Genomic DNA, 72,089 nt, shown 5'->3' on the forward strand with positions numbered 1-72,089 from the left:
AATGCTTTTTGTCTTAACTGTGCCAATCTGATCTATAGTTTTGTTTTTCTTTTAAATAAATAAAACGGGGGAGATGTGGAATATACTAAAAGGCATACGTACTTCACAGGGCCTGGTTTTCCAAAGCCTCGCAGTTTGAAATATTGACCTTGCAAGGACAGGAAATTTTCCTCAGGCTATAAGTCTCTGTTGCAAGATAAGGATTGTGGCACCGCAAGTTGCTGGCTCAAAGACAGACTAGTTACTGATTGTTACATAAAGATAATGAAAAATTGCTATAAGAAGGAATGTTTGTTAAGATGAAAGCTTTTTTTGATAGCCTTACTGGAATGTCATCTGGCTTGTTTCTTTGAAAGTTACCAGCCTATACTGTTAAACTATAACCCCATCTATGTCTCTTCCTGTAACTTCCTGGTCTGGAGAATAAATGCAGGAAGAGAACCCCAATTCGGCATTAATGTCCCAAGGAAGGAATGCCTCTCACTTGAGCATCCCAAAGGGAGATTAACCACTTCGGGGCCTCTCACTGCTCAGAAGAGATGGGCTTTGAGTAATTCTTTGTGTCTCCATCACCCAGGAGAAGTGGGGTGACAAATCCGTGTGGGGGTGAAGCAACGCAAAGCAACATAGCGTAGACCCAATAAATATGTCAAATGGCAGGATGAAAAAATATGAAATTATATGGTTAATTTTTGTATAATGAGAAACCATTATTTTGAATGAAAGAGCTAAAATGAAATTAACAAATGTTAGTGTGTCAATCTTCAGAATGCCTACATATATCCACATATACTTACATGTAGAAAATATATAATTATACAGTAAAAATACGAGTCAAATAAAAACTGAAAAAGTCATACATTCTTCTCTTGCAACAAGTAGAAATATATAGATGAAGTTTCTGTGGCAAGAATTAATCTTAATAAAATGGATGGCAGAATTGAGATGTAAACCTTTGATATTCAATTATATGTATTTGATATATATATATATATATATCAGGTATATAAAGAACAATATGTTTTAGTAGATTACCCCAGGTTTCAGTTTTTATGAATTCGTCATGCTAAGTGAACTTAACAATACAATCAAATATGTCGTATTATTAATGATCCTAGAAAATAACATTTTGGCTTTAAAAAGTTAACAGTGTGGAGAAAGTAGTATCAGTTACAGACATAATATATATAGACACTCTGTTTTCTGAAAGTCAGCTTTTTGAATTGAAATTAAGAATATCAATTTTTTTAAAAAGTGAAGGAAAACTGCAGTAACTATCATTTTTGAGGGCATAATTCTATACATTTAAATATGAAATAATTTTTTAAGATTTTATCCATCTACCATTACTTCATTTCTTTGCTCACTCAGCTTGATTGTTGTTACATTTTGATAAGAAACAGTGAACTGAGGATAATCTTTCTCAAAGTAAATGTAATTCTACTTCTGCTCCAGTAAGAATGCTCAAGACTGAAAATCTATATCTAAATCCTTTAGGGGAACACATTCAATGTGAAATTGAATAGATGTTCTGATAACCAACAAAACATATACTCTCAGAAACTAAATTCAATATATCCAAACTTGAACCTCTTCTCCAAATCTTCATCCCTATCAATGGCAACAGCGTTTATCTTCTGTTTACCATATAGACACTCTTCTGGAGAACTTTTTATCCCTTCCTTTCTTTTTTCTGCACTTGCATATCTGAGCCTCAGTTTCCTTATCTGAAGTAATAATATATTAAAAATGAAGAACCATATAAAACCAATTAATAGCACTGATATGTGGTAGATATTAATAAATATCAGCCCTCAATATCAGTCATTTTCACTATCACCAGCACCAACTCTGCCTGAACCTTTGTATTCAACACACGTTTATTGAACAATCCCACTTTTGCCAAAGTTATTTTAATTTCCTCTGTGGATTTAGTAACTATATTTTTCAAACAAAACAAAACAAAACAAAACAAAAAAACAACTTTTACATGTGTCTTTTGATTTTCATTGTATATCAACTTTATGGGGACATACAAAACAATATGTCCCCTGAAAAATTTATATATGTAAGATACCTAATAGGCAAAATCTAAATTTCTAATCTTGACATGAAAGACCTCGCATTGCTTCACTCCACCATATCTAAATTATCACATCTTTATTCAAAAAATTATTTCTGCCAGATTTTAACTGGAATTTACTAAGAAACTAGTGAGATTTTCAAAGTAGTGCATAATTTACATTGAAAGTGGGAATGTAAATACTACACGTACTCTAGAAAGCCCTTATAAAAGGTAAAGTTAGTAAAAAATTAAAAATTTGAGTATCTGCATTTTAACTAAACCACTCCTGGGAATATAATCAATAGATATTTTGACTACTGTGAACAATGAAATGTATACTTGGCTATTCATCGGAACATTGTAATAGGAAAAAAATTTCATGCATACATACATACAATTACGAGTATGTATCACTGTGGCATGAATGTAATGTAGCATTTTTTTTTTTTTTTTTGAGAACTGCTTTAGAGATATGAGCAAAAATGGCATAGAAAGAATTATCCACTCTATGAGTCTGGCCTTAGAATTATTGTAACAGACAGAAAAATCTCCCAAGATGAGTCAGAGTGGATTAGGAAGAAGCAGAAATTGGATGGTATTGGTAGAAATATGGAAGTTGAACAGTTCATGACAGTGATTTGTTAGTAAATTTTCTGTATACTAGGGAAAGCATTAGTCGTGCTAACATATCAAGAGAAGTAAGAGAATCTTGTATCAAATTAAGAAGGAAGATAAATTGCCAGGTTTTAGATAACCAAGGATTTTTTTCTCCAACCCTACAACCTGCCATGACAATAAAATTACTCTTCTCAGTCGACCTGAATTTGAAGGGAGAGTTTTAATCCCAGCAAGAGTTCCAGCTATGTAGCAAATAAACCTGGAAATATTTATTTCTTATAGGCATTATGTATATATCACATTATCATGGAAAATACTATTCATGAAACTTACTATTTTATAGAGGAGATAATGAAGGTTTATAGAAGTTGAACAATTTTCCCAAGGTCATACAAGTAGTTACTGGTAGATTTAACCTATATTATCAAGACCATCTGTGCCTTGAGACCACAGAGTTTAAATGCAATTCAAACTGAGTTTCTATGTAATTTTACACTTAGAAACTACACACATTTTTATATATTGTAGGTGTCTTATGTCACTCATGTTTAAAATAATGATGTTGTTTGGGGTTTTCAATAACAGATAATGAAGTGGCAGACAGATGAAGGAATAGCAAATTAGAGGAAAAGACAGGAGGGGATTTCATCAAAAGGGTTTGATCTCATCACGATGCCTAAAGAAGAATCTAGTGACAGTGCTCTCCTTGCTTGTAACTTTCTACACACATCAAGTCTTTTCTATGAGTTAATGAGATATACCTTACTTTTTCAGAAGGATATCTGAGGAAAGATTAGTGTTTGATGAAGTTCTTGAGTCTGATATATGTGATTTCACTACATCTTATATATAATTTATTTTTTAAAAAAATCAGTGTATAGAGGTAAAGTCTGCAACTAATTCTCAAATGGTCCAGCAAAAATTAATAAAAAAAGATAACACAAATCTTTCCAAAAATATAAACTTAACAACTTAAGTTTTAAAAGCTTTATGAGTTTGGATATTTATTTTTTAGTTTTTGTTTTTGCTTTATTGCTAGTTTAAATGTAAATGAATTCTCTCTTCTACCCAAAATATTTTTCTTATGCTTCAAGCTTACTCTGTTGCTCCATGTTTGAAACAAATAGTTTACATCTTTCTGGAAATGAGCAATTTTTACTTCATGTCAAAGTACTACCTATATATTTTCCCTAGGTAGTTCAGACTTACCAAGAAGTCTTTGCCAGTCCTCATCTTTAGTTTGTAAATATTTTCTTTGGTTTTTGTTTATTTACTTCCTACTCTGAGCATATGAACCTAGCAGTACGGGTATAATCTATTTCCCTGTGTTTGTTCGTCCCATTAAACTGCCTTTTAAGGGCAAGGAGCAAATAAAGACTGTAAATCTCAAACCACTTATTGCAATGTCAGCCACCTGGGAATGTGCAATAAATATGAGTAGATGACAAATAGAGGAGTTGGGGAGCCATGAATAAAATCAGGGAGAGTGGAAATCTAGCACCTCTTGACTCCTCAGCAAGTTGCCTTGCCCTGGAAAACCTTTAAAGTTAAGGTCAGGAAATCACCAATTTTTGCTCTATAGCACTCTCATTTCTACAGGGAGGGGGCATAATGCTTAGTATTGATTTTACTCTGATGATTGCTTAACAAGCATAGTTATGCCTAAGTGACTGATGAGACAGGTGACCTGCCAAGGTGGCAATGGGACAAAGAAATGTATCCACTGTAAAGGTAAGACAATTAGAATGAAATATATTGACCACACTTTGCCAGTGTTGACTTGCTGAGTCAAACTTTAAGTATGTCTTTTCTTAATAGGAGGAGGAAAATGAGTTGCATAGAGATATCAACATATCTTTGCAGGCTAGCTGTTTGATTTTTGAATTTTGCTCCAAAATAATTTTGCAGACTTTTCTTATATAGTAAAATTGAGATTATTTACCTTATGCTGCATGGTCATCATTATAATAATAAAAGTTCTTCCTTATCTGAAGAATGAAAGTTTAGGAAAAATTAGTCCCTGCATTTGACAACAGAACACACTCATGCTTCTGCCCCAAGGTGATGTTTGAGTTTTAAAGTCTATTTCTTTTCTTTCTTAACAAATATGGCACAAGAGTGTGACTCATTCTGGTAACACAAAGAAAGTGTCAGAGTTCCCAATCCTCCTAGCAAATAATCTTTAATCATCTGGGAATTTACACATCAACCTGCCCTTGATTACATGTTCTTATAAACTGGAAACACATGTGAAAAGCTGGTAAAATAGCATATTTTTCCTGAGATTTTAAGACAATTTTAATTTTAACTTGTGCTATTATTGAACACTGATTACTACATGAACTCAAGCTAAAGTTGACAAAGAATTAAAGTCCAAATTTAACTTATTTGGGTGATTTAATAAATTATATGGATAGAACAATTGCTAAAGAAAAGCATGCCCTGAGAAATAGTTTAATGGCAAGATTTAGCCCCAAATGAAGTTTCATATTAGCAGTAGTCGTCACATTTTCTGAATTAAGTATCTAAACTCACTCAAAGTTCAAATTGATATTATTCATTATTTCACTCTCTTATGCCTCTAGTCATTTACAAATTTTAACCTGTAGCCGGTTTTTTCGCCTATGATTCGCAACTACGAAATGATTTCTGGGGAATTTTTACGTTTATTTTGAAAAGGGATTAAGAGCAGTTCAAATAAGTTAAAGGCTGAAAATTTTCATACATTTTTATTGTCTGCAATTACCAAAATTATTTGGGTTCAACCAAAGGAGCTTGATTTCGAGAAGAGCTAAAGCAAGGTGGCACCAAAGTTTGTTAAATGTCATGTCCATTACTTACAGAAAATTCTATGGTGTGCCTTGCTAGAAAGAGCAACAGGCTACACAGAAAACAGAATGTGAAAATCAGGAGTCATAATTTAAAAAGTAATAATAATGATAATGACTCGGCTTCCTGCACTAGGGGACAGGGAATAGGCAAAGAGTAGTGTCCAATACTTCATTTGACAAATAAGTATTTTTAATTATTGTGTATGTAGATGGAAGAAAGAAAGAAGAGATGAAAAAGAATCATTGTCAGAAAAAGGAAACAAGTAAAATGAGTCGCATAAGGAATGAGAAAATCTGCATTTCACAGCACTAAATTCATGAATGCTGGGGTTTTGTTGAGGTAGGTACTACTGTGTGTCTTGACTCCTTCCATGTGATCTGAAGGCTGTGCAGTTTCTAAAGTAATTCTCAATATAGTGCATGTTTTGCTTGCTGTTGAAATTCTCTTACTCATATCTCTTTTATGAGAAATTCTAATTAGTGGTGATGGATCAGGAATAACTACTACAAGCATTTAATTGTAACAAGCAAGCAGTTGTAAGTCTTCTCACTTGACTACAATTTAAATCATTAAATTATTATAATAATGGTATGGGTATTTTCCACTTTTTGAAAATATGCAGTTAATGTAGGATTCAGACACACACAGCACACAAACTCGTTCTCTTTCTTACACACACACACACACACACACACACACACACACACACACACACACACACACACACACACACACACACACACACACACACACACACACACACACACTAGAAGTCAGTATCCTTCCTAAAAGTCACCTCTATGTAGTAAGTCTCTGGATGGTCCAAAAAACTCTCCTTGAGTTCAGCAGCCACAGATGATGAATCTCCAATATTTTTGTCAGTTCTAGCAAGGTTCATAGGAAAGTTTAGGACGTTTGCCCTCAGGCAATGGGATCACTTCCAAGAAGTGTGAGGCTTCAAAGCTGAACTGAGTTAAAATTAAAAATAGGGGTAAAGAAAGACGAATAAATAAAGTAAGAAACGAAGAAATAAAGCAAGTAAAGAATTTTCATTGCTATGTCAGATGTCTCAAAAAGTAGTTTAGGGATATTGAGGGTTCTCCAAGTTCAAAATTATTTGCATAATGACACAGACGTTATTATTATTATTATTATTTTATTTATTTTTATTTTTTTTGTCTTTTTCATGACCCGCACTCAGCCAGTGAGTGCACTGGCCATTCCCATATAGGATCTGAACCCGCGGCGGGAGCGTCGCCGTGCTCCCAGCGCCGCACTCTCCTGAGTGCGCCACGGGCTCTGCCCATACACTGTCATTTTTTTAAGAGAAAAAGTAAGGTTTCCAGAGGCTACATGATTTGGGACATCACAAAACATTAAAATGGAGTAAATTTGATTATCTAGTTGTTTTATATTGTCAGAAATTGTAAAAAATAAAAATGATATCATTCATTTCATTACTATTTATATTAAAAATACATTTTTTATGTACATATGTCATTTATAGTAACATTTAATTAATCTATTACTGTTAAACTAACATATAAGTATTTTGTAAAATCATTTTACTTTCTTACATGGTAAATATTGATAAATATAGCCCATTTAAAATTTTGACTTTTCAATAATGTTTAATTATTTAAAGTTGTCTTACCCATAAAGTTTGATAAATGCCATAAATTAATTTTAGAAATCTATTATAGCAAATACAGTAGTTGGAAAAATAACTTTGAAATAAAATTTCTAAAAGTTATTTGATTAATGCCTACAACATCAACTTCATAAAGTAATCTAGTAAGTAATAATTTGGCTGGATATTTTTTGATTTTTTATTTAAAAAATTTCCTATTTGTTTAGAGTTATACTTAAAATACATGATAAGTGAATGTATAATAAATGATAAAACCAAGGAGAAATATTGCTGTTGTCAAACATGTCAAATCAAATTGCTGGTTTTGTAAAGAATTTGGACTATCAAATCAGAAAGCAGGTGCATTTAAATAAAAACTCCATAAAAATAAATATTAATAAATCTGAAATAATAATATGGAGGGATCACATTCTGAAATATAAAATATGTGAGTTAAGGAAACACTAGTTAACAACAGCAATGCTTCTACCCTGAAGTCCAGATCACAACTATGCAATTGACTTTTCTCATTGATGTTTACTAGGCATCCTCAGCTTGCTTTAGGAAAAATAAAACTATTTACCTCTCCACCAATCTATATGCCTTCCAGTTACACCAATGTAAATTTTACTACCATACACTGAGTAGCTTGAGGTGAGGAGAAAAAGGAAACAAACATAAACCCTCAGAGCAAAACTCCTTTTCATTCTTTCCAGCATCCTAATAACTAGTACACCAGCAAGTTGTATTGATTCCACATCTGTGGAATATACTAAAAAGCATATGTACTTCACAGGGCCTGGTTTTCCAAAGCCTGGCAGTTTCAAATATTGACCTTGCAAGGACAGGAAATTTCACCCAGGCTAGTGAATCTTTGTTGCAAGTTAAGAATTGTGGCACAGCAGGTTGCTGGCTTAAAGACAGACTAGGTACTGATTGTTATGTAAAGATACTGAGAAACTGCTAGAGGGAGAAGGAATGTTTGCTAAGATCAAGCTTGTGTTGATAAGACCACTTAATTGTCTACTGGAATGTCATCCAGCTTGTTTCACTGAAAGTTACCAGCCTATACTGTTAATCTATAACCCACCTTTGTTCTCTTCCTATAACCTCCTGGTCTGGAAAATAAATGCAGGAAGAGAACCCCAATTTGGCATTAATTTTCCAAGGAAGGAATGCCTCTCTCTTGAGGGTTCCGGTGGGAGATTAACCACTTTGGGGCCTCTCACTGCTCAGAAGAGATGGATTTTAAGTAATCCTTTGCATCTCAGTCACCCAGGGGAAGTAGGGTGACAAATCCATTACCCATCAGCTTGTCTCCTTCTTTAGTACTCCTCTTCGTCCAGGCCAACATTTCTCTAAAGAATTACTGAAATAGTGTTTTCACTGATCTTCCTTTTTCCATTTTTTCCTGCAAAAACTGTTTTTCCACACAGCAGCACAGTCATCTTTTACAAATATAAAATAGATCTCATGGCTTTTCTATTTAAAATCATTTAATGATTTGATATTGATTTAGAATACCACCCCCTTCTCTCTTCCAAATTAGTTTTCCATTCATTTATGGTTATATCATCCCACCCTTTTCATTCCACATTACCTCTTCACTTATTTAGTTGCCTTCTTTCTCCACCAGGAGAATATAGGATCTATAACTGAAAGACTGTGGTCTTTGTTGTCCATTCCTGTATGCAAGCACCAAGAAAAATACCTAAAAAATTATATCTTTCAAAATTAATAATGAAATTTTTTATTTTTGATCTACTTTGTATGATACATCATCCTGGTACTGTTGATATCAGATACAAAAAATGGATAAAAACTGAAACTTCGTGAGTGACATAGAGTTTAAAAACTATGTGTCCTACTCTTCTATATTTACTGAAACTCTGAAAAAGCTATAGACACTGAATTTGAGTAATTCATCTCAGAAGCTAAACAGAAACATAGTCCAGACTAAGACCCACACATTCCTGAAAGCCATGGAGATATTATGACTCTCTGATGCCAATGAACAGAAAAAGAAGAAACAAGGATGGAAGAAAGTATTTTCCACTTTTCATTTGTTTTCTACCTATGTTGAAAATGACTTAAATGATGGTGTTAATAAATGTTAGTGTGAAATTTTACTTGACATCCATTTTTTGTCACATTCTTGCCATTAAAATTTTAAATCTTTTTCACAAAATATTTGAATTATAAACCCTTCTGCTAGGGTTGTTTGAATAATAAAATTAAACTTTTAAATATGGGAATAAAATGAGCTTATAATTTTCAAACTTGAGTATATTTTCTGAAGATTAATTTTTTAAATACCCCAATAAAACCTATCCCTAGACTCTTAGGAAGCACCAACAAATAATCATTTAAAAATTTTAGTACTTGTTTACATCATGAAAATAATAAAGACCACTGAAAAAAAATCTTATCCTCCATGAAAGGAACAAGAAAGGTGGAAAAAAGTATGAAAATCAACTATTTTTAGAATTCTGGATACACGCAAAAGCTTGCTGCAATCCAGAGGACATTTATTCAAGAAAATGGCTGAATTGTAATAAGAACAATGGGCATTGTGGTGCATTAACTTGACCTATTCCTCTTCTCCTCTCCCCAGCTCTGAGGTAGCCTTAAAAACAAGCAGCCAGCCATCACAGTGAAAACCAGCATCTTGGCAGCCAGCAAAGGTAGCAGAGCAATGCTTGAGTTTCTTCAAAGCTCTATTTCCAGACAATTGTCATTATTTGTCAACTGTCTTTCTAATGGCATCTAGGAAGGCCCCCACTTGCAAAGCTTTAATTCAACTTAGAACTTGTCCATTGTGAACTGCCTTTTTCCTCACAGGTGTTTCTCTATAAAAGTAAGAAGCAAACTTCTTATGGACTCTATAGAATTTGTTCAGAGAAGTCACCAAAAAATAATAAAAACCATGAACAGAAGCAAAAACAATTCCTGGGTAGATTTGTTTTGGAAATCAGAAGAATCAGATAATTAGAGCTGCCGTATAATATTTTTTAAAATAGAAGTTTCCAGTAAAAATTATGAGACAAACAAAGAAAGAGGAAAGTATGGCCCATACACAGAAAACAAAACAAACAAACAAAAACATAGATTATGTCTGTGAGAAAACCTAGACATTTGACTGAGTAGATGAAGACTTATAAATCAGCTATTTTAAATATGTTCAAAGTGCTAAAAAAAAATGGCTAAATGACAAAAAGAAATATGAGAAAAAATCTCTTACCAAATAAGAAATATAAATAAAGAGAACAACACTAAGATAAATTTTTAAAAACTAGAGTTGCTCAACAACTGATCTGAATTTGCAAAAATGATTCAGCAGACTTAAACATAAATAAATTGAGATGAACCTGTCTGAGGAACAGAAAGAAATATGAATAAAAACAGTGAAACAGTGGCACAGTGACATGAGGAATAACATTAAGCATCAAGAACACCATTAAGGCAATAATGAAAAACAGAAGTAAAAAAAATGGCATAAGATGTATAACAACGAAATTGAAAAATCACATACATAAATCTCACAGGAAACTGTATCAACAGTAAATAGTTAAAAATTCTTATTAAGAGTTGGGGATTGTAACAGTGATTAAAATTTACTGTCTATAACAGATGCACTTTAGATTCAGAGTTATAAATAGGTTGAAAGTAAAAGTATGGAAGATATATGCTATGCAAACTATAGCCAAAAGAGAGCTGAGGTGGCTATAATATCAGACAAAATAGCCTTTGAAGAACAAATGTTACTAGAGACAGAGGATAATTGTAAAAGATATAATGTACTGCATAATAATAAAATGATAACAAAATATAGTAATAAAAGTTAAAATCCATTAGGAAATATCACATTTATAGACACATATTCATCTAAGAACAAAGTCTCAAAATTATTGAAACAGAAACTAATAGAATTATAGGGAGAAATAGACAACTCAACAATAATTATTGGAGACTTTAATACCTCAATTTCAACAATGGATAGAACAGCTAGGCAGAATGTCAAGATGAAAACAGAAGACTTAAACAATACTATAAGCCAACTGGATATGAGACACATGTAGAGCACTTCAACAACAGCAGCAGAATATATAACATTCTAAAAACTAGGCTATGTGTAATTAGGCCATAAAACAAGACTCATCAAATTTAAAAAAGATTGAAACCATACAGGTCATTCTTCCTTACCTGAAAAGACTAAAATTATATATATATATAAAAAATAGAAGTAAATTACAAAGGGAATTAAAAAATACTTGGAGATAAATGAAAATGAAAACACAACAAGCTGAACTCATGGGATGTATTAAGTCAGTGCTAAGAAGAAAATTTATAGCTATAAATGCCTACATTAAAACAAAAGAATGATTTTGAATTGATAACCTGTCCTCCACCTTAAGAAACTAAAACATGAAGGGCAAATTAAATCCAAGGAAAATAGAAGTAAGGAAATAATAAATATTAAAGGAGAAATTTTAAAAATAGAGAATAGACAAACAATAGAGAAAATCAGTGAAACAAATTTATTCTTTGAAAATCTTAACAAAATTGGCAAACTTTTAGTTAGACTAAGCAAGGCAGGGGAAGCAGGCTCAAATTATTAAAGTCACGAATGAAAGATGAGATATTACTGATATTTTTGTCACCTGACAAAAACAAGAAATTATTGTAAGAGAATATTTGAACACTTCTATGCCAACAAATTAGATAACCTAAATGAAATGAACAAATTCCTAGAAAGACACAAACTATCCTAACTGACTTATGAATAAAATGAAAATCTGAACATATCTATAACAATTCTATTTCCACAAAGAAAAACCCCAAAATGCTGAATTCAAGTAAATGTCTAAAGAAAAATGAACACAAATTGTTTACAATACCTACAAAATACAATAAGAGGGAACACTTCCTAAGTCATTTTTTTGAGTCTAGTTGAACCCTATTGCTGAAAGTAGATAGATGTCACAAGGAAAGAACACCAATATTCTTTATGACTATAGACACAAAAATTCTCAACAAAATGTTAGGTATCTGAGTCCAGCAGCATATAGAAAGAGTTACATACCATGGCCAAGTGTAATTTATTCCAGGAAGTAAGGTTCGTTCAACATACAAAATACAAAATGAAATAAACAAACAAACAAAAACAGTCTTGTAGACAAAGAAGACAAAAGCTCCATAGTTATCTCAGTAGACACAAAAATAGCACTTGACAAAATCCAACACACTTTTATGATTAAAAAGCACGTATCAGAGTAGAAAATATCTCATAGAAGAGAAAATCATCGTCTGAAAAATTGGCATTCATGAAAAACTAACAAATATTATTATACTTAATACTGAACAACTGAAAACTTTCTACTAAAGATCAGAAACAATATAATTATGTATGTTCTTGCCACTTCTATTTAACATTGTATTGGAAGTTCTAACTAGGCTAAGAAGGCCACAAATTAAAAAACATGTTGAGTAAAATGCATGAGGTGAAATTGTCTCTACTGATGATGACATGAACTTGTACATAAAAATCATAAGGAAAAAAGAATAAAAATATTATTAGAGTTAATAAAGAGTTCAGTAATGTTGCACGGTAAAAGGTCGATGTACATAAATCAATTGTATTTTTATATACTGGTAATTAACAATCCCAAAACAAAACGAAGAAAACAATTCCGCTTACAATAACATCCAAAAAAATAAAATATCTAAAGATTTTTTAACAAATACGTGCAAAAACTACAAAGATGATCGTACTTCCCCAAATGATATACAAATTCAACACAATCCCTATCAAAATCCAGATGACTTCTTTCCAAAAATTAAGGACTGATCCTAAAATTAATTTGGAAATGCATGGGAGTAAGAATAGCAAAACCCAATCTTGAGAAATAGGAAAATAGTTAGAGAACTCACACTTTTTGGTTTTATCACATTGTAAATCTACACTAATCAAAAGAATGCGATACTGGCATAAGAATAGAGGAATTAATCAGTGGAATAGATGTGAGAATCAAAAGAAAAATCTAATCCTTATGGGCAATTGTTTTTTGACAAGGGTATCAGATTTTAATGAGAAAAATAAAGTTTTCAACAAATGGTGCTGAGACAACAATATATCCACATGTGATGGGATGAAGTGGGACATCATACGTCACTTTATGTGCAAAAAAAAAAAAAATAGATCAATGAGTCAAATGTAAAAGAGATTAAACTATAAAACTCTTAGAAAATAACATGGGTCTAAATCTTTGTGATCCTGGATTATGCAATGGTTTCTTAGATATATATAACATCAAAGGTAGAAGCCACAAAAGAAAAAAAAATACATTAATTGGACTTCAACAAATTTTAAAATTTTGTACTTTAAGGAATCTTTTGGAATGTGCCAAAACAACTCACAAAATGGGAAAAAAAAATTGCAAATCACTTATCAGATAAGGGTCTAATATTTTGAATATATAAAAAAAACTTTTAAGACAATTGAAAGACACCCCAATAAAAATATGCAACATATTTGAATAGTTTTCCAAAGAATGTATAAAAATGTTTAATAAGAAAATGAAAACATGCTCAACCTCTTAGTCACTAAAGAAATGTAAATCAAATCCACAATATGAGACCACTTCACCCTCACTAGTGTGGGAAAATAGAGTAGTTTAGTCAGGCCCCCTTGCCTCAGGTCTGGTTGGGGGTGGTGCATGACATTCTTTGTAAACAAGTTGTGTGTGGGTGGAGTTAGTGCATGTGTGCCAATGTATTTTTTTTAGCTTTGTGGCTATGATTGTGTGTTCTTTAGAGTTTGTGAAGCAGTGGCTTGCTTCTCATGTCTAGAAATAGATCATGTTTAACTGGAAGGCAGCTGCTCAGTTTTTTCTTTGGATTCTGTCAGTAGCAGTTGAGTTTCTGAGTTTCTCTTTGGACTGCCTAGCTCTGAGACGTGTGTGTGCTGAATAAAGACTACTCTTTCTTCAACCAAGGCTCCAAGGACCTTTTTTCTGGTTACCTAGGTTTTAGACCCATGTGTGAAGGGTTTGTGACCCAGTCTGGACAGCAGGCTTGAGGTGTCTGTAAGTGAGCTCCAGTCCCAGCCCTAGCTCTACAACTAGTTTGGCTATAGTTAATTTAAAAAAAAAAAAAAGCAGGAACACTGATTGTTGTCAAGGTTGTGTAGAAACTGGAACCATCATACCTTTTTGATGTGAATGTAAAATGATGTAGATTCTTTGGAACATATTTTCCCAGTTATGCACAATGTTAAACATTTCTAAAATAAAACCCAGCCTTTTCAATCACTGGTATATGTTCAATAGCATTGAGAATATGTGTCTACACAACTGTCTTGAACATTGATATTTAGAGATGTATCATTTATAGTAGCTAAAATGTGTATATAAGCAAATGCCCATCAGTTGTTTAATAAATAAACAAAATATTGCATTTCCACACAATGGAATATTATTCACCCATAAAAAGAATGAAGTACTAATCTATGTCAAAACATGGATGAAGGAATGTTCTGGAAATAAATATTGTTGCTGGTTACACAACTTTGTAAATGCAACAAAAAATCACCGAATTCACGTTTTAAAATGGTGAAATTTATGCTTGGTGTCATTTCTCAATTAAAAAAAACAAATGGTAGCAAGATGGATTTTGGCCAGAATTGTAGTTTTCCAAATCTTCAATCTTCTAATTCTAAGTGATATAAGAAAAAAACAAAAAAAACAAACACACACACACGCGCGCGCGCGCACACACACACACACACACACACACACACACACACACACACACACACACACACACAAAAGGATATAAATTACTAATTCTTTGTCCCTATGTAAAGTTTGTAAGAGCACTGACCATGCTTTAGAAATGGCCTCATTTCTGAGATCTTTATTTTGAATCACTTTTTGTTTGCTTTGTGGTTCTTCCTACTTGGTTTGTTTGAGTAGTTATGCATGGAATTGCATGTTTATTTTATTAATGGAAGCATTATAGGCTGAGTTCTCTAAAGTTTCAGAACCTTTACTATTTGATCAATACATGAACTAAGATAAAAATTGTTGAGTCAAATGTTCCCTGGCACTATGAAGCCCTTAGAATTGAACTGACATTGGAGATATTTTATCACATTGATCATATCAATCTCTTTATGTACTTGGATTAGATTTTTTAATAAGCGGACTTGAATTGATCCATTTGTTTTCCATTTGGGTTTAGAAAAAACACATGCCTTGGTTTAGTTGTTGATAGCTTTATTACTCCAGAATTTTGTTTGGAAAGTTTTTCTCTAATATATAATTATATTTTCTTATTTCTACTCCTGTGCTCTGCTAATCCTACTCCCCCTCTTAGGTGAATAATTGGACTGTTTAGTCTATCTGTGTTTCTAATTAGAAATTATTTGACTATTGCTTAATAGCAGATAAGCACAATTTCTCATTGTTCTTCTGTAGCTTTATTCATATCAGATAAATTAGAATAAAAATCACAGTAAGTGAAAATATAAGAAAGCTCATTACGTAATGATAAAGAGATAAATTCAACAACAGGATATAACAATTCTAAATATATATGCAACCAACTTTGGAGCACCCAGTTATATAAAACAACTATTAGCCTTAACAGGAGAAATAGACTCCAATACAATAATAGTTGGGAACTTTAATAGTTCACTTTCAGCAAAGGACATATCATTCAGACAGAAAATTAATCCTTTTCACATTGTTGATAGTGTCCCTTGCTGTGCAGAAGCTTTATAATTTGATGTAGACCCATTTGTGTATTTTTGCTTTTGTTGCCTGCGCTTTTCTAATCTGGTTCATGAAATCACTGCCCACTCCCATTTTGTGTAGCATTTCCCCTATGTTTTCTTCTAGTAGTTTCATAGTTTTAGGTATTAAATTTAGGTCTGTATTCCATTTTGAGTTGATTTGTATGCATGATGATAAAAAGGGCTCTAGTTTAAATCTTCGGCATGTGGATATCTAGTTTTCCCAGCACCACATATTGAAGAGACTGTCCTTTCCCCATTGTGTATTTTTGGCATCTTTGTAAAAAATCCATTGGCTGTTAAGTGCATGTGTTTATTTCTGGGCTCTCTATTCTTTTCCATTTGTCTATTTGTCTACTTTTATGCCAATACCATGCTGTTTTGGTTACTATATCTTTATAGTATATTTTGAAATCAGGAAGTTTGATGCTTCCAACTGTGTTCTATTTGGTCAAGATTTCTTTTGCTATACAGGGTCTTTTGTTGTTCCATACAAATTTTATAATCATTTTTTTTCTATTTCTATGAGAAATGTCATTGTGATTTTGGTATGTATTAGCCCAGAGATGGGTTCTCAAGATGGAGTTGCTCAGGCTTGTAACAAGCAGGGCCTAACCAAGAGGAAGTCCAGCCCAATGGAAAAACCACTGGGCAGGAACTTGCTGAAAAATCACTGGGTCAGTACAACAGGAACTGGGCCATGGGACCTTGCAAGAGAAACCATAAATCCCATGACTGTTAAACCATCCCAGCCCCAGAAACAGCTTAAAAGCCCTGCCCCCAAAATGGCAGGTAGGTTAGGTCTGGTACCCATGCCTCCTTGGTGCCGCCTGCACAAACAAAGTCTTTAAAGCCTGATTTCTCATCTCTGTACCAATCTTTGCTAATTGCTGACCTTTCAATACGAATTACATTGAATGTGTATATTGCTTTGGGTAATATGGACCTTCTGATGATGTTAATTCTTCCAACCCACGAACATGGGATATCTGCCCATTTAATTGTGTCCTCTTCAGTTTTTTCACCAATTCTTTATAGTTTTCATTGTATAGGTCTTTCCCTTCTTTGTTAAATTTATTTCTAAGTATTTCATATTTTTTGCAGCTATTGTGAATGGGATTATTTTCCCATTCTCTGCTCTTCAGTTTTTTGGAAGACTTTGAGAAGAATTGATATTAGTTCTTCTTTAAATGTTTGGTAGAATTTAGCAGTAAAGCCTGGGGTCCTGGGGTTTTCTTTATTGGAAGACATTTTATTACTGCTTCAATCTAATTATTCAATATTGATCTGTTCAGGTTTTCTAGTTCTTCATGATTCAACCTTGGTAAATTGTGTGTCAAGGAATTTATTTGTATCTTCCAGGTTTTCCACTTTGTTTGCATGTAGTTGTTCATAGTAGTCTTTAATGATCCTTTGTATTTCCAGAGTATCAGTTATAATATGTCCTTTTTTATTTTTCATTTTATTTTTTTGAGTCTTTTCTTTTTCCTTCTTCATTAGTCTATCTAAAAATTTATTGCTTTTATCTTTTCAAAACACCAACTCTGTTTCACCAATCTTTTGTATTGTTTTTTGTTTTTTAAATTTCTCATTTATTTATTTCTGCTCTAATCTTTGTTATTTCTTTCCTTCTTCTGATTTGGGGTTTGGTTTATTTTTGGCTTTTGTTTTCTGTTTTTGTTTTTGTTTTTTTTTCACTTCCTTTTGGTGTAATGTTAGGTGCTTTATTTGAAATTTTTCTTACTTTTTGTTGTAAGCATTTATTACTATAAACTTCCCTTGTAGATGTGTTTTTGCTGTATCTCATAGGTTCTGGTATGTTGTATTTTAATTTTCATTTGTCTGCAAGAATTTTTTAATTTCCTTCTTGATTTCTTCTTTGACTCATTCATTGATTAGGTGCATGTTGTTTGATTACTGTGTATTTGTATGGTTTCTAGGGTCCCTTTTGTTGATTTCTAGTTTCATTCTGTCATGGTCAGAAAATATAGTTGATATGAGTTTACTTCTTTCAATTCTGTTTTGACTTGTTTTGTGACCTAATATATAGTCTATTCTAGGGACTGTTCCATGTCCTGCTGTGAAAAATGTATATTTAGCAGCTGTTGGATGAAATCTTTTATGTATCTTCATTAGGTCAAGTCTGCCTACAGTAGAGACTAATTCTGTGAAAAGGCAACCTATAGAATGGGAGAAAGTATTTGCAAACTTCATATCAGACAAGTAGCTAATATCCAGAATATATAAGGAACTCTAACAACTCAGCAGCATAAAAACAAATAACCCAATTAAAAAATGGGCAAAGGACCTGAATAGGCATTTATCAAAAGAAGACATACAAATGGCCAACAAGCACATGAAAAAATGCTCAACATCACTAATCATCACGGAAATGCAAATTGAAACCACAGTGAGATATCATTACACTCCAGTTAGAATGGCTATTAACAAGACAAAAAATAACAAGTGCTGACAAAGTTGCAGACAAAAAGGAATTCTTCTACACTGCTGGTGGGAGTGTGAATTGGTACAGCCACTGTGGAAAACAGTATGGATGTTCCTCAGAGAACTAAAAATAGATCTACCTTAAGACTTAGCTATCTCACCACTAGAATGTACCCAAAGGAAATGAAATCAATATATTAAAACCTGCATTCCCATGTTCATCACAGCAGTATTCACAATAACCAAGAGATGGAGTCAACCTAAATGTCCATTGATGGATGAATGGATAAAAAATATATGTATACACACAATGGAATACTACTCAGCTATTTTTTAAAAAATGATATCCTATCACTTGCAGCAACATGTATCGAACTGGAAACCATTATGTTAAGTGAAGTTAGGCACAAAGAGACAAATACTGCATAACATCATGTCAGGTCTGCCGCCGGCCGACCTGAACAGCCCTCGCCTCGCTACCAGTCTCTCCCTTGGTGTTCCTTCTGGTGGGCGAGCAAATTGCCCGGATTCCTCTTTCCCTCCGGTCCCCATTGGAAGGAGACGGGGCGTGAAGAGAGGTGAGCACAGCCACTGGCCCCAACCAGCCGATTCAAGGACACTCAGATGCGGCCGGGGTTCTGTCGAGCAGTTCCGTTTATTATCACATAAACACTTGCTTTTATAGGCAGATGGGGAGGGGAGGTTTTAACATAACCCTATCAGCTTAAAACTCAAGAGCACGCATCCTGTCTCAGTGCCTACCTATTGCAATCATGCAGTGTTCCCGAGTGCGGAAGCACGCATTTGGCCAATAAGGGCTAAGGCAAGGTTCCTGCAGACACTCCCACCCTACTTCCTCCCAGCTCCGTCTTAGGCTGCCACGAAAATACGCCCTTGTGGGCCCATAATGGCGCCACTTGTAATGTCACTTAAGGTGGTATAAGTTTTTAAGGCCCAACATCATCACTCATATGTGGAACCTAAAAATCCAACTAACCAAAGAAAAAGATGGTTCTTGGTTCTCATAGAAGTACAGAGTAAAATAATTCTTACCAGAGGTGGGGGGTGGAGGGTAGGAGAGGAAACATGGTGGACTAACAGGTACAAAACTATGCTATCTACTTCAAGTGTGTCATTGTACAGGATGTGCATGTATTAATACAACACACAGTATGCCACAAAAATGTACAAGTAAATGTTAAAATTTTTAAAAAAAGATAAATGCAAGCCTTGGTTTAATTGATTGATAGAACTTTTCCTCCAAGATTTTGTTTGGAAAATTTTTCTCCAATATGTACTTACATTTTCCTAATGCTACTCCTGTGATCTGCCAGCCCTCCTTCCCCTGACCCCTGTCCCAATAATTGAGCTAATTAGTCCATCAGCGTTTCTAACTGGCAACTATTTGAACTCTTGCTTAACAGTAGATAAGCATGATTTGTCTCACTGTTCTTCTCTGCTCTTCTTAGGAATCCTGGGTTTGGTCCTCTAGGGCACCCTGAAATAGGATAAAGAAAATTCCAATCTACAGACTTTATCTTAGTCTGCTTTGACATTGAACGCTACTTTGGAGAAATCTGAAGCTAGCACTTTACTTCATGGAAAATCTACCTATGATAGTGATTTATTTTTTCCCCCTATATATGTGTACTATAGTATTTCTTTAGAATTAAGTTATTAATAACAACAGAATATATCTGCCTATCAGTGTGTATCAATTTTTTAAATAGAATTTATTGTTACCTTTCAAACGTTAATTAAGTCTTTCAGGAATGTTTTCTTTTAATATTTCGTTCAATATAAATTATTTTATATTTGTAATATTCTCTTCTTCAGGGACACCATTCATTTTCTTTTTTCCTTTTTTCATATCTTTCACCTTCTCTCAAAGCAATTTTCATTTACAGACTTCTATATGTTCCTTTATATAATTTTTTCAACTCACTGATTTTCTTCCCAACCAATTTTATTCTTTTTGTTTCTCCTGATCCAATTTAAATTTCTGTAATGGACTTTCCTGTCTTACATATTCTATTTCCTTTTGTAATTTTATCACTGATTCTGCATTATACATAATCCTTTTCTGAAATCTTTATTTTTAATATCACTAATTCACATGAATTTGTTTGAAAGCATATAGAAAATAGAAATGATCACTAACATTTATTGAGCATGTAGCTATTTCTTTGAACCTAAGTGAAACTATTTCACTGTTGTTAAATGATTCCTGATTTCATAAATATTAAATATATCTTGTATTTAATAAGAAATGGTATGATATCCTAGCTATTATTTTACAAAATTTACAGTTTATTATGCTATTCAATGCATAACACTGTTCTGAAATAATGACCTCATTATTTAGATATTTAAGTATATAAGTGAGGAAACTGGGAATTATATGGGGGGGGTAAAAAATAATTGGAATTATAACAAAGATATGTAAAATGAGCTGCTAAAAGCCAAAGCAGATGACAGCTAACCTTCTTTACTGAGACAAAAGGTAACTCTATGTCTCCAGGAGCCTGCCCAGAAGCTGCTGCAATCAGGTGCTAAAGGAAGTCAATTCTCACTTTATATCTCTATATCTTAGCTCTGCAAAGAAAAGTCAATCTCAAAGTCAAAAAAAAAAAAAAAGGTTGAAGAGTACAGTAAAGATATTTTCAGTATTTTAAATATGCTAGAGAGTTGCATGTATAACTCCTATGAGCCTCTCTGCTAGAACTGTGAAGGCCAGAACCAATCCCAAAAAGCTGTTCTGGACCACAGTACTATTCCAAAAGAAAATACATTTCTGTATAATTTACAACCCTTGAAACTGAGGAGAGGGAAAGTGTTGGATATGTATGGAAAAACAAATTAAATTAAGCAGATTTTAGTGACATAATCTGTCTTAGCATTAATGAGAGATTAGTTTTCTCTAAATGAGGTGACTTTGAATGATGTAAAGTGACTTTGAATTGTTCGGAGAATGAACCTAAGGTTTTCAAATCCATTTTTAGATTACCATATCCCCATCAGCTAAGAGGACTTTTGCAGCTTAACTTCCTGTTATTTATACAAAAATTGGTATGATGTATGTGCTCTTTCAACGTACATATCTTTGATCCTATATTATATCCTTTTGTCCTCTCTGTTTCAGAAATAGATACGCCACTATGGTTTGATTTGCTACAAAAGTACCTTGACTTATTTAATTATTTTATATTCAGTTCTGAGTATTAATAAGTTTATTTTAGTTAAAATAATTATGGTTTAAGTGTTGATAAGGCAAATGAAAACAGGACCTGTACAACTGATAACATCAGAGACAAAAGGCTAGTTTGACCAAAAAAAAAATTACACACACACACAGACACACACACACACACACACAAACACACACAAGTAAAAGCATGGAAATGTTGATTTTGTGAATCAGGCAGAATCAATTTTCATTCTTCTTTGAAGTACTCAATTTTAAGTGGCATGGAGTAAAATCATGACCTTTGCTATCATTTGGCCATTTAAAAAATCTTGAGAAATTATAGGAAGGCAGTTTAGTAGGCAGAAAATGACTGAGCATGGGCTTTGAAAGCAGGAAAGACCAGCTAGGAATGTTGCAGTTTACATCTGAGCGTACCTTTGATAAGTGACTTGCCTTTTATAATCTTCAACTTAATTTATTTAACCTCTAAAACAAAGGCAGTAATATTATTCACTATTTATTTTTTTGTGAAAATTAAAAGAGACAACAAATGCAACATACTTAAACTGTCACATAGTATTCAGTATATATTAGCTTCCTTTTATTTAATTATTTGCATGCTTTCCTTTATTTGTGTTTTTATTTTCTGTGTCATGTCATATTAGCAAACATCAAAAAAAGATGTTAAAACTTTCCTTTTACTTTCAATCAGGAAAAGCTCTATAATACAACAGAGAATCGCTCTTGCATCATTCAAAAAATGTGGATGTCTTGAATTTTTAAAGCCATCATTTTAGAACATCTCTTCACTGTGATAGCATCATTCAGTTTTCTATTGCTAGACTATATATTGCAAGTTTCTATGCAAATTGCATCCACATTTACATATGGAATGCAGAGATCTGATCATGCAACTTGACTATCCAAAAAGGAACCCAAGTTTCTTAGAGCATATAACTTGAAATTTAAACCCTTAGGGTAGAATTTAATTATCTTGCCTACTTGGCCCCAGTCTAGCTTGCCTTAGATTTTGTTATATTACTCCCACCCGCATTCCCTTAACATATGGACAGTTGAATTTTAGTGGGATAATTTGTGAAGATTTAGTTAGTTCAATATCAAAATTTCAAGCAAAATGCTCAAAAGTAGAGCCTAAGAACAAATATCTCTATAATGTGTGTATCATATCTTGAAAGCTCTAACAATATCAATTAAATTTTCAAAAAGGTATTTGTATCATTTTACTTCATAAATATTATCTTCTGAGATTATAAGAAAAATCAGTGCACTAAGTCATTAAATAGGTCTTACTGCAACTCAGGATTTTTTAAATTTATAATTTAAGTATGAATTATGACTAATGGAAATTTTAAAAAATTTCAAAAAACTAATAAATTTAATGTGTGCAAAATACAATTTTTTTTCCATAAACAATATTTAAACCTAAATAATAATTAATTTTGTTCCCTAAAATAAAGTGAGTCCATTTGTTATTCCTTAAGGTGGTTAGTTGGTTAATTTTGTTCATTCGAGTACAATTTGAAGTCCCCTAGATTGAAATGGGAATCCTAGCTTGATATTTATGTAACACTTCTCACCAACATATTTCCTATAAATTATTGAAATAACTAAATACTTTTACACTGTCTATCTATATATCTACCTTTATAAAGACCTGAACACAATACATGCTCTGGAAGTCCTGGAAAACTTTAATATGTCATGCAATTCTATTTACTCATGCAAAAGCTCTTACAAGTAAGACAGGATTATGAAAGGTAATATACAAACTTTGATTCAATTAATGTTAAAACAAAGCAAACACGATCAATGAAACAAACTTCTTGGAAATAACCCAAGAACAAAATTAATCAGCAGAATTTAAATAAAACTCCCAGCTTCTATGCAGAAATGGGCTTCAGAGAGCAGTGGAAAAAAGAGCAAGTGATGGTATTAAACAGTTATTAGGTGCTATCTCTGGGATTTGCACACGCAGATGTATTTCATACTATGGAAATATGTTGTGTAGCCATTGAGGTGTCCCTAGAGCAGACTGTGTGTTGACAACAATGCAAGTACTGAAGACAGGGCCCCAGGAATGTCAATTATTCAAGATACCGATAGGAATTTGTACTCTAAAATAACTTTCACTAACACAATGAGTTAGAAAGCCTACTTGTGAGTACGTTGACAATATATATCACAGCTATGCCTTATAGATGTATAAATATTATTATGTAAATATGTATATTTCTACTAAATCTATAGAATAGTGACTATGTCAAGTAATTTCAACATGAATATATTTCCTGTAGTAATAATTGCACATCCTTTGCATCAGTTAAAGATTTCTAATTCATCTTGTCTCAAAGGTAATAACAATTCTAATATTTAAATTATACCTCATTTTATAAACTGACAATCAATTGTATATGTATACATACAGATATATAACTTTATTAGTGCATATCTAACATCTAATTGTTTCAATCACACATAGATTTTTTTCTTTTTCCAAAATCAAAAAGTAGAAATGTATTTGTTTTATAGAAGAAAATACCCAGATATATATCGTACTGTAAAAATCAGTGAAAAAACTCTAGAACTAAACTTTATGAATAATCTATTTTATAGAAGTTATTTCTTCCAGAAGTAAAACATTTTTTATCACAGAAAAGCTCTGAGTCAAGTATGTAAGCACTAGAGTAAGTTATGAATAAATAAAGCAGCACTATCTATAAATGTGTATTTCATTCTCCAAGGAAGAATTTCCTGAAATCTTAAAACCACATTGTTTGGTGTCCTTTTGAAAAAAGTCTTAGAAATAAAAAATAAGCTAACAACAATTCTTACTCTGTTGTTTTTAAAGTTATAAATGCATTTCCTATTAAACTATATTTTCACAGTTCCGTATATGCTGAAAGTATATCAACAAAGATTGGAATTGGCAGGGTAGGGGAAAAGAGTGTCCTTTCTATAATATTCCTTCAAAGGTAGAAGAAAGGAAGAGTGGTTTGGTTTAAAAAATAAATTACTTCGTGGTGGGAAACACAATCGTCCTGCTATTATTAAGTGTAGAATTGATGACAATTTTCAAGTGTCAATAAACATAGACACAAAAGTCATCTATAGACAAAAGTTTCCCTCTCAGGTGTTCACAGGGACTCCATAACTGTTCCTAAAGCTATTACTTTTCCCATTATGATTTTTCCTTTTTTATCAGGTTTGGGCTTTAATCAAAGGTCAAAGTATAAGTTTCACGGCTGAAGTCATGTTTTTTTGAGTCCGAAAAAAGTGTCAAATTAAATAAAGTATCTTCCACTAACAAACCCACTTGTACCTTCAAGTTCATCAGTACCTTTACATTGAAACTAAAGAAAAATAAATTCTTTAGCTGGAAGAGGAAATGTACAGAATGAGATTATTCATTATTCTATTTACAATAACAATGAAATAATTGATTAAAGTGTTGTAAAGACACTACCATTTGCACAAGTCACAATGTGAAGCATCTTCTTCTCTGTTCCCACCAGAATTTTGATTATTTCCCTTGTAAAAACAGTAAATTTTATTGTGACATACTGTCCATTCTCCACTTGGTATCAAGCCTGGTTAGTTTCAAGGCAGGGCTGGTGCGGATTGATCAAAGTAGCAATGGTATTATCTTCTCTCTCCAAATTGAGAAAATGGTGCAAAACTAAATTCACAAGAATCAAAGGAGAGAAAAGAGCTATAGTGATAAACAATTTTCTTGTTGATTTCTATACACCTTCTCCTTTTAAATTTTACAAAATCTTGAGACCTGGGTGATTACCCCTCTCTTTTCTTTCAACTAGGGCCTATATTGAGGACTTCAATATATGGAGTGGAGAAAGTCCAATATCCATATTTCCAAGTGTATTGTGTCTTAGTTCCAAATGAAACTGGTTATTAACTAAAGTTGTTTGTAAATGAGAAAATGTGGAGGAAACAGAATACAGCCTCAGAAAATGGGGCCAGAATAACTTGTTAATTGAGTCAGGTCACCTGAGTTTACTAGCTGAGATTTAGGAATAGGTTGCCATGATCATGGAGAATTATTGTGTGAAGTAAGTTTGAGAGACCCGGGCAGAGACGCCAATGAGGTAGGAGCACACCATCAGTTTGAGTTACATAGAGAAGTTGCACCCTGATCATGACAGAAGCCTCCTGGGTACTAAATGTGTCCCAGACATTAGTAAACAAGAGGAAAAAAAAAAAATACCGTTAGGAGAGTTGGAAAGGCATGAGATAGGATCTTTCTCAAAAATTTCAAACACATCTGTATCCTACCACCTACTCCACATTTTCATTTGGATATACAATAGGCATCTCAATAATAACATTTCCAAATTGGAACTTCAGATCTCCTCCCCCAAACCTGCTTCTCTGACAGTATTTGTCAACTCAATTATTGGTACTCCCACATTTCCAGTTGTTCAGGCTGAAATCTTCAAGTCTACTGTGACTTAAAATGTATGTCCTTAAAATGATTTAAGGTGATGGCAGACATTTTTCTCTTGACAATAAAAAAACTGCAAAATCTCTTAAGTTCTGGGCTGAGAATTGACTCACTATCAGACCTGCCTCATTTTAATGGCCCAAGCCAGTCACAAGCTGCACATGAAGAAATGAGGTGGAAAAAATAATCTGCCTATTAAGAGGGTACATATAGTATCATGAGTAAAGGAGTGGAGATAGGGGTAAGTGAATAAGTGAGAACCAAAATGAATCCACCACAAGGATAATTTCACCTCTTCCTCATGCACTTGTATTCATTCATGAAACAAAATATACTGTGTCCACTCTGTGCTGGATTTGTATATAGGCAATGGCACAGCATTCGTCATCCCTTCTTTTATAAGGATATGTTTAAGTGAAAGAGTTAAAAATTAAACAATAAAAAGGATCATGTAAAAATGTATAGCTTATGATAAGTACTATGAAAAGATAAGTAGGGACTGTGATTTTGGAGAAAATTTTATTTTGTTCAGGGAGGTGACATTTAAGTTGAGATATAAAGGATAAAGGGAGAACATATGAATCTAAGAAAAACTCAAACAAAAATAATTTGAAACAAAACAGTGCAAGTGCACGTGTACTTCTATATGGTAGGAGTTTGTGTGTCTCTGCTTGTATGTGTTGGGTAAAGAATTGACTATGGCATCAGAAGAACTAAATTCAAGTCCTTTTCTCTAGTCACTAAGTATGTGACATAGGCAGTTAATTCAACCCTTTGTGGTGCAGTTACAAATACCAAATAGAATATAATGCTGAGAGTTAGAGGCCTACTTGGGTAATGGAGAAAAACTTTAAATTTTTTAATGATTATAGTCTTAAACATTCAGAATAGTGTTTTATACATTACAAAAATGTTTACTAACAGGTATTTATATAGATTTACTTTATACATTACAAATAAAAATAACTAATACTGTGGGTACTTATTTTATTCTACTTCCTTTCCATCATTTCCTTATTTAATATTCAGGTCAATTATATAGGATAAATGTGATCATTATCTTCATTTTATAATCCGGAAAACAAAGATTTACAGAGGCTAATCATTTGCCTGGAGAAGCAAGGCTTATACAGTTGAATCTGAGATTTGTATTCAGACAATTTGAGTCTAAAATACTGTATGTTTAACTACTGCACTTGATATCATTGTATATTGCTTTAAAACATTTAAAAACTGATTTGTTTTTGTTTTATTTGTGTCATTCAAGTAAAAGGTAAATTTTAAAAAACACACATATGAAATTATTCCTCTTATTTCTGTTTCTCCACATTTGGAAATAGCTTCCTTGGACAACTCCCTCTTCAATTTCCTACTCAGAGAAATGAGTTTGAACTGTTATAAACTTTGCATAACAGATCAGAGTCAACACTCTTATTTTCCTCTAAATTTCATCTATGAAAACAGTTTCTCCAAGAATTCCATTCCATCCTGTTTTTACTCTCTTATTACTTTTCCCTAGAAATTAAATTAAATGAATTAAATGCTATGCTGAACCCTCCCATAACTACATTTTTAATTTAGCTTATTGATCACATTGGCAAGAAATGGGTATTTCTAACAACTTTCTAGATATTTTCATCGTGAAGCTTCCAATTTCATAATTCTTATCAACTCATAATTATTCCTTTTAAATCTGTAATGCTATTTTCTGCAGCAATTTTGTATGGATGCCAACTTGACATTTACTATCTTGAACGTTTATTAAAATTGCCATATTTATAGACGTTTCTTCAGTTTTGTCCCCATACCCTTTACTTCCATAGATGGTACCTTCTCAATCTGAAACAGCGATGTGATCACTTTATTTTTATATTTAATGCTTGCAACGAACTAAGTGTTTGCATCCTTCCAAAATTCATATGTTGAGATCCTAACCTCCAGTACGATGGTATTAGTAGGTGAGGCCTTTGGTAGGTGATTATTATGGGGGCGCAGCCCTCATAAATAGGATTATTGCCTTTATAAAAGAGACCACAGAGAGCTATCAAGGACTCTTTCTTCTGTGTGAGGATACAAGGAGATTGGGGCTGTCTATGAACTACAAAGCGAGACCTCACCCAAACCCACCATGCTGACAACCTCATTTAAGATTTCCAGCCTGAAGAACTGTGAGAAATAAATTTCTGTTGTTTATAAGCTACCCAGTCTATGGCATTTTGCTATAGCAACCCAAATAAATTAAGAAAATGTTTCTTAATGATATCCACTTTTAAATGTTTACTGGTAAACAGATAAATGAGCAAACAAAAACAACCTTAACATATTATATATGCTTCTGTGTGTTTTGCTTCCAAACTTCCTTTTCTGAAATTCCACATCATGTATAGCTTGGAAACACTAAAAACATTTGCTATTAATGGTTCTAGTATATTCCTTTGGACACATCAAATTTCTTTAATCTTCCAATTATTTATATATCTTGTTAGATATGTATTTATATATCTTTCAAAAATGAGTGTATGTTTGATTTTATTTACTAGCTATCACAATTATTATATTGATAATATACTTTCTGTGATAATTTTGAATTTTTCTTATTTATCTCATTTAAAAATCTCTGGTTAAATTTGCAAAATACCTGCTCACCTTTCAAGTTACATTTGCTTTATATTTTTTGGATTTTTAAAAATTTGTTTTAGTATTTCTCAATTTTACAGTGTTTTCTACTCTGTTATTTAATAGAAAATATAGCTATGTAAAGGGGCTGATTAACAACATTTATTTTAAAGTTAATGTCATGGCATTAATCAAATTATATTTTCTCAAAACTCTCTTTGAATGATTATGTTAAGTTGACATATGTATATCAATACATTTTAGTTACTTCTGTGCATATATAAAATGTTTTTTGTGTGTGCATGTGTGTGTGATAGTCTCGTGGACCATTACGTGTTATGTATGATACACCACTATATTGGTAAATGTTTGCTCTAGTACAAGTCCTTTGTTAGCCAATGTTACTTTAGCTTTAATGTATCAGTATGAATATTCATAATATGTGGGAATTTTACAAATGTGCTTGAGTAGGCAGCTATAATTTCTACAATATGTTGAGAGTTAAATTAACTGAAGAAAACAAAAGTGGCAGGAACTAATTAAAAAATTGGAACAAGAATGAATGGGGATTTTTTTAACGTGCTCTATAAAATGTTTCGTAGCCAGTTCAGTTGTGAGAGAAAAACATCTTATAAATAAGAGATTATTTTCATTCAGAATGCATTGAATATTTGTTGCCTTTTTACTAATTATTTTGGCATTAACAAACATATGAGAATAATTAGTGGGAACAAATACGTCCTTTTCTAGGGAGAAATAATAATGAATCAACAAATTCAAAAAACATTTTTATTGTGGATATACTATGTGTAAATAAACAGACTGAATGATTGAAGGGATTAAAGACTGACTAAAACACTATGCTTGACTTAAGGAATAATGCAATTTATTAGGGAAGAAAAGATGTGCTCAAAGATAAATTTTAAGTTGATCTGTGAGAAGTATCAAGAAACTTGATAAAAGTGATAAAGTTGAATAAAGAATGATAGCAGAATAATACCAGGATAAGATTTAAGAAGGATATTTTATGGAGATTAAATTGGAACAGGGCATGGTAGCAGAAATGCTATGTGTTCACAGAAACCACATTCTGATTCATCCTTGGTACCCAGCAAATTAAACTGCACTCCAGCCTCCCTAGCAGTTGAGTGTGTTCATATTACTGAGTTATAACCTGGGGAACATTTCCAGTCATTTTTATAAAACTTTTATCCTACTCTCTTCCATGTTCTCACTGGAAGCAAAAGAATGCAATGCCATAGAGAACAGTGGAATTCTGTAATAGAAGGATCCTGAGGGCATGATGCTTCTGTTTAGTAAGCACGGTTTAGTGAATACCCATGACAGTTATACGAGTGAGAGGTAATCTCTGTGTGTGTTAAATCACTGGTATTTAAGAGTTAATTTGTTACAGCAACAGCTGTGTTATACTAATAAAGGGAGCAAATTCAATTTTACACCAGTTTTCACAGATTGTAGGTACAATGGAGGAGTAGAGAGAGAAGTAAAAAAATGGGAAAATTGGAAAAGAGGTTGGAAGCTCATTATAGAAAGAACCAAATTCAAGAAAAGGAAATTTTAAAATTTATTTTCCAGATGATAAGAGAAAATGAGATGAGTTAGGGTGAGATGAGATAAATAGAATGGGTGTAATCAAGATTACTCGGGCAGCAAAATAAAGAATAGAGGGTGGAGGGAAGATTCCAGGAACAGGAGATTAGCAAGTAGGCCACTTTACTTTCACAAAATGGAGTGTAGGTGTAAAAGGATAAAGTTAGCAGACTGTTATAAAGGTTCTTGATAAGGCAGATGGAGAGAGTTAAAGAGGCTGACCATGATTCAAGGCAGAACCTGACAAAAAAGATAGAGTTAAAATCTGGTTTTGCTCAAGGATGGCCTGATGGAGACGCTGACTTCTGATTCTTCCGGGCTCATAGTAAATCTTCAGGAATGTGTCTGGGTTATATTGTGCCAGTTACTTACAAGTGATGAGTAGATCACATGTGGCCAGAATCTCAAGTGTACAGTGACTGAGAGAATGGCCAAGGTGAAAATATCATGCATGATGCAGTCTTCACTTTGATAACTGGATTTTCCTGACTGGAAACTGTGGAATCTGGATAGCTCTAAGCAATTGACTTCCGATTATCAGAAGCCTACTTTCAGTAAAATTTATGAACCGATTCCTATCAATTTCCTATTTGATAATTAGGAATTGTTGGCAATTCCTATCAAAGTTGACAATTTCCGATCAATCTCATCATCATGTCCTGGGGAATTTCTATAGAGAAAAGAGTAAGTAGAAACTTAAGATAAACATGCTGTTTATAAGCAACAATGAAGTGTCTAGGTCTGTTTTAATTGAGGATACAAGTGGAACAGACAAGTTTTGTCTTTTAATTGTGATATGTAGTCCATTGACATACATCCTTTGTTTTCCTGTGTTTGAGTTTATGTCTACTGTCTTACTTTTGCTTTCTGTTTGTATCAACTCTTGCATACTTTTTTCCTTCTATATTACCTCTTTTGGGATTACACTGTTATTTAGAGGACAAAGAAATATTGTACAATATTGCATAACCAAGAGAACATCAGTATCTTCATCAAGCGCTCTGTTGGTATGATTTATTTAGGTGTGAAGAAAAATATTAAATGATAGCTAAAGAATTGATTATATACCAAACATAGGAATGTGGAATTGCATTCATTAGTGAAATGAAAATATCCTTGTGGAATATTGATATAATAGGGAAATAAAGCAAAATCAGCATATTAACAGTAAATTTTGAGTGATTGCTATTCCCTAGAATATAGAACATTTGGGATATGTTTCCCAGCTTATGTGGAGATTTTATTTTTGTTAGAAATGCAATACCGAAATAAGTATGCAAGATATAAGCACAATAAATAATATTTGGGATAAGAAAATTGTGTGTGTGTGTGTGTGTGTGTGTGTGTGTGTGTACGTGTGTGCATGTTTGAAATTTTAATTATATGACAAGGATAATCCTTGTAATTTTGATTAGCACTATACCGGAATTGGTAAATAATTAATAACTAACCATGTATAAAATTGCAAACATGAGAATACAAAGTTGAAATCATGTTAGTTTTCAGATTCTACTATAAAAAACCCTTATATTTTTATTTGTGTAATAATAAATCTCAAGACAGAAAAGCTATGAGGATTATAAAAGAAATTTATGATATAAATCCCAGCATGGAGCCAAAAGTATCTGAAATGGTCCTTTTTAAATATATAAAATACAGGTTATTTTTCTTCTGACAAAAGTATATTGGTGTCATAATAAATAAGATCAAGGTTAGAAAACAGTATGGGCTCCCAGCTGAAGGACTTTCACTGTTAATATTTTCAGAATGAGAACAGTTGGTGCCTGAACTTAAATAGTATGTTTCTTCCTTGCCATTGCTTGAAGTGTCATAAATAGCTGTAGAGCAAACAGCATAAAGGAAGCTCATGGAAAGTGTTAGAGCTCCTTTATTACAGAGGTTGATAGAAAAGGGAGTAAAGAGTGGTACTGTTATGTTCAAGTCTAGCCAAATGAATCCAACAGACTTTCATCAAAATAAAGTATATTCTGCTTAGCATTAAAAAATAGTTTTTAAAAATAATAAACTTTTACTGCATCACTAAAGGAAAAACTTAAAGAAAAGCAAGACATTCTGTACTCTCCTCCCCATTTATAGAAAACTTGGTAAAATGATGCATATAATTGTTAATAAGGAGTCAGGAAGATAAAATGGTTTTTTTTTTACATGCTTTCATAGAATTCAGATTTTCACTCTGTGTTAAAATATGAAAATTCTGGCACAAAGTATAATAAGCACTGAGAGACAGTTATATTCAGAATTCTCAAGGAACTATTTCTTTACATATAGAATGTTAAGATTTCAAAATCATTATTTTTTTAAACCATGGTAAGTGTTTTAAACCTCTGTTTCCTTTCTAGATTCAGAAAGCTTTAATTGGATAGAAAGAAACATTGAACCTGAATAACTGTTATACTTCCTAGGCATAGATACTTATTCCCATTAAAACTATGGGGTTCATGTTTCTTCAAGAAAGCAGAAAACCTCTTTATGTGCTACAAAGCCCATCCTTCTGTCTGTCACTTCCTAGTTTCCTCAGACATTCTTTTAAAATACTATATAAATCCAATAATTATTATATGGAAAAATTGGCTAGCTACAAAGATAAAATAATAACTTTAATATATATTAAAGTGCCATATAGGTGTGCTTAAATTATGTTTCTGTTATAGGATCTTGTAGAGCAAGTTTCCAGTAATTTAATAAGGTCCAGAAACAATTCTGTAAATGCACCTGACCTTCTCTTGGTGTTGTATACCAATAATGAAATTTATACATTTAAATGTGAAAATGCTAAAGCACACAGGCACAGACAAATCACCATAATCCAAATGTTTTGTTTAAATTATATGATGTATTGAATGGGAACAAGGACAAGTTCTGTGAAACAGATTTCTAAAAGTGAAATTGCTGGAACAAAGGAAATATATATTTTAAATGTTGAAGCTTCTAAGTTATTCTCCAAAAGTTTATTCTACTTTGAAACCAAACAACAGTACATGAACGTATCTGTTCTTTTCATTTTGGCCATGATGAGGACTGAATTGTGTTCCCCAAGTTTCATGTATTACAAGCTTGATCCCTTTTACTGCGACTGTTGAGGGGGCGGGAAATCCTATCATTATAATTGAAAGGTGGGGCCTTGAAGAGGTGATTGGATTGTGAGCACTATACCTAGTGAATGGATTGATCCATTCACTGAGTAGTAAGTTGACACATTCTTTTTTGGGGGGGCGGGGGGACCAGCAATATGAGGTTTTTAGAATACAGCATTTGTTGCTTAGATGGTTTGATGCAGAACAGCTTTCTTTTCATTCTGAATTTGGAAGTTCTACACAACTGAATACAAAGAGGAACAAAAAGTACCAAAACTAAAGTTGTGATTCTCTGTTCATGTGACATAAACCAGTTTTGTACGCAACATGTAGCAGCAGTTTTTAAGTTGCTTTTAGAAAAATATGAATTCTACGCTGATTAATGGTGGTTGTGAGCGTGGTTCTGATGGCTTCAAAAACTGTGCCACCATCAACACCAACACTTCCTTCATCAGGTGTGTTCCCTGGACTTTGGACTTTCTAGCCCACCAAAACTGTAAGCAATAAATATCATTTGTTAATAAATTACCCAGTTCCAGGAATTTTGTTATAAGCAACTGAGACAGACTAATACAGGTCAGCTCTAGATTTTACTGATTTTGTTTTGAAGACATAATTTTTAATATTTGCCAAATGCAATGAAAAGGAAATTATATTAATTTGTAGTAATTTTACAAAACCAAAGCATCCATGACATTTTAGACAAATCTATTTTTTTCACTTATAAATGCCTATTTAAATATTTTGCCAATTTTTCCTTTCTATTATTACGAGAGAGTCCTTGCATTTTGATGATATTATGCATTTGTTATACGGATCATGAGAGGACTCTGTTAGTAATTTATTCAGTTTTTAACTTTTCTAAGTGAAAACATTGAATTATTTTGTAGTCTACTATAATGTTCTTTGCTTCTTCAAAAATTAAAAGTTAACACACCACTTATTTTAAATTCAGACCTAGCTGTATTCCAATTGATTTTTTTATTTATGTCATTTGATTCACTTTCTACATGAAATTTGTTGGTGAAATATCAACCTACCAAAAAAATGTTTTGAAAGAAAAATCACAACAACAACAGCAAAATAGTTGTATAGATTTGATAGAAGAAAATCCAATACTTTCTAGCTGAATCAAATTTTTGTGGCAGTTTTATAATAAGCCATACTATTTTACCTAGTAATTTAGAATATTACATAGATGATTTACATATTTCAATGACATATAAGATAAACTCACTCTACTAAAGTGAAACAATTTGACATTTCATGTTACTTCTTCAAGTAACTTCTTAAAGAATGCTGTGTTTCCCCCCCCCCCGCAGTAGATACCAAGGATTATTTTTCACAGAATACTAAAAAAATATATTTAGCTCTGCAATGTTTACTTTTTGTGTAGGCAGTTCTTGGCATTTACAGTCTGATTTTAAGGCAGAACTGAGTTTTAATAGTGCACGGAAAGCTTGAGAAAAAGAAAAGTTTTCTGTGAATTCTAAACTTTAAAATATTAGTAATTAATTCAAAATCAGAAAACTGTTATAAATTAAAATATTTGATAAATACTTCAGAATGAAACAGACTTATAATCAAGTAAAATGATACAATATTTGGTGGTGAAACATCTCCCACACTAAATAGGATTACATGGGAAGTGTGATAATGTTCGTGTTTGTGCATCAAGGGATATATTTAGTTTAGGCATATATCAGAAATTGCATCTCCCGAATAAAAATACATCTCAGTCCAGTAACTGAAATTATATTGGTGACTTGGCAATTCTGTCCCACCGTAATAATACTGTGAATGTTGCAAATTCAGTCACTAATTCAAAGGTGACTTCTCTCTGCATTTGTTGCCTGGCTCTTTGGGTGTCCTCAGTTGTTTCTAAATACACAACTTTATATAAGCTGAAGTCCCAGGCAGTGGTTACTGGCAGTAGTTTTTCAGCTTCTTTTCATTCAGTGGGGAATCTCACCCCAATACTTGGTTTCATGTAATAAACCTGGTTTTGATTCCTACCAGTATAGGAGATTTTATTCTCCTATTACCCCACAGGAATAAAATTCTACGCAATCTCTGCCTGCTCCAGACCCAGAGAAGGTCTGAACCTTCAGCCCAACACATCTATTTGCATTTCTGCACCATTTTTATTATTATGTTTTTTTTGGCAGCTGGCCAATATGGGGATCTGAACCCTTGACCTTGAAGTTATAACACCATGCTCTAACCAACTGAGCTAACTGGTCAACTGTGCATCATTTTTAGACCACAACAATATATATGATTTTAATTGTTTTCTGGTCAAAATGTGGATTTTGCTGGTTTCTAAAAAGTCTGAATGCTGGAAGAAAAGATGGATGCAACTGCTTGCCAGAACCCAGAAACAGCACACTTTAGTTCTTAGCACATCTAGTTTGTGGGTTCTGTTTATACATGTGTACAATTTAAGATATCTACCCATTCAGAAACTGTTCTTTCATAAAAACAAACGAAAAAAAGTAATAATATACATTTAGAAAGCAAATCCATTACATATTGCCAAACCAAGTGAGTTAGTAACAAGGTAAGTTATACGTTGAAAGGAGATACAAATAAACATTTCAATTAAAAGGAAGCACAATACTCTTTTAGAAGGACAAATTAGACTATGATGTTGAAGCAGGAAATTATGTATATATAGTTTGCTATTTAATTTTTAAAATTTGGAAATTCATTCTGTAAAGTTCTTTGGATTATGAAGGGCTGATTTCATCATAGTCCTCTCTATGTGAATGCACAAGTCTATACTGTTATACCTATATGTATGAATATATATAAGAATTTTTTTTTTTTTTTTTTTGCCTTTTACCATCACTGTTAGAGACACTTGAATATAATGAGGGCAGATAAGCAAAAGTAAACTACAAATGTAAACAAGGAAAAGCCCTATGAATCCTGTTGCCAGTATTAGGTTGGTAGTTTTTTAATTCATGCCAGATGACCTTTAGCTATGTGTCTTGTGTATCCTCACAGTTTTTTATGACTTTATGGTAGTGTTTACTCAACTGAGAATAGATGTTACAAGCTGACCCTGTCTGAAACTTCTAGGTCAGAATTCTCACCAAGTGATGAAAATTTAGGAGTTCCCCTCCCAACTTTTGATCAAAAGTGATATCTGTGATTTGGAGAATCTTCACATTCAACCTGTTTTGATGTGGTTTTGGTTTATCAAAGGAACTCTGCTGTATTGTGTAACAATTTGTAATGAGATGAATGCATCTTCATAAAGATGGTTCAGAAATTTCCACAAGGCACTGGATGATTAGCAGTGCTTTCTCCATAATTTCTTTCATAGATCCATTCTTCTAGCTAGATAGAAGCTAGTTAATATCAAGTCCAGAACAGATTTGGTAGCCACTCCTAAGCTGAAGAAAAAAAAAAAAAAAAGGAACAGAATAAAGGTGAATATTTGACATCATCAGCAAGGTATTCTCCAGGTATTAGAATCTTCTTGAGCCTTCTCATAATGATTTCCTGTCTTTCCAATTAAAGGTTAAACCTTACACCTGCAATGAAAAAATGGAATTTGAGATTAAAAACACAGTGCCATTTACATTAGCACCCCCAAACGTGAAATATTTAGATACAAATATAACAAAATATCTACAAGATCTATATGAGGAAAACAACAAAACTCTGATGAAAGGAATCAAAGAAGAATAAATGGAGAGATATTCCATGTTTATGGATAGGAAAACTCAATATTATCAAGATATCATTTCTTCCTAACTTGATCTTAGATTGAGTGCAATTCTGATCAAAATCTGAACAAGCTATCAACAAACTGATTCTAAAGTTTAAATGAAGAGATAAAAACCCAGAATTGCCTACATAAAATTAAAGTAGAATAAAGTTGGAGGACTGACATTACTAAACTTGAAGATTTACTACAAAGGATCAAGACAGTGTGATATTGGCAAAATAATAGACAAATAGATAAGTGAAATATGATAGAGAGCCCAGAAACTGACCCACATTAGAATAGTCAAACAGTCTTTAATAAAGGAGCAGATGTAGTACAATGAAGCAAAGATGGTCTTAAAACAAATGGTGCTAGAACAACTGGACATCAGCCTGAAAAAAACATAAATCTAGACACAGACTTTACAATCTTCATGAAAATTAACTCAAAATGCAACCAGTTTGGAAGACATTTTGGTGGCTCATAAGGGCCAGAATTCAGAACATTGACAAGACCAAATGCTAGTTAGGATGTGGAACACAAATTCTTATTCATTACTGGTGGGAATGTTAAATGGTACAGACACTTTGGAAGACAGTTTGACAGTTTCTTACAAAGTTAAACAGCCTCTTACCATATGATCTAGCAATCACACTCAGATATTTACCCAAATGTGTCGAAAACTTACATACACACAAATATCTTCACACTGGATATTTATAGCAACTTTATTCAAAATTACTGAAACTCGAATGCAACCAAGATGTTCTTTAGTTGGTGAATGAATAAATAAACAGTGGCACGTACAGACAATAGGATATTAATCAGAGCCAAAAAGAAATAAGCTATCGAACCATGAAAAGATATGGAGGAAACAAATGCATATTATTGTGTGAAACAAGCCAATCTGAAAAGAATATATATTGTATTTTCCAACCATAAGACATTCTGGATAAAGCAAAACTATGGAGGCAATAAAAAGACCAGGTTTGACAGGGATTGGGGGTAGGGGAGAACAGGATAAAGAGGTGGAACACAGATGACTTTTAGGGCAGTGAAAATATTCTTTATAATACCATAATGGCCGATACGTATCATTATACATTTGTCTAAATCCCCAAAATGTACAACACCAGGAGTGAATCTATTGTAGGAAATTGTAATAGAAAAGTGTAACTTTAACCTACACTATTTGCCTGTATAACTTTAACCTGCACAAATTGTAATAGAAAAATATAGCTCTAACCTGCACAATTCTGCAAAAGCTTGCTAAAACGGGGAAACATATCTAAAGGCATTTTAAGTAAAGCAGCTTCTAAGAGTTCAAGAAGAGGTCAGGCAGACTTAAACACACATTCCAGGAACCAGTTGGTCCCAAGGACTAAACCAGCCCCCCCTTATCTTCAAGACACCTGGCTGGACCAGGGAAGATAAACGATTGAAAAATGTATCATCTCTTATCAGGGTGCAAGCCTGTTAAGGCGCCTCAGTTAATTGGCAGTTATTTCTGTTATGAAAAACTGTCTAAAAAAACTGTATAAAAACCTTGGTGTTAAAGAACTCGGGGCCGCTTATGACAAAGCGACACAGCATGCTGAAATAAACACCTCTTGCTTGATTGCAGCGATCTCTTGTCTCGTGGTCTTGGTGAAGTGAGCCACCCTTGAAGTGTGGGATTTGTGCTTAGTGCATGGGTGTTACAAATCCTAATATAACTCTGGCCTTTAGGTTCATCAATTGTAACGTAGGTTCATCAATTGTAACAATGTACCACTATGGTGAGGCATGTTGACAGTGGGAAAGGCTGTGCGTGGCAGGGGCGGGGTGTATGCGAAATCTTTGTACCTTCGTCTGAATTTTTTATGAACCTAAAACTTCTCTAAAAAATAAACTCTTTAAAAAAAGTATTAACTCTTATGCAATCAAACATATAAATTCACCACATTTATATTTTTAGCATGTTGGTCAATGTTTTGGGAGATCAGGGGCACTCCTTTCTCAATATTAAAACAATGCTAAAAATTTTTTTTGGAAAATGGAAAAAGAGAAAGATTAAAATATTACATAACAATCTTCCAGGCCTTTTGTTTTGTTTTTAATGATAAGGTCAAATTCTTCTTTCATATGAAAATTTTAGAATCTACTTAGTTCCTCCAACCTATTCCTCCTTTTTTTTTTTTTTTTTTTTTTTGACTGGTAAGGGGATCGCAACCCTCGGCACGGTGTGGTCTGCATCACGCTCAGCCAGTGAGTGCACCGGCCATTCCTATATAGGATCCGAACCCGCAGCCTCGGCGCTAGCGCCACACTCTCCCGAGTGAGCCATGGGGCCGGCCCCAACCTACTCCTCTTTTGCTACTCTAGTTGATCTGAGGAAAGTTACTCTGTCATAACCTATTTCTAATGACAGTACTGAAAAAGCATTGTTTATATGGTACGGACATTATTTTCACTAAAATGGACATTTTTTGCTGAAAGTCTTTAGCTCATTTAATGCGTGTGGGCAGATAATGCTGGCCATGATTTCTAAAGGTGTCATCCTGGGGCTTAGAGACTTGAGTACTGATGGTTCTAAGGTTTAACCTATGTTGAAGCCATTTGATAAAAGATTCCCTGGCAGCCCCAGGGAAGAGAAATCTGGATGCTTATGGTTGTAAGAGCAAATATGTAGGTTAATGATATTTATTCACATCTTCAATTTTGGGGGGAAAGTAGATAGTATAAAATATTTAAAGCCAACAGCAAAACTGGGCTCCTCTGAGCCAACTTCTCTTTGAAACATTTATTGAGCTTCACAAAAGGCCAAGTACAGATGGTACAGTTGAATCACAGTTTGCAGACAGTCACGAGTTTATTAAATTATTTTTCTCCTGAGTCTGGCCAATTTTCTGTAAACAATTTTTGTTTCTGAGGCCTTGACTGCTTGCTGTTTTCCAGTGTTCATGTTAATGATGTTCAGGGTTCTATAGGTCCATACTCTTTATTGTTAGTCCTTCATATGTATAAAGGCACACTGATACACAATCGAAAGTCTGAGGAAATAACTCCACCAAAAAAAGAATCCTTCTCGAACTGGAAATAGCCTTATAATGGCAGGCCCAGGCTTAAGAGGAGATAAGAAACCAAGAAACAGTAGTGAATCTAACTCTGTGCATGCCAGATCTTTCCATCAACCATTTTCTCTATCCTACAGGGCTATGCAGTTCCAGGCCCTGGAAAGGCTGCACCAAACTGTTGTGGAAATTAAAATATACCACAGACACTTTTCTTTCATGCTTTTTCTCTCTTCCCCCTCTTGCCCCCCCCCAAATGACATAAGCCATTTTTTTGGTTTATTTATTTATTTATATTATTTTTTTATATTCTGTGATGTTGTGGAGAGTTTTGGGGGTAGGGAGAGGGGAAGGATGAAGGAAATAGGTGGGAGAAGGAGGAAGGAGGAGGGTTGGGATTGAGGCCTGTGGCACCCCCTCGTTCCTGCAGGGGAGATCAGGAGGCTTCCAGTGGTGTCTTGGTTATTGCTGGGTTGGGTAAAGATGTCAGGGGGGTGTGGCTGAAACCCTTACCCCTCACCACTCCATCTCAGGAGCCTGGAGTGCTTCATGCAGTGGCTCAGTGGTCATCGCTGGCTGCGGGTGTCAGGGGTGCATGGCCGAAGCCCTCGGCCCCCCACCACCTCAGCTTAGGAGAGCCTGGGACACTTCCTGTGGTGGCTTGGTGGTCGTCACTGGGCTGGTTGTCTGTGTTGGGGGCATGGCTGAGGCCCCCAACCCTCCATCCTCCCTGGCTTGGTAGCCCAGGAGAATCTGGTCCTTCTAGGTTTTAGGTGTTCTTTGGTGATGTGAGATCTTTACTAGTCATTATTAAACTTTGTCTCTGGTCTGTGGGTATTTTTTTTTTTTCTTCCAGTTCTGTGTTGCATTGTTTGCTGTTCCTACCACTTAAACTCTGCATTGGAACTAATTTGTTGTCCTTTTCTTCCTTCTTAAATGGGGGAACTTCCTTTGGGGACCAACACTTGAGTTTTGTGCTTGAGCTAAATTGTTGCTTTGCTGCTGATTCCCTGGGAAAGGCTTTTTGTGCAGCTCAGGTTTTAATGGTTGACTTTATAGGTACTTCAGGCTCTTGTGAGATCTGGTGCATCTGCGTTGTGTAGAAAATCTGGTCTGGGCATGAGTCTTTGCAGCAAACTGCACCCCCTGAAGTTCTATATTCCTGATCAGTGTCCACTGAGCAGTCCTGTGCTGATTGGGGGGCAGATCAGCTGTCCCTGCTATGCCCTAGTGTTCTCCCAGTGGGTCTGTCTCCCCCAATGTCTATGCTCCAAACTCTTCCTATTGGGCAGGCTGTGTGCCTGTCCCTTGCAATGACTCACCAGCCTCTGAGTGGCTCCTTTTTTTTCAATTGTTGTGTCTCCTTGCTCCTATGTGGGTCGACAGAAACCCTATTAGTAGTCCTATTGGCCTGGGGGCCCCAAGGCCCTCTTCTCCCCTGCCTCCTCCAAGCAACTTCATCCAAAGGCTTTTTCCAGCTCCTGCTCCACGTACTAACCAGCTCCAGCTTGGAAGTATCCAGGGCTTGAAACGATTAGAATGGTTCTTTCTTTCTCTCATTGTGGCTTCTTTCACCTTCATGCACTCTGTAGATCTCTCCTCCTTTTCCCCTGAGCTTTAGCAGCCCCAGCTTGACTATCATTGCTTTTTAGTAGTTGTAAATTGGTTGATTTGTGGGAGAGAGTGATGCTGGCAACCATCTATTCCACCATCTTGACCAGAAGCTGACATTAGCCATTGATAAACAATGATAACAATAAGAATAACAACAACAAAAACCCTGCATGCAGGAAAAAAAATGAAGAGAGCAAGCCAGAAGTCAGATAAATACCCTGCCACAATCATCTGTGTCTGATTGTTCAGCGTTTTAGATCTTTTAAATGTTTGTGTTTACGTTTTAATCATTGTTATAGTTTTAAAACAGTGTAGGATCTAAATGCATAGACTTTCAACGTGCTTTTGAATGTAACTTCTCCCTTACTTGCTGAAAAACAAAATGTGAAAGTAATATAAGCTCAAAGGAGAAAAATTATTCTACATAAAGATGAGAGTTGCTGATAGACCCAAGGTGAGATCCAGGAGCAGAGAATACTTAACTGTTATGAGGAATAGGACAGGGACAATCCAATTCAGATGTGGCTAGAAAGAGAACGAAGGAAGAAATTACGATAGAGTGGATTTATGCTCTTTTGTCCTGTGAGGAATATTCTCCACATTCTGTAGAAATTCTACAACTAGAAATTCTACAACTAGAAATTCTACAACAACACTTACCAAAACTCCCTGAATCTTGATGATTTAGTTTTATTTAGTGGATTTTTTTTTTATAATGCCAAGTCTTGCTTCAAGATTGAATAAAACTGAAAAGGAAGGCAGCCATGGAAAATAGACTGCCAGGGTTTGCGAGAACTTTCCAGAGACGTCTATCTGCCATAGCTCTGTAATAAAGATAATCTGATGGTTTAATTCATGATAAAAACCATAATGCCTGTTATATTAATGGTCTATAATGAAGTTTTTCTGTGCTTTGTGAATATGCATAAAAGATGGCATGACATTGAGCTGTGAATGCTAATTTCATATGTTTTTCATGAACTTGACAGTGAAAATAAATAAATATAACATTATATAACTCATTTCAAATCTTATTCAGTGCTTAGTGTCCATGCTGAGAGTCCATTTCAGTGATGACTGAAGCTGATAATGACAAATCTTACAAAATTCACCTTACAATCCTCCTTTTAACTAATCACGAGGGGCCTTTTAGTGTCTCCTGCTTTAGCCCTACTTCTAACCATCTCCCTCTTATCTCAGGCTGGGAATTCCAAGATCAAGGCAGATTTGGCACCTGGTGAGGGCCTGCTTTCCTGCTCAGAGATGGCACCTTCTCTCTGTGTCCTCACAAGGTGAAAGGGTTGAAGGAGCTCCTTTGGGCTTCTTTTATAAAGGCACTAATCCCATTCATGAGGGATCTGGGAGGTTAGAATTTCAACATTCTGTTTGTGGGGGACACAAACATGTAGAGCACAGCATAAGCTCTTCAACTGATAGCTCAAATGTCATGACTTTTTCATTGTGTAGCTCTACCATCTCAGGGGAGAGGAGGAGAGAAAGAGATTATTTCAGACTATTCAGAACATTTTATATTTAAGTATGTGTAATGCTTAATTTTATACGTTTATTTGACTGGACCTCATATTACTTAGGTATCTGTTCAAACATTATTCTGGGTGTTTCTATGAGACACTTTTGGTTAAGATTAACACTTAAATCTGTGGACTAAATGAAGCAATTTGAAGGTCTGAATGGAGAACTTTTTTCTGCTTGACAACTTGAAACTGAGACATCAGCTTTTTTTCTGCCTTAGGACAGAAATAGAAACATTGGCTCTTCCTGTGTGTCACACCTGCTGACTTTCAGACAGAAACTAAACCATTGGCTCTCCTGGGTCTCCAAATTTTTGACTCATCCAGAAGGTCTTGGGACTTGCCAGCCTTCATAATTTTGCCAGCCATTTATATAGAGAGAGATTATTTATGTGTAAAGAGATTTATTATAAGAAACCGTCATCATAAACATTAATATTTAAATATAAAAATATTATATATAGTAATATTTAAATATTCAAATTATATATACATATATGTCAATCTATATTTTTTTCTTTCTATTGGTTTTGATTTTCTGGAGAGCCCTGACTAATATAGAATGGATGTGGCAAACACAACTTCCCCCCACATTATATAGAATTAGATTATATAGAATTAAATTTATGGTCTTGCCTAAAAGAATAGGGGTTGAGTAATAAAGTCTTTCATACATTCAGAAAAAAAATTAAATAAAATGGCTCTATAATTAATAATATTATACCTGCCTCAGTCTACCCTGGTATGCACCTATTATGTAAGTTATTTATTCTTTCTCTCTTAAATCACAATCATCTCCTTTATAAAGAAATCAAGCCAAAGTCATATCTAGTCAGTGACTTCAGCTGAAAATTCAGACTCTATAGTGAATATGTAGTCCTTTTAGCCCACTCTGATATACCTACACTTAGACTGACAGAGAGATGAGAGAGAGAAAGAGAGAATCTCCTTAACTCCCATATGCAATGATGGCACTCAGATAATAAAACATCAGTGACACTTTCTAAATTCCCAACAATAATGTGGGAAGATGTAATACACACAGCTATTATAGCACTGTCAGTTCATGGCAATGCTTGAATTTTATGGAACAGGCATGGAAAGGTCTTAACCTGAGAAAGGAGGGAAAGTTCCTTTATTAATGTATGCATCTGATGTGGGAAGTGAGGGGATTTATTTTGTCCATGGTTCTTGACTCTGAATTTTGGGAGGTTTTTCATTTACGCTTCATGGCTGTGTCTAAAATTGGTGTGGTGGAATATGCACTTTTTGAGGAAGTAAGCATTTGCAGCTCTCTTTGTGAATATGTAAGGAAGAAATAGAACTTTGCTTTATGTCTTACTTAGTGAAGGTTTTTTTAGTGCAAGGTGATGATTTCAAAGCAATATAGTTTTGTCAATATTTCAGTGGGGTTCTTTCTACTTTTAATTAATTTCATGTGCCAATAAATCCAAAATTTGTTCTTAGTTATTACTCTCAGTCCTGGTTTAATAGGTTTCTTCCACCCAATCCTTCTCAACTCACTGGTGATTTTTTTTTTTTTCTTTGCATGTGATGCAAACATGTGTTTGTTCCTTGGAAACATTTTTTTTTTTCCCAGAGAGAACATCTTATATGTATTTTATTTATTATTGTGTGTGTGTGTGTGTGTGTGTGTGTGTGTGTGTGTGTGTGTGTGTGTGTGTATTATTGATTATACATACTCATGGGGCACAGAGCTGACAATCAGCACCTGTGCCCAAGGTGTGATGGTCAGATCAAATCTATCAATACACCCACCACCATGTATTGGAATTATTCCTGTGTCCTCCACACAACCTCTTCCCAACCCACCTCACCCTCTCTTCCCCAGCAACCTGAGGTCTGTTCTCTCCCTCTGCAAATCCAATTCACCACTGTGGTCTTTCTTTTGTCCTTCCTTCTTTCTCTCTTAGCTCCCACTTATGAGTGAGGACATATGGATTTCTGTGCCTGGCTTATTTCACTTAACATAATTTTCTCCAAGCTATTACATCTCGCTGTGAATGGCAGAATTTCATTTTTTTTTTTATGGCTGAGAAATATTCCATTGTGTATGTATACCACATTTTCCTTATCCAGTCATCTGTCAATGGAAATTTATGTTGATTCCATACTCTGGCTATTCTGAACAATGTTGTGATGAACATGGGAGTGCAGGTATTCCTTTGGTATGAAGATTTCCATTTCTTTGGATATATACTTAGAAATAGAATTGCTGGATTGTATAATACTTCTAACTGTAGTTGTTTGAGAAACTTCCATACTGTTTTACATATTGGCTATAATACTTTACAGTCCCACCAACAGTGTAAAAGAGTTCCCTTTTCTTGACAGTTTCTCTGGCATTTGTTATTCTCTGTCTTTTTGATAATAGCCAGTCTAGCTTGGGTGAGATGATATCTCAGTGTGGTTTTGATTTGTATTGCCCTTATGATTAGTGACGTTGAGCATTTTTTCATATACTTGTTGGTCATCTGCATGTCTTCCCTTGAAAAATGTCTATTAAGCTGCTTTGCCCATTTTTTATTTATTTTTTCCTTTGTAGTTGTTTGAGTTCCTTGTACATGCTGGTTATTAATCCTTCATCAAACGTAGTTTGAAAACATTATCTCCCATTCTGTAGGTTGTTGTTTCACTCTGTTGATTGGACAGAAGCTTTTTAGTTTGACGTAATCCCATTTACTTATTTTTTGTTTGGTCAATTGTGCTTTTGAAGTCTTATTCATAAAGTCTTTGCTCAGTTCAAATTCATGGAGTGTTTCCCCTATGTTCCCTTTAGTAGTTTTATAGTTTCAGGTCTGATACTTAAGTCTTTAATCCATTTTGAGTTGATTTTGGTATATGGTGAGAGGTAGTGGTCTAGATTCATCCATCTGCATGTGGTTTTCCTGTTTTCCCAGTACCATTTATTGAAGAGGCAGTCACTTCCCCAATGTATGCTCCTGTTGCCCTTGTCAAAGATCAGTTGCTATGAGAAAGTGGGTTGATTTCTGGGTTCTCTATTATGTTCCATTGGTCTGAAAGTCTGTTTTATGCCAGTACTATACTGTTTGGATTACTATATAGCTTTGTAGTATAATCTGAAGTCAGGTAGTTTTATCTCTCTCTCTCTCTCTCTCTCTCTCTCTCTCTGTGTGTGTGTGAGTGTATATATGTGTGTGTGTGTGTGTGTGTGTGTGTGTGTGTGTGTGTGTGTGTGTGTATTTGGGTATTTTTTGTTTGTTTTGTTTTGTTCTTTTCCCTCAGGATTGCATTGGCTATTTGAGATCTTTTGTTGTTCCATATGAATGTTAGGATTTTTTTATATTTCTGTGAATAATGTCATTGGTATTTTGATGGGGATTGCACTGAATCTGTAGATCACCTTGGGTAATATGGACATTTTCACAATGCTGATTCTTCCAATCCAAAAACATGAATGTCCTTCCACCTTTTTGTGTCCTCTTTAATTTCTTTAGTAGTGATTTGTAGTTCTCTTTGTAGAGATCTTTCACCTTCCTAGTTAAATTGATTCCTAGGTATGTTATTTGTTGGTGACTATTTTAAATGGGCTTTCTTTATTGATTTCTTTTTCTGCTAGTTCATTATTGGAGAATAAAAGGCTACAGAGTTTTGCATGTTAATTTTGTGTCCTGCCACATTACTGAAATTGTTTATCAGTTGTAAGAGCTTTCTGGTAGAGCCTTTAGGTTTTTCTATATATAGGATCATGCCATCTGCAAATAGGAACAATTTGACTTCATCTTTTCTAATTTGGATGCACTTTATTTCTTTCCCTGGCCTGATTATGCTGGAGGGTACTTCCAGGACTATATTAAATAGTATTGTCAGTGGGCATGCTTGTCTTCTTCCTGTTCCAAAGTGAACTGTTCAACTTTTACCCATTCAGGATGATATTGATGGTGTATTTGTTATATATGGCTTTTATAGTGTTGAGATACTTTCCTTCTATACATAACTTGCCTTTATCATGAAGGGGTGTTGGATTTTGCCAAATGTTTTTTTCTGCATCCATTGAGATAATCATGTTTTCTGTGCTTGATTTTGTTGATGAGGTGTATCACATTTCTTGACTTGTGTATGTTGAACTATCCTTGCATCCCTGGGATGAATCCCACTTGATCATGGTGTATAATTTTTTTGATTTGTTGCTGTATTCTGATTTCTAGTATTTTGCTGAGAATTTTTCCACCTTTGTTCATCAATAGTATTGGCCTGTGGTATTCTGTTTTGATAGTATCTTTGTCTGGTTTTGTTATCAAGGTGACACTGGCCTCATAGGATGAGTTTAGGAGAATGGCTTCTGTTTTAATTTTTTGGAATAGTTTGAAGACAATTGGTCTTAATTCCTCTTTAAGGGTTTGGTAGAATCCAGCAGTAAAGTGATCCAGTCCTGAGCTTTTCTTTGTTGAGAGATGGCTGATTAGTGCTTCAGTCTCATTGTTTGTGATTGGTTTGTTCAGGTTTTCTATTTCTTCTTGTTTCAGTCTTGGTAGTTTCTGTGCATCCAGAAATTTATCCATTTCCTCCAGGTTTTCAAATTTGTTGGCATGTAGTAGTTTGTAATAGCCTGTAATGACTCTTTGTATTTCTGTGGTATCAGCTGTAATTTCTCCTTTTTGAATTTTTGATTTTTGTTATCTGGGTCTTCTACCTTCTTTTTTTTGGTCAAACTAATGGTTTCTCTGTTTTGTTTATCGTCTCAAAAGAACTAGTATTTGTTTCATTGATCTTTTGTATCATTTTGGGGGTCTCTATTTCATTATCTCTGCTCTGATCTTATTGCTTTTCTAGTTCTTTTAGGTGTCACATTAGGTCATTTATTTGAGATCTTTCTATTTTTTTGATGTAAATGTTTATTCCATTAAACTGTCCTCTTTTTAGTGCTTTTGAAGTTTTCCACAGGTTTTGGTATATGTATCTTTATTTTGTTGGTTGAAGAATTTTTTTTTTTTTATTTCATGTTTAACTTCTTCTTGGACCCATAGGTCATTTGGGAGCATGTTGTTTATTTTCCATGTATTTGTATAGTGTCCTCAGTTTCACTTTTAGTTTTAATTTTCCATGTATTTGTATAGTATCCTTGTTTTGTTTTTAGTTTTAATCCATTGTGGTCAGAAAAGATAATGTAAGATGATTTAATTTTTTTAAAAAAATTGTTGAGAGTTGGATGTGACCTAACATGTGGTCTATCCTGGAGAATGTTCCATGTACTGATTAGAGAAATTTATATTCTGTAGTTTTTTGATGAAATGTTCTATAGATATTTGCCACGCTAATTGGTCTAAATTGTAGTTTAAATCTTTTGTTTCTCTGTTGATTTATTGCCTGAAAGATCTGTCCAGTGCTGAGAGAAGGGTATTCAGATTCCACACTTTTATTGTATTGGGGTCTATCTCTTTCTTTGGGTCAAATAGTGTTTGCTTTATATATATTGGTGCTCCAGTGTTTGGTGAGTACATATTTATGATTTTTATGTCTTCTTGTTAGATAGATACATTTGTCATTATATATTGGCCTTCTTTGTCTCTTTTTATGGTTTTTGGTTTTAAGTCTATTTTATCTGATATAAGAATAGCTATTTCTGCTCAGTTTTGGTTTCTATTTGTGTGGTATATCTTTTTCCATCCCTTAACTATTAGTCTGTGTGAATCTTTACAGGTGAGATGAGTATCTTGATGACAGCATATAGTTTTGTCTAGCTTTTTAATCCAATCCATCAGTCTGTGTTTTTTTGATTAGGGAATTTAATCCATTTACATTTAGTATTGTAATTGACAGATATTGTCTTACTCCATTCCTTTGATCACTTTTAGCATAGGTGTTTTAAATATCTTTTGTTCTTCTCTTTTATTATTATTTGTCTTCACTGTTTATTGGTTTTTTGAGGTAGGAAGATTTCTTTTTCTTCATCATTTGCATTTTTGCTTTAGTAATGGGTTTTGTTCTTTCTTGTGTGCTTGTCTTAGTAATTATTGGGTTTTTTGTTTGTTTGTTTGATTGTTTTTTTGATTCCAGATGTAGGCCTTCCTTGAGTATATCTTGCAGGGCTGGTCATGTGGTGACAAGCTCCTACAATCTTGTTTGTCTGGGAAATATACTATTTCTTCCTCATTTTGAAGGGTAGACTTGCTGGATGTGGTATTCTTGGATGGCATTTTAAAAAAAAATTTTTGTTTTTTTACTTTTAGTATTTTGAATATGCCATCCCATTTTCTTCTAGCCTGTAGTGTTTCAGTTGAGAAACCTACTGTTAGTCTGATGGGGTTTCACTTACAAGTGACTTGATGTTTATCTTTTGTAGCTTTTAGGATTTTCTCTTTGGCTTTGAGCTCTGCCAGTTTGACTATAATGTGTCTTGGAGATGATCTTTTTGGATTGAATTCATTTGGTGATCTTTGACCTCCCTGGATATGAAGATCTGTGTCTCTCCTACCTGGGAAGTTTTCCATTATTATGTGATTGGATAGATTTTTAATGCTTTTACCTTTCTTCTTCTATTCTGGAGCAGCCATTATTCAGATGGTTGTGCTCTTAGTTTGTCTACTAGCTCTCTTAGACAAACTTTCTTCATTTTTTAAAATTCTTTGTTCCTTTTTTTAACATAGGCTATTTCATAAAGACTGTCTTTGAGATGAGAAATTCTTTCTTCTGCTTGACTTAACCTACTACTTAAGCTCTTGGTTTTTATTTCATTGAATGAACACTTCAGCTTCAGAATTTCTGCTACATTCTTTTTTAAGGTACTAATATCTTTGTAAATTCCCTCCCTCGTGTCCTGGATATTTTTTCCTCATTTCATTATGTTGTCTAACTCACATTGAGCTTCCTTAAGATTGAAACTTGGAATTCCTTTTTAGTCATTTCAAGGGTTTCCTGTTCTGCAGGGTTTTTACTTGAGAATTACTATATTCCTTTGATGGTGCTGTATTTTATCTTTTTTTTTCTTCTTTTTTTTGTATTTTTTAGTATCTCAATGTTGATTTCTGGTCAACTCATACATCAGTTGCTTCTTTGATTTATTCTGGAGTGGACTTGGAGAAGAAAGACTCCATTCTCTTTCTCAGTATCCTCTGGTGACTCTCCTTGTTTCAGTACAGTCAGATATGCAGCAGGCCACCTGCCCAATGATTGTGGCTGCTATTGTGGAAGGCAAGCCATCCTTGTGGTGGTAGAAGCTGTGGTGGTGGGTGTTGTGGAACACCTCTGCAGAAGTGCTTCCTGATCACTGTGGTACTCCTGCCACCTGTGAGGGCAGGGTGAAGGCTGCCTGGTGCTTTTTCCTGCCTGGGCATCTCAGTCACAGTGGCCCTCCTGCCTTCTCTGTGGACAGGAGGAGGGCTATCTGGGGCTTTTTACTGACTGGACAGTGCTGACTCTTTTGGCACTGTACAGAACAGAGTAAGGAAGTTCACTCCCTTAATCCTATCTTTCCTTTGAGTCACTGTATTTAGTTGAGAGGTTTCACTGGCCATTTGTCACTCAAAGCATTTATCAAATTCTATTTCTAATTCTTTGGGACCTGAAAGAAGACCTAGGTTTTAACCATACAAGAACAAAAAAACAAATACCTCAATCTCACTCTCCTCCAATCTTCTAATCTCCTGCTTCTACTCCCCTGTGGCCAAACACACCTTGATGTCAGGAAGCAAAGGAAACCTGGATGCAGATCAACCTCCCAGGGCACAACAAGGTGGAGAAAAATGAAGAATGGATTTGGAGAGGAAAAGAAGAAATTGCTAGCACAGTACTTATTTCTTTTGTTTTCTTACAGACGGATGTGGAAAACTATGTTTCTGGGATTCCAATGTATATTCTTAAGTCTTGCATCATTAAAGAAAAATAGATACATTTAGTGTCATGATCCTCAGAGAAATTAATAGACATTTAAAACCATGCAACATGGAAGTAAATTTTCCTTTAATTCCTTTTTAAATTCATTATCAACCTTATAATTACTCATGATTTTTATAATTCTGAAATCACAAGATACTTGAAGTTCTTAAGGTGATATCAAGTGTTATGTCCAAAATGTTGTTTAAGATTGGGAGGGGGTGAGAAAATCCTAGATTTTCTCATTATCAATGGCAACAATTTTAAAGATATTAGAATTGTTCAACTTGCTGTATAATATGGGAAGATTTTATTAATGTTAGAATAGATCTTAAGTGAGTATATCAGAAGTATTTAAACTATTGCTTTTTATTTTCTTAACTTTGATAATGGCTTCTGGGCATTTCAAGGTTGTCAAGAAACCCCCTAAGATACATACCATCCATTCTAGTAATTTTTGTATATTTTTTCATATTGGATATATTATTATGGCTGTTACACAGGATAGGATGAATACATTTAGAGATTATAGTACAGGACTATAGTGGATCGAATTATGCTCCCCCCCAACTCCCTGAAACTTGAATTGTATCCCCCAAGTTTTATGAATTAGAAACTTAGCCCCCACTGTGACTGTTAAGAGGGTGGGAAATCCTATCATGGTAGTTGACAGGTGGAGCCTTGAAGAGGTGATTGGATTGTAGGACGGTGCAGTAGTGAATGAATCAAAAGTGATGGTCAGGGATGTGGTTCTGAGGAATTTTAAAAGAAGAAGAGAGTCTGTCTTTCTCACTCTCTCTGCTGTCTCTGTTTTCACCATCTTGCAATATGAGACCCCTGGGTCACTGACACCACCACCAGATGGACTTTGGACTTCCCAGCCTCAGAAACTATAAGCAATAAGTTCCGTTTTCTTTATAAATCACCCAGTTCTGTGTATTCTGTTATAAGCAACACAAACAGACTAATACAAGGGCCAATAAATTATTTTTATTAGTTTTATGTATGGCAAATATATGAGTAAATCATTAAAGTATTTGATTTTATTGACCCAGGACACTCAAATAAAAGCCTTCTCTGGGTAAAGAAAAATGAAAAAGACAAAAGCAAGATGTAAGATATATAAAAACAAATATGCATTCTGATTTTTTGTAGATTATAGAATTGTTTAATAAAATATAGAGAAAAAGTATTATTTAAATATTAGCATACAGATTTGACATAACTTCTAAATAAAAAAATTCTGTATATTCTGTTTCTGCTTTGTTTCAAATGCCTTCAAATTCTATTAATAACAGAAAATAACTGGATATAAAAGGATTGACTCAAAATACTTAATGGAAAAGCAATGACAATCATGAAAAATGTTTAACTTTGTTTCAGCACTGGTATTCTGATATTATTTTGGTCCTTTCTAGTATATTGCTGAGGACTGCTAAATAATTGTTAGCAATTTGTGCAAATGCCATCCTGTTAGTATATAGAGCTTTCTTCCTGTTCACATTTTGTAAAATAGCATACTTTATTTTGCTTTTGTAGATTGCCTAAATAAAATATGCCAGAATGTTTCTTGAGTAAAAGCTTGGGATTATCATTTTTTCCTTCTCAATTTTGTTGATAATTCATTTTTAAAAAGGCAGCAATATTAAAGTTTACTAAAGTTTAAAATTAAATGAAAAAATGTTTTGAACAGAATTTGATGTCCACATGAATGAACATTTGCAATTTCTTCCTCATACATAGTTTAAAATTTTTCTGGATATTTTTGCTTCAGGAAAAAAAATCTTTGTTTTATAATATTGAGTTATTCTCCCTTATGACAGCAGGTCAAACTGATTACATGTTATTCCTGAGGAATATTTATTCAACAATTAATATTAGCAATAGCATTACAGAAATCTTGCTTCAGTTTTGTTCCTATGGGCTTATTTTAATTGATAAACTATAATCAGAACTTATTTAAATTAAAATTCTTACAATAACATAATATTTTATTTTTGCCTTAAACAGCCTACTATAAAATGAAAGGAAAAATAAAATGAAAATAAATTGACATCACATATTTTACTGAGGAAAGAAGACATAAAGCAATGTCCGGAGTATTTCTGAAACAGCTATAAATTTAGCCCAAAATACATTTTTTTATCTTGCGGATGTGTATGGTAAAACACAATGTCCAAAATGAGTATCATAAAAAATAAAGTTAAAGACTCACACACATACAGTCCTGAACCATAAAAAATATTCAATTACAATGACCATATTATAGTTATAATTCCAGAAATTCAGCTAAACTGGTTAAATAAAAGAGACTTTGTTGTCAAGAATAATTTCCAGATTTTTCTGACCTTTGGATAAATACCTTGATTGTAAACATATATATACACACACACATATGTACATACATACACACACTCACAGTTACATACATATATAGATATACACATGCACCACATAATGATGTTTTGACCAAGGACAGACCAAATATTTAATGGTGGTTGGAGTAATAGGCTGTACCATACAAATATAATCTAGGTGTGTGGTAGGTTATACCATCAGGACTTGTTTAAGTACATTCTATGATGTTTACACATGGAGAAAATTGCCTGATGACAAATTTCTCAGAATGTATCTCTAGTTAAGTGACACGTGACTGTGTGTTTGTGCATGCATGTGTGTATAACTGAACATGTCTGTGTAAATACTACATATATGTCTGTGACTGAAGATAAAGGGAGTGCCATTTTAAAATTTGGTTGTGTCCAATGACATGTTTCAGGCTATGTAAAATTCATGTAAACTAGTTATTTTTGAAAATATATTGAAGAGTCTAAGATGGTTAAAATTTGCAACTTATTTAATTATTCAAATATTTATAATTTTTTTAATGTTGATATCTACTAGACCACACAGGGCACAAAATATCTCTTGCTACCTCCATATCTCATGTAGCAAATTAAGTATGCAGAGGACCCTTAGTGAAATTCTTGGCAGAGCTGATGTAGGATAGAGAAAGAAATTAAATCTTCTTGAATATTCTGAAATTGGAGATTGTCGAATAAAATAAAAGTCAAGAATAGAAAGAAGAAGATCAGTTTGGATTTCCATACCAGCCATTCACTAGAAAAAAAAAGGGGGGGAGGGTGGGGTTTGGGGGAGGGGATGAGAGGATCACTAATATGCTGCAAACTACTTATTAAAGTTTTCCATTTTTATAACTGCTAACAATGAATCTTCAATGAGTGTTAAATTGCTTCCAAATCAACCAGAGTGTGTTTTGCAAATGAAAATGGAATTTAGAAATTAATAATGGAGCAAATTCATGCAGTTTGTCATCTTTACACAGCACATTGTGATTTTAGCCATATATTTTATTTATCATTTATTAAAATTTTCAGCGTTTGGGATTTAAATGCTTAAAAGATGAATTGAAGTAATTACTTAGTTTATACATCAGTTTCAGCACTCCTAAAGCACAGTAATGGTTGCTGAAGATAATTTACGAAATGTATTAGGAATCCAGATGTTAAATGATATCAAGTTTAAAAGTTTAAATGAATGAGTGGATGATGAAAATGTGGTATATCTACACAAGGGACTCTGCTATAAAAAAATGAAATACTACCATTTGCAGCAAAATGAATGGACTTAGAGAAAACTATATTAAGTGAAATAAGCCAGACACAGAAAGAGAAATACCACATGCTCTCACTTATTTGTGGGAGCTAATAAAAATAAATAAGTAAATATACAGATGAATGGGGTCGGGGGGGGGGGGAGAAGACACAACAATCACAACAATTCTTTGAACTTGTTAAGACAAGTGAACAGATGATGTTCATTAGGGGGAGAGAGGAGAGGGAGGGAGGAAAAGGAGGAATTGGTAAAGGGACATGAAAATCAACTACATTGTATATTGATAAATTAAAATTTAAAAAAACCTAAAAATTAAAAGTAGATAAAATAAATAAACTTTACATGTAATAGGAAGCTAAGGAAAATCAATGAATATGGAACAATCTGATTAGAAGCACAAATAAAGTGATTCATTGCTAAAAACATGAAAATGAAAAAAGAAAACGACTTTACTCTCATGGAGCTAATAGAAATTGGAGATCAAACTATAAGCAAGTAGTTTAAATTTCATAGGAAAACATCATAATAGGTTTATTCAAATATGCTGCTTGAAGCACAAAGATTTAGAAATTATGCCTATCCTAAAGAAATCAGAGGAAACATTTGTAACATGTTATTTGACCTGAGTCATTAAGGATTAATAAAGAATTTTATGTACTATACATCCATCAAATTCAAGCTCGAATTTCTTCATCATACCATATCAAATCCAAGAAAGCATTGGTAATCCCAACCTCCTTTGAATGTAACTAAAACTACGGTTATTTGTGTTTTGGAGCTGAACAACCTGTTCTAGTTTATTCTGAATATGTATGTGTATATTATTTATATTACTAAGTCAACTTGTGAATATTTGATTGCATTTTGATTATTTTTGATATCTCCCCAAGTGCCTAACTAGTGCACTAAATGACTGTAGTCTATTCAGGAGAAGAAATACTCAGTCATTTTTATCATATAATGCTTAAATAGCTGAAATATTTGAAGACTTTATTAAGTACCCCTAATCTCAATAGCAGCTGCCAATCATCAGAAAATTACTAAAACCCAAAATTATGAATGTTGCTTGTGTGTATGCATATGTGTCTGTGTCTTTGTATATGTGTGTATGAGTGAGAGAAACAGAGAAACAAACTATAATATTTTAGCAGCCATATGTTCTTAGATTCTCATGAATACTTAGGAAGCAATTTTTGCAATTTGTTTTGTTTTAGCTCTAGATCGGATAGGCATTGCATGACATAGGCATTGAATGATACTTGAATAAAAAGAAAATTTTAAATAATTAATTTGTTGTGATCTACATAAAAATTTTAAATTAATAGATATTTAAATGCATTTGAAGGTGAAATTAAATCTTAGATTTTTGTAAAACTGTTAGTGTAGTCATTTATTTTTCGTAAAGCCCTGTCACAATTACTCTCTTCTTTGCCTCCTGCAATTTGTTCGAGGGATTTATCTTCAATGCAAATTATAGCTTGTTAGGTAATTGGAATTTGGCAACAGAGGAGTTCGTACATTCTACATTAGAATGTAATGATGCACAGGGTATAAACTAGAAAAGGGAGAAATTAGTCAGAATGTAGAATTGCCTCCTGGGATGATGTCTTTAACTGTGAATGAGAAATAGCTAAAAGTATTAGTTTTAAATACTCCTGAAAGTCAAGAGAGATGAAGAAAGAAGGGGATGGCAAGTTTTCTGAAATTGCCACTAAGTAACTGGCATGTTTTTTGCTAGAATTTTATGTGCTAATATGAGGATCTTTAAATATAAAAATAAATGAATGAATAAATAAATAAATATAAAAACTTAAAAAAATAGGGCTGGCTGGTTTGCTCAGTTGATTAGAGTGCCTCTTTTTAACACCAAGGTCAAGGGTTCGGATCCCTGTACAGGCCAGCTGCCAAAAGACTAACAACAATAACAACAACAACAACAAAAAAAACTTAAAAAATTAAAAGCAAATATTTGTCAAAAAATAAATAATCCTTTTGATTCACATTGTGGATATATAAAGAAAACAACAAATTATTGTTGCTAAATATGTACAAAGAGAAGGTGAAAGTTAATTTGACTTAGACTAAAAGGCAGTTTAATATGTAGTAGTATCTTTCCATTTTTGCTTGTTAATTTGTGTTGTATTGTATAAACCTGGCTTCGTAAAGTATAGCATATCACTATAATTAGTATGCACACTGTACCTTGAAACCTAACAAATTATGCTTATTATCTGTACTTTGTCAAGGCAGGGTGTAAAGTTTGATAAATACAGTGTACTTCTGGGAGTTTACAAGAGGAACTGTCTTGAATAATTCTGTGGCTTTTCTCTGTGTTTTCTCTGTCATAGTATTAAAGCCAAAAGAAGAGCAATTATTTCTTCTGCAACTAGAATGAGATGAAAATGTTGCGTTACTGAAGTAAAATAAATCTTCCCTCTTCATTTTTCTTTCCATGGAGCTCGTTTTCTTTTCTGTTTCCCATTTTCATTTCCTGCATGGGGTCTACTCATTGCCTTTCCTTCCATCTGTTGCCGATCTTCTTTCCACTAGGGAAAATTTAATAGAGTTTAAGTCCAATAACTTCATATGTATTTCCTTTCGGTTTTTTTTTTTTTTTTTTTTTGACATCCACATTGGTCTGAAAAATCACCATCAGGACTAGAGCTATCTCACATACAGCATTTATTTTAGAGAAAGGAAACATTTCTGTAGCTTCTATTTGAAAACTGAATTCCATTTTAATTCAGCAGTTCCAATTTCACTGAGGCATGCACTGCATTACACTCTTTATAGCTTTCTAGTGGAAAATCCTGATAAATTTATTTAGCTGTTTAGGATTAAAAATAAAAAGTTTAAATGCTAATTTATTAAAATGTTCCCACATTTGTCACTTGCACACAGCTTTAGCATGAATTGCTGCCCCGGGATGATGGCATGCAACTTCCAGCCTGAAAAGAGCAGTGGGATAGTATCTCAGGACACCAGCTGTCTATGGCCAAGAAGCTGGAAGCATGTGTCGAGAGGCATTTAGTGCACCAATACATCCAGTGTTAATGAGTCAATATTGGTATACTTCTGCTCTTACCCTTTTGTAGTACATTTATTGGGCTTTTAAAGAATCTTTACTATCTATCTGTCTATCTATCCATCCATCCATCTACTCAATATTTATTTATCTTACATTTTGTAAGTTGGGAGAATGAGGATGTTAAAAGAGTTTTATCATTAAGCAAACAAACGTTTATATAAGTCTCTTTAAATTCTTTGAATTCATTTTGTCAGGGAATAAATTAAATGTGTTTTAAATTTCTAATGTCTGCAGATATGTACTAGGGGTTCTCTTTATGTTTCATCTTGAGAGAATAAGGATGCAATTTAATGATAGATTTGGAGGTAAATATTGCTTTACTTTTCAGTTTAGGAGCCTGTAAAAAAATGTGTACAAAGTTTGAAAAAATATTTTATGTGTATATGTGTGTGGTTATATATATGTATATGTTTGTGTGTGTGTGTGTGTGTGTGTGTGTGTGTGTGTGTGTGCGTGTGTGTGTGTATTTACTCTAATATCCTGGGGTAAAGATATTTAATTCATTACTAAAGTTCTAAGTAAATTATACTACACATTAAAAACTATAATTGGTATTTCTATTTATTTTTTCTACATTTGAATATGTTCTGAAAGAAAGTTATATGCATTTAGAAAAATGTATTCCCAATGCAACCACTTTTCTCCACTTTCATGGCCATGACCTCGGTTTGAGTTCTCATCATCTTGCGCCAGATTAGAGATAATCTTATAAGTAGTTTCCCCAATTCTCCCCTTACCCACTATAAGTTCTCAAAATCATGATTCCCTTTAAAATTCTCCCTTGTCCTAAACCCTCCAACTTCCATTTCAATCAGAGGAAAATCCTAACTTAAAAATTCTATCCGGCCCTAAATGATTACAGTCCCTGTTAACTCTCTAAGCACCCCCCACCCCCAGCTGATCTTCCCCTTCCTCACTCTGCCAGCTTGTTGCTTCTTCAGAATTCCAGCATGTTCCTTCCTTAAGGTCTTGGTCCAGAATGCTTTTTTGCATAGAAGCACTTAGATGACTCATACATCTTTTTCTACTTTTTTTGGCTTAAATTTGCTTTTCACTGAAGCTCGACCTAAGCACTCTGTTTAAAATTAAACTCTCACCATACCTCGAACTACTTTTTCTTTTCTTCTCTATAATATACATCATAATGCATTTGTTTGTTTATTGGTCATTTTCTCTCTCTCCACCATTTACTCAAAATTCCAAGAGGGCAGGGCCCTTTGTTTTGTTCACAATTTATCCCGACCATGGAGAACACTGCCTGGCACATGGTAGGAGTTCAATACATATTTGGTAAGTGAATGCATCTGTGTGTCACATGTGGGGCAGCACTATACCTCAAAATTTCACACTCCTCTCCTCCACATTTACATCTAGGGCTGATTTTCCTTTACTTTAATCCACCATGAATCAGAAACAAAGATGTGAACATATATGTGGAATTGAGTTTTCTGGGAAACCAGTGAGACCAGTCTTAGATAAGAATAGAGTGAAACCGGAGGGACAACTCATAACAACCGGAGGGGAAAAATATGGGTTAGCGGGTCAAGGGTGAGAAGCTACCAACAGAGAGGAGCAGGATGCATAATACAGAGCTCCCTGGACAAGCTGTGCTCAGGTGTGGCTTGAGCTGCAACAAATCAGTATTTGTGACAACCTACTTCTTCAACCTCTTTTGCCCTGAAGGAAAATGCAGTTCTTGAATATGTGGTATTGAGAATCCTCCCTCCACCCCCTAATATGTTCAAACAAAAAGATGAAGGCAAGAATTCTCTACAACACTACCAAGTTATATGATTGAATTTTGATATCATTATATGAATTAACTACTGAGAAAATAATCTTAAAAACATACTACTATGTCTTTCGAATTTTAGGTTTTAAGTTTTTATGTTTTTAAGTAGTGTTTTATTTCTTATGTAGCTACCCATGCCGTAGAAGTGAACACAGGATTTAGACTCAGCTTGGGAAGGTTGAGCATCAGTGAAAATTATATCCAGGGTGGTGAACATAGTGACAAAGAGCAATTTGCATGGTTGGGAGAGAAAAATGCTAAATCTTATAAGAATCTTTGAGAAATACCTTATGTAACTTGTTCCAAAAATTTGTTTTGGTAAACTTCATATGCCCTTGAGTGTATTTAATTAGTGAACTAAAGAATGCACAAGTATTCAATGTTGATTTACATTTCTGGTAAGACTAGATACAGATATCTCTAAGGAAAATTAAACTAGGTTTTCTTTTCTGAAAAAATATTGTAAACAACAGTTAGCAGGATCAAGTAACACAGCAGTGAGACTTAAAACATCTGTAAGAACGCAGGGAGAATCAGAAATTTAGAGCTAACGATCCACTTCAGGGGTACACAGTAAAAGATGATAATTTCTGAAAATAGAGGGTCACATCAGATACATCAAAGGATCAACTGCTCCTGTCTAAAATCAATTCGAAATATTTAAGGCTGGTTTATCTCCATGCTTAATAAATTTGTATATGTTCTTAGTCTCCCACATCTGAGCCAGGAGTATCATATAAAACTCAGTGCAATTAAGTGTACAATATAACCAGAGGGGAGTCAATTCCAGCATAGTTCACTCAGGTGCATACATAAATGTGTATGTCTATCACTGTCAAGTTAACACAACTGTCTTCAAATACCTTTCTGACATTAGAGGTATTCAAAATAACTGAGAGTAAATTTCAAATGTCTCACTGTTAAAAATGATAGGTAAGCAAGGTGATGGATATGTTAGTTAGCTTGATTTAATCATTGCTAAATTGTATATATATATCAAAACATCATATTGGACCCCATAAATGTATATAATTATGATTTTTCAATCAAAAATAATATTAATAATAAATTTTTAAAAGATGAAGATATCTTCCTTAGAGAAATGCCTACTTAGCTCTTTTGCCCATTTTTTAATTGGGTTGCTTGTTTTCTTCTTGTAAAGTTGTTTGAGTTCCTTATATATTCTGGATATTAATCCTTTGTCAGATGTATATTTTGCAAATATTTTCTCCCACTCTGTTGGTTGTCTTTTAACTCTTTTAATTGTTTCTTTTGCTGTGCAGAAGCTTTTTAGTTTGATATAATCCCATTTGTTTATTTTTCCTTTGGTTGCCCGTGCTTTTGGGGTAGTATTCATGAAGTCTGTGCCCAGTCCTATTTCCTGAAGTGTTTCCCCTATGTTTTCTTTAAGAAGTTTTATTGTCTCAGGGTGTATATTTAAATCCTTAATCCATTTTGAGTTGATTTTAGTATATGGTGAGAGGTATGGATCTAGTTTCATTCTCCTGCATAACGATATCCAGTTATCCCAGCACCACTTGCTGAAGAGGCAGTCCCTTCCCCAGTGAATAGGCTTGGTGCCTTTGTCAAAGATCAGATGGCAGTAAGTGTGAGGGTTGATTTCTGGATTCTCTATTCTATTCCATTGGTCAGTGTGTCTGTTTTTATGCCAGTACCATACTGTTTTGGTTATTATAGCTTTGTAGTATAGCTTAAAGTCAGGTAGTGTTATGCCTCCAGCTTTATTTTTTTTGCTGAGCATTGCTTTGGCTATTCGTGGTCTTTTATTGTTCCATATAAATGTCTGAATAGTTTTTTCCATTTCTGAGAGAAATGTCTTTGGAATTTTGATGGGGATTGCATTGAATTTGTATATCACTTTGGGTAGTATGGACATTTTCACTATGTTGATTCTTCCAATCCAAGAGCATGGGATATCTTTCCATCTTCTTGTATCCTCTCTAATTTCTCTCAGCAGTGGTTTGTAGTTCTCATTATAGAGATTTTTCACCTCCTTGGTTAACTCAATTCCTAAGTATTTTATTTTTTTGGTGGCTATTGTAAATGGGCAGGCTTTCTTGATTTCTCCTTCTGCATGTTCACTATTGGAGAAAAGAAATGCTACTGATTTTTGTGTGTTGATTTTGTATCCTGCTACTGTGCTGAAATCATTTATCAATTCCAACAGTTTTTTTGTAGAGGTTTTAGGCTGTTCGATATATAGGATCATGTCATCTGCAAACAGGGACAGTTTGACTTCATCTTTTCCAATCTGGATGCCCTTTATTTCCTTCTCTTCTCTGATTGCTCTGGCTAGTACTTCCAACACTATGTTGAATAGGAGTGGTGAGAGTGGGCATCCTTGTCTAGTTCCTGTTCTTAAAGGAAAAGCTTTCAGCTTTTCCCCATTCAGGATGATATTGGCAGTGGGTTTGGCATATATGGCTTTAATTATGTTGAGATACTTTCCCTCTATACCTAACTTATAGAGGGTCTTTGTCATGAATGAGTGCTGAACTTTATCAAATAAGCAACCCAATCAAAAAATGGGCAAAAGAGCTAAGTAGGCATTTCTCTAAGGAAGATATACAAATGGCCAACAGACATATGAAAAAATGCTCAACATCACTCAGCATCCGGGAAATGCAAATCAAAACCACATTGAGATACCATCTAACCCCAGTTAGGATGGCTAAAATCCAAAAGACTATGAACGATAAATGCTGGCGAGGCTGCGGAGAAAAAGGAACTCTCATACATTGTTGGTGGGACTGCAAAATGGTGCAGCCTCTATGGAAAATGGTATGGAGGTTCCTTAAACAATTGCAAATAGATCTACCATACGACCCAGCCATCCCACTGTTGGGAATATACCCAGAGGAATGGAAATCATCAAGTCGAAGGTATACCTGTTCCCCAATGTTCATCGCAGCACTCTTTACAATAGCCAAGAGTTGGAACCAGCCCAAATGCCCATCATCAGATGAGTGGATACGGAAAATGTGGTACATCTACACAATGGAATACTACTCAGCTATAAAAACGAATGAAATACTGCCATTTGCAACAACATGGATGGACCTCGAGAGAATTATATTAAGTGAAACAAGTCAGGCACAGAAAGAGAAATACCACATGTTCTCACTTATTGGTGGGAGCTAACAATTAATATATAAATTCACACACACACATACACACATACACACTCAAACGGGGGGGGGTAAGAAGATATAACAACCACAATTATTTGAAGTTGATACAACAAACAAACAGAAAGGACATGGTTGGGGGGGAGGGGGGGAGGGAGAAGGGAGGGAGGTTTTGGTGATGGGGAGCATTAATCAGCTACAATGTATATCGACAAAATAAAATTTAAAAAAAAAAAAAAAACAAAAAACAAAAAACAAAAAAAAAAAAAAAAAAAATAAAAGATGAAGATAATCCAGTCCATCCATGTAGGGACAATCTTAAGTTCTGAAACCCATGAAGTAGTATTTCAGAAACCACGAATTGCACCTTGATGTCATGCCAATGGATTCAGCATCTGACCAGCCACCATCTTGGGAGGAATACCTTTCATACCATTCTAGATGAACTATATTCTTAGTGTTCACCTGCAATATGCAAAATACTAAATTTGTGCCAAATACAAGTAGCATTGTAAACAGTACCTTTTCTTTCCTAATCTCTTAACATTTCCACTGAAAGAATCTACCGATTCCTTTCATCCTTAAAATCATCCTGGTAAGAAACATCTCCAGTCACTCTGACCATATGGAACCCTAACTCCAAGGAATATCTCCTAAGAATTTTTTATCACACATCCTCTCAATACACTCAGGGTTACCTTTTGGGAACACATATTCATTTCTCTAGCTCAGCAGCATCAATCTAGGAGTGAGGTCTCAAAATCTCCTGAGCCCAGGTGTCCTGGGTCTCTAAGAATAGCTCTTCTGCAGCACCCGAGACCCAACACCTAACGGGGCATGGGGGAAGGTGGAGCATACCCTTACGATTTAAATAACATTTTCTGTGATTAAATCCCTACTTGAATGATATCTAACTTCTTTCTATTTTAAAGAACACTCGCCTAGCTACTCATTTCATCTCTTTCCTTCTTTCTGCCAGCTGGAATTTAATGATAAAGTTTTGCACACGTTGGCTGTGTATAACACAACATTCTAGAATGCTGAAGGGGGAAGATGGAAGAAACCAGGAAGTACAGCTATGAATCTATCTCAGAACACTCATTTATTCTCCGACTTCCTATTTTAGTCAACATATATTTGGGAATCAGTTTTGGCACCTTAAGTTTATATCTTAACCAACACGGGAGTCATACTCAGGGTGAGAGTTTCCACTACACCTACATAGTTATTCACACTCTCACTTATTTTGGGACAAAATAAGAATCAGATAGCAATTAGATTTGAGGGAGAAGGGCCTTGTCTTTTCATTTTTCCTAGTATTAGGTTGAAATATCAAGGAATCAAGTTGTGAGGAAGCATGGAGAGTCTCGTAGATGAATGTTGAGATGCTAACTTCAAAGTGTAATTACTAGCATCCAGATGTTTAGAAAAGAATGTACCTGAGCATGATTAGCCCTAAGGGTTATAATTTTTGGGTATCAAAGATACATTTTTAAAAATAATATTTATAATATGCATTTCTTCTGTCCCAGTAGAAAATTTTTAGGTCCAGATGAAATGAAAAAGGCTTAGTCCTACTACTGTTTACTCTCCTTGACAGATTTTATTTAGGTCAAGTCCTTCGCATCTTTATAAAGCTATTAAATTCGTGCTATTCCATTAATAGAGAAGTTATGCGATTTCCTATTTTTATATTTTTAAATGCATTGTAACTAAATATGTTTGAATGACAGGTAAATAATTCTTTCTGGGATTTTGTATGTAAACCTACAGTAAAAGAAAAAATAATTCATATAGAATGTTAGAATATTTTTTATTAGTTATGGATGAGTAATTTGTAATACCTGTTACAAACATAATAAATGTTTTTTTAATTGCCTGTGATTATATCTCCTGTAAAATACATTTAATTGTTATATCATATTAATGTTGGAACAAAGAAATAATGAATTAAATACACCTTTAGTTTGGTTAGCATTAAAGAAATGTAGAGGTGTGGAGAAGGCTAGGTGTTGGTGGTGGTGGTGATAGAATATTTTTGGAATCTCTCCTGAGCTACCCCATCACCACTCACAACCCCCCCCAAAAGAGAAATGATAATAATATAACTCAGAACATATGAACAATATCTACGGGCCACAAAAAAATGATTACATTGTGTAATGTTGAATATACTAAGTATACTGATTTTAGCATCACATATTGCAGACAGGTATTGATATTCAACACTGTACTTCACTGATACGTACAATCAATTATGTCTCAACAAAATAATAAAAAAATTAATTAAATAAATAACAAGTAAAATAAAATTCTGATGTATAAAGCAAAAAAAAAAAAAACCCTAAAATATAATTAAATGTTAAGATGTTTTCATGAACCCTATACATAAGTGGTGAACAGTAGTAATGTGCTGGATCCTGCTTCTATAGGCTCTTAACAGGCACAAGAGAGCCAATTATGCATACCTCTTACAACTCCAAGTAAGGTGGAGTCAAACTGGTAGTATGAAGTCAGCCTTTGGTGGCAATATTATGTCATGGAAATCAGCAAATGCTACAAGTTATACCTCTCTTTTGAGGAGCTACTTTACAAACTTCTATTGAAGTGAGGATATTTGTTCTAATTTTCTATTGCTGCCTAACAAATTACCACACACGTATATATTAAACAGCACTTGTTTATTATATTTCAGTTCTTTGGGTTAGAAGTCCAAACTGGCTTGGCTGTATTCTCTGTTTAGGGTCTCACAAAGATGATGTCAGCCCGACTGAAGGTTTATCTGGAGGCTTTGGGGAAGAATCTATTTCCAAACTCATTCAGGTTCTGGAAGAATTTAGTTCCTTGTGATTGTATCGGAGTAGTTTCTGTTTCTTTGCTGGCTGTCAGCTGAGAGTGGCATTGACTTTCAAGTCAGTCTCATGTTTTAAATTTCTCTGACTTACTTTCTACTACCAGATAAAGTAAATGCTCTACTTTTAAATGACTCATGTGATTAGTTATGTTCACCCAAACAATTCTCCTAGGTTATGGCCAACCAAAATGTAACCTTGATTATATCTTCTAAAACCCTTTACGATGTAATGCAACATAATCATAGAGATCAGGTAGAGTATCTTTAAACGTTTCCTAACACACTTCACTCTCCAGCTGTCATTATTCATATTACTTCCATATGCAAAATACATTCATATTTCTCTCAATGTTCTCAAGTTTCTTATCCCATTGCAGCAGCAATTCAAAGTCCAAAATTTTATCAGCTCAAAAAATTCAAAAGTTATTTTCTAAATAATCTAAATCAGGTCAAATGAAGGTCCTGAGTATAATCTGTTAAGTAAAGATCCTGCAATGCAATTACTCTCTATATGTGGCCTGAGGAAACAAAAGAGATAATTTATCTTACCTCAACTTTCTCAATGTAAAATGGTGATATATGCATGGCATAGCGCTTATAGACATTCCAGGTTAAAAAAAGAAAAGGAAAAAAAAAAAAAAAGAGTAGAAGGCAAAAAGAAATAATTGATCCAAAGCAGTTTTGATATCAACTGGGCAAATTCAAGCTGGAGTTCTTTGGTTAGATTTCAAGGCTTGAAATTATTCCTCTGTGGTTTTCGTTTACTCCCTGCAAACTCCTGGTACTATTACTGGGCTTTTCATTCTACCCCCTGGGCTCTTGTTTCTGCCCTCTGAGTCATCCTTCATTTTTCACAAGTAGCACATATTTCCCACTTAGTAGTTTATCAGCCTCCATTTGCAAGTACAGATATAATTTGGGAGTCAACCAGCCTTCCTCCATTTGGTACTCTCTCTATCCCTTTCAGTCCAAGATTGCAGTATTTCTGATGAGATAAATTCATTAATACAGTTAAAAGCTGTGTATGAATTGCACTAGTTTTTACTCTGTTAGACAAAAGACATTTCCACAGACACTTCTGCTATAATATTTTTCCATTTTGCAATTTGGCCAAGGTAGTTGTGGAACAACACCCTTAAGTCTCCTCTTTTTCCTCATTTTTTATTAAGCATACCCTTAACCTATTGTGGCTGAATACTCTGTAGTTTTGTTCTTTCCAAGGACTCAGAAAAGGACTGTATAGACATATATTCCCTTTTGTCTTTACCAAACTTTTAGCTGGCATTTCAGACATTTAGTATTTTTACTATTCAGAGAGGCTGAAATTTCCAAAATCTCAGCCTGATTCCTTTTTGTCTAATAACTATGACCTTAATTTCTCTCTCTCTTCTCACATTTTGCTGTAAGCAGGAAGAAGAAACCAGGCAGTATATTCAACACTTTGCTGAAAGATTTCCTTAGCTATGTACTCAGGTTTGTTACTTACAAGTTCTGCTTTCTAGATAACTGTAGGATGCAATTTTGCCAAGCAATCTTGACCATGTTAAAAAGGCTTTCTCAACTACATTAAACATTCTCAAGCACATTTCTCAAATTCTTTCCTCTAATTTGGAATATGATATTTTTCATTACTTCTGAGTTTTCCCTGGCAGTGTCTTAAAGTCCAGATTTCTGTCAACAGTCTGATCATGCCAATTTGGGCTTTCTCTAAGGCAGTTTAGGATTTTTCTATAATGTTTCTCACTTATTTTTGAGCCCTACCTGGCAATTTATTCAACATCCATATTTTTACTAACAATCTGTTCAAGGAAATCCAGGCTATTTATAGCCTCTCCTCAGAATTCTCCCAGCCTTCATCTACTACCCAATTCCAATGCCACTCCAGTATTTTAGGCATTTTTGTCCAGCAGTATTCCACTTTCAGGTACCAAAAACTTTATGAGTCTCTATTGTTGAATAACAAATGATAACAAACTTAATTCAGAAGCATAAATAATTATTCTCCTTACCTGCTCATCCAGTTACAAACCATATATTTACATTGTATCTGGTTGCACTATAACTTGCAATGTTGAAATTTTAAATTAAACATCATATCACATTCCTGTAATATGCAAAAGCATGGTTACTTCAGATTTTCAGAATAAGTTAGAAATCTATTTTTCAATTTAATGAATTAAATATTCTAGACTGTTATGATACAGGTGCAGGTATAAAAAGTAAAAAAAAAATACCCTTGAATTTTAATGTAAATGAACTATGCTGTATTAATTTGATGGAAAAATATTAATGACTAAATTGTAAAAGCAAGCATAGTCATTGTAACTGTCAAACAATCAAATTAAGCATAGTCATTGTAACAATGAAATGTTAAAGTAATTTCAAAACAAAGCTCCTAAAATGTATTTAATACTTACTATTAAGAACTTTAAAAAGATGTCAAAAAACACATTTCCATAAATATAATTTCTAAAATAATTTTTAAAAGTGCCTACTGACTATTACCAACTAATTATACATACTAAAACTAGTAAAACAAGTATATTAAAATCATTTGGTAACATAAAGTCTTTAAGTAGAATTTAATACTAGTGTGTTCTAATTTCTGTTATAGATTGAAATTGCATGAATTGATATAGAAATTGATGTGCTTTTATTTTAAAATGTATTGGCTTTAACACATACTTATTGATGAAAAGACATTTTCCAGATATTTTTATGTTTACTGCTTCATTTAAATATCACAATAGTTCTAAAGGTTGATTTTTAATAATAACAATTTTATAGATGACAAAACTTCAGTTCAGAGTTCCTTAGCACAATTATACAGCTAGGTAACTGTAAAATATATTTATATCCAAATATTAATAAAGCAAGTGCAATTTTTTTTCTTATACAGAATAAGAAATAAGAAACTGTTTACTTCAGCAATAAAACCAACATCAGTTTAGGATGGTTAAGTTTGTGTGTGTCCACAGATCACAAAGTTTTGTATTGATTTATTTCCTTGCATTCATTGGAATTATCATCAACTGGAAAAATATAACTTGTAAACGACCACTTGCATTTGTAATATTTCCGTATATACTTAGAATTTATTTTCAAAATGTGTATCTATTTATTATATTTTCCTTTGATTTTTGATATAATTTATGGAGACATTTTATAATATACAAGTTCTTTGTTTCTAAATAATCCTATAAAAATTTTGCCACCTTTGTTGTGTTGTAATTGTGTCCATTTAAAGTTGAAAATCATGTTTTCATCTTGATAGTGAACAGTACTAATTTTTCATGATTTTGGGGGTTATCTGTAATACTTTATCAAAAGTTTCAGAGGCTTCAAAAACTTTTCCGAGGTCTCTTGCCATAATTATTTTACAAAAGTTATGAGGCACAGCGTATTAGCTGAACATCAGAACCTTACACTGTATCTTGGTTGATAGATTGATTACATTTCCCAGCCTCCATTATAGTTAAGTGAGGCAATGTGACTAAGCCAATGGAATCAGAGTACAAGCGACATGTGCTGTGAAAGTCTTAGCCCTTTAAAATCAGCCTTTTCAACTCTTCCAGGTTTTTTCCTCTTGGCTGGCCGCAAAGTGTAAAACTCCCAAGACAGCGTTGGAATCTGTCTATGGAAGATACAAAGGTCTCTGGCAGTCTAAGTCCGTCAATGGACATGGGAGAATGGAGGAGAGATGTCCTTACAACACCGGCATTCACCCTACACTGTCACATGATCTAACAGTCCATCCTTTGTGTGTACTGAATTATTACATATTTTGGGTCTATTTTTTACAGCTGTTAGAACCCATTCCCTAAGCAAAAAACAAGTTGTCTGTTCTGAATATTGATTGGGTTCCCTTCTTTGGGATGGCTGATGATTGTCACATTTGCTAAAACTTACAGAGTGAAAATTTTTCTTTAATTTTTTAGGATGATTTAGACTCTATAAATTATTTTTAGGTCTTCTTTCAGTAATTTGCTAGGCATAATTTGTTCATTCATACTCCCTTAGGATGCCAGACACCAGTGTAACAGCATCCTTCTTTCCAACTGCTAGTCTCCTTAGAAGACTGCCTCCTGACCACTACACTTGTAAAGTGTAAATTGCTCTATATAATTCTTCTTATATAGAGTATATAATTATTCTTATATGCAGTATATATTAAATATATAATTCTCAGAATCTGGATCTTTGGTCAAAGAGCCCTTTTATTCTTTTTTTCTTTTTGCATTTTTTCTTTTTTTCAATATTTCTCAGTTTTATCTTCATGTTTGTAGTTCTAAAAGAATGACATTTTTTTTAAAAAATTTAATTCCCTGGTGGGTTTCTGCCAAACTTTAGGTGTCTCCAGTCCTCTCCAATAGGGTCTAGTAGTTTCCATTTCTTATTCTGTCCTCATTACCACCATTGCCTATCAAGTTTGTAAAAATTTCAATATGTGAGTAAAACCCTGACTTCTAACAGTATTGCAGAAAAATAATATTTGATTTGTTACATCAGTTCGTTCATTCTACAAGAAAATTGATAAGAAAGGGAGTCAATCATGTAGATTTCAGATGCCATCTTAAATCTGAAAGTCAAAATATTATGCTAAATAGTTAAGTGGTACAGAAATTACTAATGATTAAAGAAGTATATTAATCCATACAATCTTACAAAAGAATACAGCATTACAACATTTACTAGTCACATAAATTTAGTTGTCGCTTACTTCCAAATTCATATTTTCATTTTAATTTAAGTATAGACATAGTAAAAAAGGAACAGTAAGGCTATTGTATGCATGCTAGAAGAAATAATACTTAAGGATGCAATACATGGAAATTAATAAAAGTAAGAAGCTATTTATGTAAAGAGAAGCAGTTTTCTAGGAGTCAGCTATTGCATAAGATGTGAGAAAATTTTTAGACTTATGGAAATAAATTTTAATTGAATTTCTAGGGAATCACAGATAAAGAGAACAAAAAAATGGCATTATAAGATGAATCCTGACAAATATCGATAATCAGACAGATTCCTACTCCTTTCATCAAAGAAGAAAACAGAGATTTCTCAAAGCATGAAAACTAAATGAAATCTCAGTCAGCAGCAATGATATTTTCAGGGTTCATATTATGTGTACTACTCCTACCTGTACCTTAAAGAGCCTAGAACTGTAGGAAACACAGTTTTGGAAAATCTTCTGTTCTTTCAAACACTGCCATTTGGAAAAAAAATTAATTCTGTAAGAAGTATTTTAATTCCAACCATTGATACATATGTTTGTGTGTGTGTCTATATACACATATATGTATGTGTGTATACACATATATACATGTATACTACTTCTTTTTTGAGAAAAAATATTAACTAATAGATATTACATGTATTTCAAGACAATTACTGCTGACTTTAGGGAAACAAAAGACTTTTAGTCAAGTTAAGTTTTGGAATGTAGGTTGACTGAAATAGAAAAAGAAAAAAAACATCTAAGTTTAACTTTTTGCCATATACTAAATGTATATAGAATGATGATATAAAAAATGAGCATTATGAACAAATATTTAATAAACAGAATCACATACACGCACACCACATGATGATACTAGTTGATTACATTCTAATCTTTGGAAAAGCCATCTCTATACGTGATTCAATATAAAGATCATATCTAAGTGATTTTAAGGCACAACAATTGTATTAGTTTGCTAGGGCTGTTATAACAAAGTATCACAAAGTGGGTGGCCTAAAACCAGAAATTTATATTCTCACAGTTCTGGAGGCTAAAGATTCATGATCAAGGAGTTGGCAGGGCTGTTTCTTTCCGAGAGTTGTGAGGAGAATCTGTTCCATGTCCCTCTCCTAGCTTCTGAAGTTTTGCTGGCAATCTTTGGCATCCTTTGACTTGTAAAAACATCACCCTGATTCTGTCTTCATGTTCTCATGGCATATTCCCTGTGTGCATGACAGTGTCCAAATTTTACCCTATTATAAGGACATAAGCTATAAGGGATTATGTTCACACCCTACTCTTATATAACTTCATTTTAACCAAGTATAATCACAGCAACTTTATTGCCAAATAAGGTCACATTCTGAAATACTGGAGGTCAGGACTTCAACATCTGAATTTTTGAAGGATGCAATTCATCTCAGTACAGCAATAAAGAACACTTTTCCCAAAATACTCTCCCAACATTCGAGCGAGCACACACGCGCACGCGAGAGACAGAGAGAGAGAGAGAAAGTGCCAGGATCTTTTAAACAACCAGTTCTCTCATGCAAATTAATAGAGCGAGATCGCACTCACTACCCCCACCCCCCAGGGAGAGCATTAATCCATTCATGAGGGATCTGCCCCCGTGATTCGAACAGCTCCCAACACTGCACATTGGGGACTGGATTTCCACATGAATTCTGGGAGGACAATACATCCAA

This window comes from Cynocephalus volans, chromosome 1 (genome assembly GCF_027409185.1).
Source record: "Cynocephalus volans isolate mCynVol1 chromosome 1, mCynVol1.pri, whole genome shotgun sequence".
Lineage (NCBI taxonomy): Eukaryota > Metazoa > Chordata > Mammalia > Dermoptera > Cynocephalidae > Cynocephalus > Cynocephalus volans.